Source organism: Rosa chinensis, chromosome 1, assembly GCF_002994745.2.
Source record: "Rosa chinensis cultivar Old Blush chromosome 1, RchiOBHm-V2, whole genome shotgun sequence".
Classification (NCBI taxonomy): Eukaryota; Viridiplantae; Streptophyta; class Magnoliopsida; order Rosales; family Rosaceae; genus Rosa; species Rosa chinensis.
In genome coordinates, this window is record NC_037088.1 from 30,806,885 (window position 1) to 30,878,973 (window position 72,089).

General features: G+C 40.0%; 5 protein-coding genes across 5 annotated transcripts; 1 reads left to right on the forward strand and 4 right to left on the reverse strand.

Moving 5' to 3' along the window:
• Nucleotides 1–37,798: 37,798 nt before the first annotated feature.
• On the reverse strand, nt 37,799–39,325 carry LOC112164937. The gene is made up of 3 exons (XM_024301303.1): nt 39,067–39,325; nt 38,723–38,970; nt 37,799–38,638 (listed from the first exon to the last, which is right to left on the reverse strand). Exons 1-3 carry the CDS (start codon nt 39,323–39,325, stop codon nt 37,799–37,801), a joined length of 1,347 nt encoding a protein of 448 aa, XP_024157071.1.
• A 1,440-nt stretch (nt 39,326–40,765) lies between these two features.
• Nucleotides 40,766–41,746, reverse strand: LOC121049263. Its single transcript, XM_040505953.1, has 2 exons — nt 41,572–41,746; nt 40,766–41,499 (listed from the first exon to the last, which is right to left on the reverse strand). Exons 1-2 carry the CDS (start codon nt 41,744–41,746, stop codon nt 40,766–40,768), a joined length of 909 nt encoding a protein of 302 aa, XP_040361887.1.
• Nucleotides 41,747–48,128: 6,382 nt separating this feature from the next.
• LOC112181781 (cytochrome P450 736A117) lies at nt 48,129–50,237 on the forward strand. The gene is made up of 2 exons (XM_024320185.2): nt 48,129–49,119; nt 49,420–50,237. The coding sequence occupies exons 1-2, from the start codon at nt 48,130–48,132 to the stop codon at nt 50,035–50,037; spliced, it is 1,608 nt and encodes a 535-aa protein (XP_024175953.2). The 5' UTR covers nt 48,129; the 3' UTR covers nt 50,038–50,237.
• A 7,758-nt stretch (nt 50,238–57,995) lies between these two features.
• Nucleotides 57,996–59,274, reverse strand: LOC112164944. The gene is made up of 3 exons (XM_024301313.2): nt 58,490–59,274; nt 58,329–58,406; nt 57,996–58,193 (listed from the first exon to the last, which is right to left on the reverse strand). Exons 1-3 carry the CDS (start codon nt 59,141–59,143, stop codon nt 57,996–57,998), a joined length of 930 nt encoding a protein of 309 aa, XP_024157081.2. The 5' UTR covers nt 59,144–59,274.
• LOC121051055 lies at nt 59,253–61,627 on the reverse strand. The gene is made up of 2 exons (XM_040512934.1): nt 60,193–61,627; nt 59,253–60,079 (listed from the first exon to the last, which is right to left on the reverse strand). The coding sequence occupies exons 1-2, from the start codon at nt 61,604–61,606 to the stop codon at nt 59,271–59,273; spliced, it is 2,223 nt and encodes a 740-aa protein (XP_040368868.1). The 5' UTR covers nt 61,607–61,627; the 3' UTR covers nt 59,253–59,270.
• Between the last annotated feature and the right edge of the window lie 10,462 nt (nt 61,628–72,089).

Sequence of the window (72,089 nt, forward strand, 5' to 3'; positions counted from 1 at the left end):
CGTGTGATAGCTAGTGGAGGCCATCAAATCCTCCGAGTAGCGGTCCGCCCACCGGATCCTCGTTAAACGAAAGATCGGCTACCGCCGGACTTTGAGCATTAACACACACACACACACACACACACATATATATATATATATATATATATATATGGTAGATTGCTTTGGAGTAATATTACTCTATAATTATTTGTTTTTGGGTTAGAAGTAGTCTAGTTTTGCTTGGTGTTCTCTTAAATTATGATATGATTTGGCATCAAGCCTTTTGACTTTGATGATATAACAAGCCTTTTGTATTGTTCCAAAATGAATGATGTCCATATGGTTAACAATCAACACAAGATTACAACATATGTTGTCTCAACATGAAAATGAACAACTAAATCGTACCAAAATCTGTTGTTTCTTGTTATATCAAACAACAGAAGTAATAACTTATTTATATTTCAAATGTGCTTCAACGACAAAAGAGTGAGTTTCTGACCTCAATCAAACTACACAACTACATGATTACATATAGTCATATTGTCTATCAGACAACATAAATACTTGAAACTGTGATTGGAATACAATACAAACGACATAAAAATAAAGTCTTAAAACTATTGAGACGACAGATGAGTTATAATTTACCCAATTTTAAGTGAATTTCAAACAACAATCAAATGTCTTTGAAAATGCATTCAGACAACAGATTGTTAAACAAGCCTTTATTATGGTAACTTCAGACAACATATAAATGTGTTCTTATTACATGTCAGACAACAGCAGTTTTATTAAAACTGTAGTTTGTAGTTCATTTGAACAACATTAATCTGTCGTTGTATGTGATTATTAATGACATAAAGTCCCAAATCCTTCAGTGTTGGGTTGTTCAGACGACAGAGCCTTGTGAAACTTCTGTTGTCTAAGTGAGAAGAGACGACAGAGGATATCTGTCGTCTGATGCCATAAGAGATGGTAGCTGGATAGACAACATATAATTTACATATCAGATGACAGATCTCATCTGTCGTCTGAAGGCTTTATTGGCATAGTGTAAATTTAATAGTTTGGTTTGGGTTCTAGCATCCTCCACATGGTAGCTTAATGGTTTGTTATCATGTTTCATGATAAATATATGAAACAAACTTAATATGACACAAACACAACACTGTGTTTTGCTAGGTCTAGATATGAGGTAGGTTGGTTTATGTTATGAGTTTTTTCCGATACATTGTCAAAAGGTATATAGTTTTAGATACCTCATTGCTATGTGATTTATGAGTTACCTATGGTATGTTATATAATGTCATGGCTATGAGGTAGTAGGTGTAATACCCCGGAAATTCTTTATTAATTTCTTGAAATTTCCTGAAATTAATAAAGTACTTGTTAGAATGATTTCGTGGTTCGAGGGTAGAGTGGAAGTGTTTTAGACGAATAAATGTTTTATTTTCAAGCAGTCAAAAAGTTGACTTTTTATTCGTTGGGTTTCTCAGAAAATTTCCTTTATGAAAGTCGTCGATACGAGTTCATGGACATGCAGAACGCCAAAATCGGAGTTCGTATGATGAAGTTATGGCCAACGGGAAAAGTTTCCTTTTTTGGATAAATAGAAAAATTTGGAAAAAATCAGAAAAATACCTAGTTTCCAAAAAAGGAAACTCGATCCGGATTTCTCTCTCCCGGCTGGAAATCACAGCGATTTTTCTTCCGGCCATATCTCTGCCATCCGGCCACTGTTGGCTGCGCCACAGGTCCCAATCTCATCGTCTCTCCTCTCTCTACAAGTGTATGGTAGCCTTGTTGCACGATTCGAGCTGTAGAAGGTGCAGCAAAGAGGAGAAACTCTGTGGCAGCTCTGCGTCGGGGCTTCGTCGGAACTTATGATTTCGGCCACCTCCGGTAACGATTCTTGAGGGCTTTTGAAGCCCAGAAGATGTAGATGCTTCCTTCCAAGAGGCTCGCAATGATTTGAAGTGTGGAGATCAAATTTTGGACTTGAAATCTAGGGTTTCAGTTGGCCCCTTTCCTTTCGAGGTAAATTTCGGCCAAATGGCTTATAATATGACTTTAGTGTAGTTGTGAAAGTTGTTGTACATGTTGTGGGGAAAATTTTTGCATAGGTATCATGACCCAATTTGGGAGTTGCCGGCAGCACGTGGCAGCACGTCCGATCGGGTTTTTGGGTTATGTTTTTATGGTTGTCACCTGCTTGTCGATACGAGCTTGTCGATATATCATAAGGTCATTCTGTGATAAATTGAAGCATTGTAGATTTACGTAATTTCAGTTTTTTTTGGTTTACGATCTGTGAGGCTCCGACCGTTTGATCATCTTATAATTTTGAGAAATTGTTCCTAGAATTTTGTCTCGATTGATGAAATCTTCGGTTTTAGGTTCAAATGCTCGGTTTGAATCATAACCACTTTCGTTTTTAAATCGTGTGCTAAGTTGAGACCTTATTTTACTTAGATATTTGACAAAGAGTGTTCTGTACTTTATCTCGGCTGTAAGAGAAGACGCAGCGGGATTTAGAGGTGAGTAAATGTCACGTCCCGAATTTTGAATAAATAAATTCAAATCCGAAACGCTATAACTTAACAAGCACAAGAAAAATACCTAGAAAATTTTTCATTTAAAATACGCAACTAAACAAACTGAGCTCACAATGTCAATACTGACTCGTTCTTTAGAGTCACATATTACATTACAAAGAGTTTACATATTAAATTGAATAACAATTCAATAAGTAAACACACCCACCACAACTCACTACACAGCGGAAGACTTAAAACTAAGAATACCCTTCGACGTCCACGCTACCGAACGTACACCTAAGCTTCGACGACGATTACTCAATATTCTAACCTGCACAATAACCCTACACAATGGAATAGTGCACTGGGTTGAAACAACAAACCTGGTAAGCTTTTGCAAGCTCGTGTGAGTAAACCCAATTAAAATGACTCACGTCACGCATGTTTATAATTTCTCAACTCGTGAGATAAATTAAAGCAACAACATTTAACTCCACAAAACACAACCTAACATATAATCACACAAGGTAAAAATTAGCAATCCCTGCATCGAGAATTAGTTCAGGAGATCACCTAAAAAGTACACAATTCAAAATAGAAATCATAGGATTCCCCGCATAAAGTTTAGTTCAAGAGACTACATTTACATCAATAATAGAAATCATAGTAATCCCTGCATAAAGTTTAGTTCAGGGAATTACATTAAAACCAATCAATTCAGAAAAGACAGTAATCCCTGCATATAATTTAGTTCAGGAGATTACAAAACAAAACAACAAATTCAATAATAGAAACAAACTAGAAACACTGCAAAATCATCCATTACTAACCCCAATCACCACAACAACAACCACTCACAACAACCCGCATCATTTACACAAAATCATCACACAGATCATCACGCAGATCATCACACAGATCACCACACAGGTCATCACACAGATATTGTTTCCTCATCTCCTTCAACCTCCAAAACAATAGCGAAACCAATTCCAAAACAATATGTTCTCATCTCAAAACCATCATCAAAATCGTACACATTTTAATCAACGCACAAACCGACAAAAACTTCTTTTCTTTCAAAACTCCATTTATTTTCCTCAACATCACATCACACAATAAAAGTGAACAACACGCCCAGTTCCACCAAGATATATATTTGTCACGTAAATACACACACACACACGTAGTCATCCACTTAGGGATTCCACTAATACCGACTATAGTTTTACAAATTATACTTCTCGAAAATCATTTTATAACAAAACATTGTTTTGTCGATCAAGTTCATATATTTTAAAATAAATAATTTATTTCGATAAATATGATTTTAGATGCTAGCAATTTAATTTACTAAATTAAAACATAACTAATTTATCAATCGAAACACCATGAGATTTACTCACCTCTAAATTCCCGCTGCGTCAGCTTAACAGCTCAAAATACGGTTCACAATTGTCTGCCAACTCAAACCGTCAATCACCTAACCAAATACGATATTTAACTTAGCGCACAATTCATAAAACACACTTATACAAAGATCCAGCGGTCGGATATTCACCCATAACCACACAAAGTCATCGGGACTGTCCTACGATCATTATATCAAAACTACAAGTCGATCGGACGACTAAATCCTCACGAATTGAACATCGATCAAACCGAAAACCCTAAACTTTGAAAATTCATAACTTGCTCATACGATTTTCAAAAATTACAAACTATAAATTGAAATGCTCGTATCGACGAGTAGATCAAAATCAGGAACAGAAACTATCACTGAGGTGGCCGGAACTTGCCGGAAAACACCACCACAGTGGCAGCGCCGCCGTAGGCTTAAAGTCAAAATTTGACAAAACTTCCAACACAAAAGTTCTTCATCTCAACTCCAATTATAACTTTCATAACTACACCAAAGTCAAATTATAAGCCAAATTGTCGATTTTTACCTTGATAGCTTTGAAATCCGAAGAACCCTAGTTTTCCAATCTTCAAAATTCAATCACCACGAGTTGAATCGTTGCAAGCCACCTTGGGAGAAAGCTTCTACATCCTCTGGGCTCCAAAAGCCCCCAAGAATCACCGGCTATGGTAGTCAGAAACGTGAACTCCGACGAAGGCGATTTACAGCCTCGCCACCAAGCTTCCCGAACTTGCTGAGTCGTGCACGGGCCGACCCACGTCGTGAAACTTCACAGGGTTGTAGATGGGAGTGAGGCGAAGAGATAGGGACAAGAATCTCAGCCTATGGTGGTCGGACGGCAGAGAACGAAGCTGGCGAAGTCGGCTGGGCGGAAACGGTGTCGGGCTGAAAAGAGAGAAAGTTTCCCGATTTGGAAACTTCTGATTTTTCTGATTTTTTTCCTATTTAACCAAAATGGAAACTTTTTCCAAAGGTTATAACTTCTTCATACGAACTCCGATTTTCGCGTTCTGCATGTCCACGAACTCGTATCAATGTACTCTACAATTTTCGTGAAGAAAGTTTTCACAGAATCTTAACGTATTAAAAGTCAACCTTCGCACCCCTCCTAAAACCATACTTTTTGAATAATTAATCATCTAAAACACTTCCGCTCCATTCACGATCCTCGAAATCATACCAATGAACACTTTAATAATTCTCGAAGCATTTAGGAATTAATAACAAATTTTTGGGGTATTACAGTAAATCTCATGAGGTTCATTTATGAACGGAATTACTTTATTATTTGGAATTATTTGTTTAATTGTTAAATCATTTTCAGAAATAAATATTTTTTTAAAATTATATGAACTTGATCATCTATGATTCATAGGTAAGTAAACTGAAGTTTTATTATAAAAATGATTTTTTCACGGGTTTTGTATTTGTGAACTATAGTTAGTATTAGTAGCATCCTTGAGTAGATGACTACGTGTACATATATATATATATATATATATATCATGGTGGAATTGTGTGTTCAGTTTACATTTGTTGTGCATTGTAATGTTGAGGAAAATAAATGAATTTAGAAAGAAAACACGGTTTTGTCGGCTTTGATTGTTGAAAGAAGTAGGCATGATTTTGGTGACTGTTTTGAGTTGAGAAAGCAATATTTGGAAAATATTTTCGTTATTGTTTTGAGGTTGTTGGAGATGAGAAAACAATATTATGTCATAACCAGTGTGGTGATATGTGAGATGATATGCGTGATGATTTTATGTAAATGACGTGGGTTGTGGTTGTTGATGATTGGTGTTATCAATGATTGGGTGTGTATTGTTTTCTAGTTTATTTCTATTATTGGCTGGATTGCATGTTTTCTTTCGTAATCTCCTGAACTAAATTATATGCAGGGATTACTGTTTTTCTGAATTGATTAGTTTTAATATAATCTCCTAAACTAAACTATATGCAGGGATTACAATGATTTCTATTGTTTGATTTTAATATAATCTCCTGAACTAAATCATATGCATGGATTACTATGATTTTGTTTTGTGTGCTTTTAGTGATCTCCTGAACTAATTTTCTATGCAGGGATTACTAGTTTTATTTAGTTTAATTTATGAGTGCAATTGTGGATGAGACTCATAGTGAGTTTAGAAATGTTTTATCACACCGTTGTGGTGATAAATGCTTCCTGTCGCGAGGAAAGAAGAGTGATTTCTTTGATTTGTTGTTGAGCTTTCAATTGATTTGGTTTGTCACGGTGGTGACATGTGTTTTCCTTAAAAAGAAAATGATTTTGCTTTTAGAGATAATCATTGTGTTGATTTGTTGTCCTTAAGTCGGAAATGTGTTGTTTTGTGGTTTTTGAGTCAAGTGGACTTTCAAATGTTCAGCCTAAGGACCTTTTATCACATTGGTGATCGAGGCAATTATATTGTATACTTGAACCTTGGTCGAGGTGACAGGTTATAATTCAGTTAAAGATCTAGTCTGTCTGCCAATGCACTGCTTGGAGGATAACTTTGCTTATCGTGCTCTTGAGTACATTGTACGGTTTGGGGGATAACTTTGTGTTATCGTGCTATTGAGTACATGTTTGTAAAAGAATGTTTCGTGTGATCCTTTCATTTATTGTCCATGAGGGACTTGAATCATTATTGATTGTGGTGTTGATTTGTATGACTTGATTGATTCATGATTTGGGAAAATTATTAAGCATGTGGGAATCGTGTCTTTTTATTTGAGTTTACTCATACGAGCTTAAAAAGTTTACTAGGTTTGTTGGTTGCAACCCGATGTATTATTCCATGGTGTAGCTGTTATCCCTGCAGGTCAGGACCACCAAGGCTGAGTTCGAGGCGTAGCTACAGCAGTTTAGGTTCTTAACCTATTTTGTTATTAACTGTTGTTTATATTATGCTCTTAGTGAGCGTTTACATTCATAATTCATTTCATTCGGATTTTGTAAACACGTGTTGATATAACGTTCGACTCGAGTTATTGAGTCCTTATTGAGTTTATGCTTTTGGGATTATTGTTATTGCTTAGTTTAAATTGAAAAGTTTCTATGCAATTTTGAGGATTTTGTTAAGTTATCACGTTTCTGATTCAAATTTCTTTATTCGAAATTCGGGGTGTGATACAAGTAAAAATTAATCCCTGCATATGAAATAGTTCAGGAGATCACATCAAAAGCACATCAAGCAAATCATAGTAATCCTTACATGTCATTTAGTTCAGGAGATTACATTAAAACAATCAATAGAAGTCATAGTAATCCCTGCATATCGTTTACTTCAGAAGATTACATTAAAACCAATCAATTCAGAAAATAGTAATCCTTGCATATAGTGTAGTTTAGGAGATTATGAAAGAAAAACAAACAAATCAATAATAAGAATAAACAAGAAAATCAATACACGTTCATCTCCTGATAACACCAAACACCACATCCACAATTTCAAACATCAACCACTCAACAATAATCCATATACTTTTCATAATAATTTTCACACTAGTTCCGCCACACAGGTCCTATTACACCACACTAAATATTAATTACACAGATCTCCACATTGGTTCTGCCATATAGGTCCTATTACACCACACTATATATTTAATCACACTCTCAAACACAACTTTCACCATCGCAAAACAATATCGAAAACCTTTTTCAAAATATTGTTTGCACACCACAACATTATCACTAATCATACATATTCCTTTCAAAACATAAATCTAACAATACTATCATTTCCCTTTTCAATTTCATTTATTTTCGTCAAAATTACATCTCAACAATGATAAAATCACCTCTCAACAGTGATAAAATCACGCAAAACAATGTTTTTTCACTTCTCTAAGCAATTCCAACTATAGTTCACAATCTACTCCAACCGAAAATCATTTGTAACAAATCCTTGTTTTTACTTACCCATGATCCGTTGACGATCAAGTTCATATATTTCAAAAAAAAAAAAAATTTATTTGCAAGAAAAATGATTTTACATCTAATGATTCATTCTACTAAAACTATCACATAACAAATTTAACACTCAAAACAATGTGAGATTCACTCACCTCCAAATCTTGCTGCGTCTTCACACAAATATCAAGACAAGTACAAAATTATCCAAACTCCGCTCACTTAATTTTATCAATCACCTAATCACATCAAGGTCACACTCAATACAACACAAAGCACACAATCATTTTAAAGTTCGAAACATGTGAACTAAAAACCAAAAGATATGTCAATTGAGACAAAAACCCATCTGAGACCACCTAAGGCCTCCAAAACACTTCTAGGATCAAACCGCCCGAACAAGAGGACGATCCATGGGTCGGATCCTTACGGATCAAAAACCGAACGAACCGAAACTGTAATTAACCCAACTTAACCAAAACTCAAGCAAAAACAAAAGTAAACATACCCACACGTTTGTATAGACAAAAAATGGCTAATGAAGCAAGGAACTGCCCCTAAAATGGCCGGACGCGCCGCCACAGGCGGCTGCACGTGAAGCCCACTTGTTGCCGGACCAACTTCAAAACAATGAAAATCAACTCCACCTAACATGAAGATTACAACATGAGGAACAACTTTCATAACAGGCGCGAAGGCTGATTCGGCCTAGATCGAGTTAGATCAAACCCGCAAAATACTAACAGTTGAGCTTCACACTGTGATTTCTTCCTCCTCACTTTGAATCGTGCTTTTAAGGCTGCCATGGTTGTGATCTAGAGGAGGAGAGCGTTACCAAAATGACCGGTTTCGAGCTCAGCTGCTACCAAAATTGAAAAATCCGACTAGGTTCGAAAACGCCACCGCCACCATCCTTTGATCTCCGTCCACAGTGCTCTCCGTCCATAGTGCTCTCAGGGGAAAGCCAATGTCAGGGGTCCGAAGATGAGAGCCGGGAGAGTTGTTCTAGGTCGGGTCCGCCGTCGTTGGTCCCCGGAAAGGCAAGATGGAACCACGTCAGGTCGGCGGTTCGACGTCGGGTCTGGGTTGGCTGAGAGAGAGAAAACCTTCTGGAAAAATCCGGAAAGTTTCCAAAATGGGAAACTGAATTTTTTTTCTTCTCATTTTTCCTATTTATACTAAAATTGAAACTCTTTTCGATGGCCACTCCAATTTACACGTGACACATATCCACAAACTCGTATTGACGTGCCCTACGACTTTTGTGAAGGAAGTTTTCGGAGAAACCCAACAAATAAAAAGTCAACCCTTTGATCCCACGAAATAAAACGTTTTGAGTAATTATTCGTCCGAAACACTTTCACTCCACCCCCGAACCACGTAACGTAATAACAACCTATTTAATAATTTCTGGAAAAATCATCATAATTTAATAATGAACTTTCGGGGTATCTACCTTCCTTCAAGAAATTTCGTCCCGAAATTTCAGCACATAAATCAACCAATACCCTACTCAACAATCGATGCAGATGCCACACCTAATATCCCAACAATAACAAATTCTACCACATAATAAAGCATGCATAACCACTCAACTTTCTACCATCTCATAACCAAAATCGAATTAAGGTTCAGCCTTAGCTGACCAATGCGTAAGTCATTACAAAGCATTTCACAAACAAAATCAAACCATAGAAATCCCTACCACAATGACAATTAGAGAAGCATCATACCATACCAAGAACTCAAGCTACACACAATGATCTACCTAGGAACACCAAAGCCATTCCAAACACAAAACAAATGTACAGAAATGAAATGCTCCACTAAATCACAACACTATAACCAAGGAACTAACAACTGCTAACTACATTCCAGCCTAAAACATTTACCGATCCAACTTGGAAAGGCACAACTTATTAGTCAAATATTTGTACCAACTTTAGATACAAGCATAGGTCAAACACCATGACCCCAACAACCAACAACTAGACCGCACAAAAGGATACAGTTTTCCATGAAAACCATCATCAACAACTCAACCAGGTTTCACTCCAGAGGTTCCCATTCCTCAAAAGATTGCAACCCAAGGAAGCTACAGAAAGCTCCACCACGTCTCCTATAGAGCAAACTCAAGTTCCTAAGACTTACGCCCTGACCAACCTAACACTACTACATACCCAATGATTATACCAGTACTGAAGAGCATCGGATGGGGATCCGTTGCAGACCGGCCATCACTCGTGTAGTATTGATTATCACCAATTATGTGACCTTATGCTCTGATACCAAACTTTCACCTACTCCAAAGGTATGACATTTAGTGATGTTCATGCTTGTGAGGTAGGTTGTAATATACTATGAATTTTTTCGCATAACTTGTCAAGAGGTATATAGTTTTAGATACCTTATTGCTATGTGATTTATTAGTTACCTATTATAGAGGTATGTTATTTAATCCACGCCTATAAGATGTTTTTAATGTTATTTAATGACATGGTTAAAGGTATGTTTAACATTATGACTATAACTCTATAATGTAGCAAGGAGTGACTTTCAAGTTCAAAAAATTTAATGCTTATCGGCTTTTTTTTTTTTTTTTTGGTGTTACAAGTTTCATTGGTTTTCTATTTCAACGGAATGATATATAGTGAAATTCAAGGATATGAAGTAGGTTGTTTTATGTTATCAATTTTTTTCGATACCTAGTCAAGAGGTGTAGAGTTTTAGATACCTCATTGTTATGTGATTTATTAGTTACCTTTTCTAGAGGTATGTTATATAATGTCTTGGCTGTAAGGTATGTTAAATTTTATTTAAGGACAAAATACTGTTTACTCCCTATACTTATAGGGTCTCGACGTTTCAGTCCCTGACGTTTCAATTTCACCTAAAAAGTCCTTGAACTTTCCAATTTCACCGAAAAAGTCCCTACCATCAATTTTCCGTTAAAAAGTCTGTTATCTTGCTGACGTGGCACTATTTCAACAGTAAAATGACTATTTTACCCTTACTGACCCCAAAAAAAAAATTACTCTCTTTTCTCTTTTCTCTTTTTTTCTTTTTTAACTCTTTTTTCTCTATTTTTTTAATTTGTTCTTTTTTATTTCTACTTTTTTTTTAACTCTTTTTTCTCTGTTTTTTTTCCTACTTTTTTTTAACTCTCTTTTCTTTCTTTCTTTTTTTTTTTTAAAAAAAACTCTCTTTTCTCTTTTTTTTTTTAAATTTGTTCTCTCTCTTTTTTTTTATATATATTTCTTTCTCTTTTCTGTTTACCTCTTCTTCCTCTTCCTCATCTCTGCTCTTCGGCCTTATTTTCCTCCTCCCTGATCGCAGCTCCAGTTTTCGGCCACTCCTGGAAGCCGGAATGGTCGGGTTCTCTTCCCTTCAGATTCCGGCCCCTTCGTGGTGTCGGAGCTATATCAGAAGCTTTCTCTCGATGTCAATAATGTTTCTTTGGTGTTGGTTTGCTGAGATGATGAGCCAATAGAGATTCGAAGAGGATAAGATATTTGAGTTTTCCTGCAAGTTTCCATGTTTTGGTCTATTTGGCTGTTTCTGATCGTAACTTTAGAGAAAAATGTTTGAACAGTTTTGGCACCGAAGAAAGGGAGGTGGAAGGTGAATTGATTTGATTTGGGTGTGCTCTGATTTGGTTTGGAACTGCTGTATGGAGAGGGGTGATTAGGAGAGGTGGTGATGCTTGCTGGCATGACGGGGATGATGGATGGATGGTGGAATGGCCAGCACTTGCTTAGAGCGGCGGGCACGCCAACGATGATTAGGAGAGGTGGTGATGCTCGCCGAAAACTGGAGCTGCGATCAGGGAGAAGGAAAAGAAGGCCGAAGGCAGAGAGGAGGAAGAGGAAGAAGAGGTAAACAGAAAAGAGAAAGAAATTATAAAAAAAACAAAAGAGAGAGAACAAATAAAAAAAGAGGAAAAAAGTTTTTTTTTAAAAAAGAGTTAAAGAAAAAAGAGTAGGAAAAAAAAAGAGAACAAATAAAAAAAAAAAAATGCGAACAAATAAAAATAAAAAGAGAGAGAGAGAAAACAGTAAAAAAAAAAAATTAGAAAAATAGAGAAAAAAGAGTTAAAAAAAAGTAGAAATAAAAAAGAACAAATTAAAAAAATAGAGAAAATAGAGTTAAAAAAAGAGTAAAATTTTTTTTTTGGTCAACAAGCGTAAAATAGTCATTTTACTGTTGAAATAGTGTCACGTCAGCAAGATAACAGATTTTTTAATGGAAAATTGACGGCACGGACTTTTTAGATGAAATTGGAAAGTTCAGGGACTTTTTAGGTGAAATTGAAACGTTAGGGACTGAAACGTCAAGACCCTATAAGTATAGGGAGTAAACAGTATTTTGTCCTTTATTTAATGTTATAGTTATAAGATATGTTTAACATCATGGCTATAATGTAGTAGGCATGGCTTCAAGTTCTAAAAACTAAATGTCTGCTGGCTTTATTTTAATTCGTATTTTTGGGCTATGAGTTTCATTGGTTACTGTCACACCCCTGATTTTTAACATAAATAAAAATCGATATATAATCCCATAATTATACATGCGTGATTATTCAGCCATCAATACAAAATACATGGAAACTTTTTCCCTTTTAAACCAAGTACATACTGATGCCTTGAACCCTCAAAGTTAATATACACTCACTCCACAGAGTTATATATTACACAAGCTTACGAATTAAATTGTCAACAACAAAATAAAACGTAAATGCTCCTCAGAGCTTACTACAACGGAAGTCTTTGTAACGGTAAAGTCACAAAATTGATTTCCTACCGTAATGCTACCAGCACGCCACCTCAGGTTCAGCCACCCTGACCAGCAGGATTAACCCCAACACCGTTTGAATGATGTACCGGGTTGCCACACAACAAACCCGGTAAGCTTTTGCAAGCCCGTATGAGTAACTCAAAATCACACATGCACAACTCGCCCAACGAGGAAACCCATCAACTCGTAAAAAGGGACACAAACCCTGTTTTCCCAAAACAGCACATTCTTTTCCCAGAAGAAACAAATACAAGTCACCCCGTGACAAAATCATATTAATTGAAATTCTGACAATTCAATATGCATTTCCCAAGAATCACAATAAAGGTCACACGTGACCAAATCATATAAATTGAAACTCTGACAATTAAATAGATATACAAGTCCTCCCCGGACATTTAAAAGAAAAAATCCCCGAAACTTCCTTTTAAAACACATACTCATGAGCATTAGATAGCTCCCCGCTACCCCCCTATGATGTACAATGGCAACAGACTAGAGCTGTAACTGATCGTATCCACTCACCCCGCCAATAGTGTGGAGTCCCGATATATATGCCTGAGGTCACTCCCAGCAACCCCGAATCCTCGGACCTCCCCGCTCGTCAGATCAAAACCTTTCAAAACTGTGACTCAAGACCAAAAGTTACTCAACTCACAAAAGGAGATGTCACCCCGTGACCTCCAATCATCATACCTCCCCGGTTGTCAAATCAAAACATTAAGCAAGTCGCTCTGGACCCAAAATGTTAAATCAAATCAAAAGAAGAAATCACCACTTGTGACTCTCAGATCTTCTGACCCCCGGCGATTAGATCAAAACATTAAGCAACTCACACCAAATCTTGACACTTTTCAACAATAGAAATTCCCAATTCCTAAAACCATGTTTCCGGAAAGTCAAGCCCCAAAACAATAGAATGAAACCCATCAATACCTATTGCTTCAATTCGCTCAGGAATGCCACTAATACCAACTATAGTTGCAGTTAACTAAATAACTCTCAAACAATAATGGTAACTCCGTTCATAAACGAACGTTGTGAGATTACTCACCTCGAAATTCTCGCTGCATCTTCAATATAGAACAAAGTAGTCAATCCTCAAAACAACCATTCAAGAATACTTCGTCAAGTACCTAATCACGATCGGTTTCCACTTAGTAACAATTCACAAACGATTTAAGTCCGATACCCCTGTTTTGAACTAAAATCCCCAAAGTGATGCCAATCGAGGTAAAACCACATCCGAGACCACTCAATGTCACCGGAATACTTCTATGATCGATATGTCAAAATCGCAAGTTGATCGGGCGCTCAAATCCTCACGGATCGAAGCATCAAACGGTCTGAAACCGACAAAAATCACAATATCTTTATACAATCTCCAAAAATTGCGTATTATATATCAAAACACTCGAATCGACGAGTAGATGATGTATAATACCAGAAACTAACCATTCCATGGCCAGAAGGCCACCAAAACGCCACCATAGTCAGCGGTGCAACCACCACAACCACGACCGATGAAAACTCAAAACCATAACAATCAAGCCATCCAGAAATATTCATCACGAAGAGTAAAGTAACTTTCATACCTGGAGCTAAGTCTGGTTCGGCCCAGATCGTCCTAGATCTAGCTTGCAAGATTGGCCAATCGCTGCCATCTGATCAAGCTCCATATTCACTGAGCACCGCTGATCTTCAACCCTTGATTTCCACTCCACACACAAAATCGTCCCTCAAGGTGGGTATGAGGATGATCAAGAGGAGGAGGAGATTCCAAAACCTCGAAGGATCGGCCAAGACGTCGCCGGAAAAGTGAACTTCTGACCGGGTCCTGATCGCGTCGACTATAGCTGCTCCGATCTCCACTTTCCAGTCGTTTTCATCACCGTCGAGCACCAGAGGGAGGACGGCGAGACTTCGGCGACCACGTCTGGGTTGGTCTCGTCGCCGGTGGACATCGGAAAAAGCAGGAAAACTAGGGTCGGATCACCCGGGTCTGGGTCGGGTCGCCCTCGGTGAGGAGAGAGAACGGAGAGAATCCAGGGGAGAAAAGAGAAAAAAAGGAAATTTTGGGATTTTTATGAAAAATCCCAAATTTTCTCCTATTTATGGAAATTTCCCCAAATTTCAATCACTCATAACTTTTTCATACGAACTCCGATTCTCACGTTCCACATATCCAAACTCGTATCGATGAGCTCTACAACTTTTGTGAAGGAAGTTTTTAGAGATACCCAACTTATCAAAAGTCAACCTTAAACCCCCCCCCCCCCCAATCCACACTTTACGAATGCAAATTCATCCGAAACACTTCCGCTCCGTCCACCAGCCACGAAACCGTCCAATAACCATAAAATTAATTGCAGAAAATAATTACTAATTTCCGGGGTATCGCAGTTACTTAATCAAAATATATGATATTTAGTAATGTTCTTGGATATGAGGTAAGTTGTTTTATTTTATGAGTTTTTTCTGATATATTGTCAAGAGGTATGTAGTTTTAGATACGTCATTACTATGTAATTTATGTTTCTTGTGCAATGGATTTCATTGGGTGCATATTCCAAAGGTATCATATTTAGTTATGTTCATGGACATGAATAGAACTGGTAAAGTTTCACACGACATTAACACAAATGAAACTATAAGTATTTGGTTTAAGGTTTATAGGTTTGATTCCATATAGAGTCGTCACGATGAGAACACGATTACAACCAATTGTACAATATGGTATTCTTGTAAGTTTGAGTTTCCCTGTCTGATATATATTAGAAATCCTAATGCATCTCTCTAATTCATCGTAATCTCTTTGCAAATTCTCACGAAAATAGCCTCAACTTTCAACTTTCAAAAAGAAAAAGGTAATCCAACTATATAAGATTTACATGTGATTCTTACGTTACACTAAATTTATAAGATTTTGTAAGTTACTATTTAGTTATTTTCTTTAAGGGTATTAACGGTTTTTAACAGTTAACACAAACACGATAAATATATGAAACGTGGTAGCTTAATGGTTTGTTATCGTGTTTCATGATAAATATATGAAACAAACTTAATATGACACAAACACGACACGGTGTTTTGCTAGGTCTAGATATGAGGTAGGTTGGTTTATGTTATGAGTTTTTTCCGATTCATTGTCAAAAGGTATATTTTTAGATACCTCATTGCTATGTGATTTATGAGTTACCTATTCTAGAGGTATGTTATATAATGCCATGGCTATAAGGTATTTTAACATCATGGCTATAAGGTAGTAGGCGTGACTTTCAAGTTCTAGAAATATAATGCCTAACAACTTTTTTATTCTATTTGATTTTATGTTCTAAGTTTCATAGTCACCAATTCCACAGGTATGGTATTTAGTGATGTTCATGGTTATGAGATTGGTTGTATTATGCTATGAGTTTTTTCTCATAACTTGTCAAGAGGTATATAATTTTAAATACTTTATTGCTATGTGATTTATTAGTTACCTATTTTAGAGGTATGTTATATAATGTCATGGCTATAAGTTATTTTGACATCATGGCTATAAGGTAGTAGGCGTGACTTTCAAGTTCTCAAAATTTCATGGCTAACAGCTTTTTTATTTTATTTTATTTTATGTTATGAGTTTCATGGTCACCTACTCTAAAGGTATGATATTTATTGATGTTTTTGGTTATGAGGTAGGTTGCATTAGCCGGCTTTTTTACTTGATTTGATTTTACATCATGCTTTTCATGATCACCTATTCAAAAGGTATGATATTTAGTAATGTTCATGGTTATGAGGTAGGTTGGATTATACTATGAGTTTTTTCTCATAACTTGTCAAGAGGTATATTGTTTTAAATACCTTATTGCTATGTGATTTATTAGTTACCTAATCTAGAGGTATGTTATTTATTCTATGGCTATAAGATATTTTAAATGTTATTTAATGTCATGGTTATAAGGTATGTTTAACATTATGACTATACTGTAATAAGGAGTGATTTTCAAGTTCAAAAACTTTAATGCTTGCCGACCTTTTTTATTTTATTTTTTTGTTTATGTTACAAGGTTCATTGGTTTCCTATTTCAACGGAATGATATATAGTGAAATTCAAGGATATGAAGTAGGTTGTTTATGTTATGAGTTTTTTCAATACCTAGTCAAGAGGTGTATAGTTTTAGATACATAATTGCTATGTGATTTATTAGTTACATATTTTAGAGGTATGTATATAATGTCCTGGTTATAAGGTATGTTCAATGTTATTTAATGCCATGACTATAAGGTATGTTTAGCGTCATGGGTATAAGGTAGCAAGGTTCTAAAAATCGCCCTAAGCAGTCGCCTAGGCGCTAGGCACCGGCGTACTGTTCCGATTTTGGCCTGGGTTAAGGTAGTAGGTGCTGGCCTCTTTGGCACCTTCCTAGGCTAGTTATGCGGAGGTTAGTCGGCTTGGGTGGAGCCGGCTTGGAGCTGGGAGCTTGAATTTATTTTTTATTTTTAAACGTCATTCGTCAAATCAACAATTCTCTTCTCTCATTCTCTTAGTTCCCGACAACCCAGAACTGAAAAATCCATATTCTAAGCACATAAATCACAATTCAAAATCAAAATCATCTATTTGGGTGTAGAGAAAACTTGGGATTTTGCACTTTGGTTCAAGAAAAGCTAAAGCTTCTACCTTTATTATAATCCCCAATTTTCTTGACCATATTTTCTGGGCAACGAAACAGAGAAAGAGAGTAGTAGCTTACATGTTAAAGATTGGAAATTAGGTTGAGGTAGGTGGATCTTGGAGGTCGCAAATCTATGGTGGCCTTGCCCTAGGTTTTTAAGTAGAAAACGGAAGAGAGAGAGAATGAAGTAGTTGGTTTGGTTTAGTACTTTAGTGAGAGAGGTTGGAATTAAGCCAAAGGTTCAAGTTGGGGCAATTTTTTTTTTTTTTTTTTTTTGAGAAAATTCTCAACAAACAAACTAGGCGGAGGCCCAACCCGAACTTGTCAATTGAGCAATGTCTTTGTTCATGCCATTCTTTTTATTTTCAAACATTATCCATATTTTATATTTTTATTTATATAATTATATGTTATAAAAATAAGAATAAAATATAAAAATAAAAACCACCTAGTCCCCGCCTAGGCCACCGGGCGCTAGGGCCTCGGGTCACCACCTGACTTGCGCTTAGCGTTTTTGTCACGCCCCGATTTTTAAACACACTTAAAAATCAATATATATATATATATATATATATATATAATCTCATAATTATACATGCGTGATGATTCAACCATCAATACAAAATACCTGAAAAACTTTTCCTTTTAAACCAAATACATACTTATGCCCTGAACCCACAAAGCAAATATATACCCGCTCCGCAGATTTATATATTACACTAGTTACAAATTAAATTGCCACAACAAAATAATAAGTAAATGCTCCTCAGAGCCTACGACAAGCGGAAGTCTTAATAACGGCAAAGTCACAAAATTGGCTTTCTACCGTAAAGCTCCTACCTCAGTTTCAGCTACGATTACCCTGACCTGCAGGATTAACCCCTACACCATTGAATAGTGCACCGGGTTACCACACACAACAAACCCGGTAAGTTTATGAAAGCTCGTATGAGTAACTCAGAACAAAACTCCAAACAACTCACACAAATCACGGGAAAAACCCGCATGTTCCAATTAAGGAAAAAACTCACACAAAATCACGGGATCAACCCACACGAAATCACGGGATAAACCCACAAGTTCCAATTAAGGAAATAAAGAAAGAATATACCCAAGACTCTCTTTTAAAAACTCGTTCTCATGAGTCACAAGTAACCTCGCTGTTACCCCCATGAGATACCACGATAGACAGACTATAGCTCTAACTGATCGTATCCACTCACCCGGCCAAGGCGTGAAGTCTCAATTTCCCACCCTCGATCACATTTCGTGATCCACGGTATAAATACCAAAATATTTAAAGGAGTCGCACTGGACCTAAAATGTTACACAATCCCGATCACACTTTGTGACCTCTCGGTACAAAGACCAAAACATTAAGAAAGTCACAATGGACCCAAAATGTTACAAGAATCTAAAATAAAAGATTCCCCGTAATTGATCCCTATCAATTAATCCCGGTACAAGACCCACATTTAAATATGCCACCCGCAAACTAAAAATGTTCCACATTTCACAACAGTTTTCAAAACAATGGAAAACAACCCTTTCACAAAATATTGTTTCACGAAAAGCCACAACACAAATAATAAAATGAACGCACCCACAATTATTGTTTTATCATAACAAATCCACCAACCCATATATATTCCACGTAAATATATATTTATACGTAGACATTTGCTCAGGAATGCTACTAATACCAACTATAGTTTGCAGTTAACTAAATGACTCTCAACATGATAAGGTAAACTGTTCGTAAATGAATATTGTGAGATTACTCACATCAGAATCCTGCTATGTCTTCTATACAGAACCGAACTAACACTCACACCAACAACTCGTCCAAATCACCTTGAGAAGCACCTAATCACCAATGGTCTCAAATCAGTACACATATCACAAGCGGTTAAAGTCCGAAAACCCCGTTTTGAACTAAAATCCCAATAAGTAACTCACATTCGAGACCTCCCTAAGTCTTCGGAATACTTCTACGATTGATATGACAAAACCACAAGTTAATCGGATAGTCGGATCCACACGGATCGAAACCTGAACGGTTCGAAATCACAAAAACAATAACATGCTCATACGATCTCCAAAAATTAAGTGTTGTATTTCAAAATGCTCGTATCGACAAGTAGATCAAAATCAGGAATAGAAACTATCCCTGAGGTGGCGGGAAACAGCCAGAAAACACCACCACAGTAGCAGCGCCGCCGCCGGTCCAAAGTCGGTATTTGGCCAAACTTCCTAAACAAAATATCTTCATCTCAACTCGAATTACAACTTTCTCAACTACATCAAAGTCCAATTATAACCCAATTGATCAAATTTTACCTTAGAACAACTCGGGCCTGATTGAAACCCTAGATCTTCAAAGCTTCAATTCATCCTCCACAAGTGAAATCGCTGCAAGATACCTTGGGAGAATCCTTCCCCAGCCTCTAGGCAACAAAACTCCTCAAGAAACACCGGCTATGGTGGCCAGAGGAGGGAGAACAAAACATGGCGATTTCGTCCCCGTCGCGGTGGTTTCCCGGCCTTGCTGCTCCTCCTACGGCTCGAATTGTGAAGAACTACTTCCACAGACTTGTAGAGGAGGTTGAGGCGGAGAAAACTCATTTTATTTGGTGTCCTACAGTGACCGGACGACAAAGAAATCGGCCTGCGAAGGTGGCGTGGTGACTCGAGCTCGGGGAGAGAGAAAGAGAGCTGGGTTTCCCAAAATGGAAATCTAGCCTTTTTTTGCAAATTTCAGAAATTTTCGTCCTTTATACAAAAATGGAAACTTTTTTCCGAATGTGATAACTTCTTCATAAGAACTCTGATTTTCGTGTTCCGCATGTCCAGAAACTCGTATCGACGCGCTCTACGACGTTTGTGAAGGAAACCCAACGTATAAAAAGTCAACATTTCCGCCCCCCCTAAAACCATACTTTTTGAATAAAAATTCGTTCGAACACTTCCGCTCCATCCACGAACCACATAATCATACCAACAACCACTAAATTGAATTCCGAAAATCATCGAAAAATAATAACAAATTTCTGGGGTACTACAGGTTTTTTGAACCTTGTAAGGTAGTAGGCAATGGGATCGATCAGTGCATTTGCTTCGACCCTGATCTTTGAGGGTGGCAATTCGGGATTTTCAACCCAGATTTGGTATGGTAATTTGGTGTTAAGGTGGTGTGATGGCCATCGCAGCCTTTGTCACACCCTGATTTTTAAACACAAATAAAAAGGGTTAATTCTCGTTTACCCAGAAATCACTAGTATTTTGCCCACTTGCACCAACAAGTTTGTATTGTGCCCATTTACACAAATCTTAAGGAAAAAAACTCTTAAGGGTAGTCTTTTCTAAAGTATGCCTAATGTATCTTATGCTGACTTTTGGGTCTAAAATCTACTTTTTCTTAGAAAAACCTGTTCAAATCCCTTTAAAAACAAATCTAGCCTTCAGCATGCCCAAGTTTTTCACCTAACGGCTCATTGCCTAACGGTTACTTTAACAGGCGAAATTTTTAACAAAAGCTTATGCAAATTTTTCTTAGAAACATAATATCTAGACATTTAGAGATAGTATAGGAATTAGGCTAAAACCAGAATATCATAAAACTAAAATATAAAACTCAAATATTGCAGTATTGAAATATTGACGAAGTGGATGAGCATTGTTAAATTATTTATGCGAACATAAGTACAAACTAAAACTTAGAGCCTCATTCTCAGATAAACAACTAAAAAGCTGTTTAGCTATCCATAAGAATGATTACAGATACTTGCTTGAAGGAAAGCACACTACTTCACACTAGACAGGAAGGGAAGAGCACACTGCTACCATGGCTTTCTTACTTCTTGAGAAAAGACTCTTCTGCTCAATTTTCTGATGCCTTACAACTGAAACTAAAGCTCCTTATATAGGTGTGATGCCCCGGAAATTCGTATTTATTTTATGAGGATTTTTCGAAATCTAAATTGTGATTATTGGATGGTTTCCTGGCTCGTGGATGGAGCGCAAGTGTTTCGGGGGAGTAATTATTCGAAGAATAGCAAGGTTGACTTTTTATTCGTTGGGATTCTTTGAAAACTTCCTTCACGAAAGTTGTAGAGCGCGTTGAGGCGAGTTCGTGAATATGTGGAACGCAGAAATCGAAGTTCATATGAAGAAGTTATGGGCTTCGGAAAAACTTTCCATTTTGGTATAAAAGGACGATAATTCCGGAAATTGCAAATAAGGCCAGATTTCCAAAAACGGAAACCCAGCTCTGTTTTCTCTCTCCCCTTCGCCGGCTTCGTTCTCCCTCCGTCGACCACCATATGATGCCATTCAAAGTGGGTTCTCTTCGTCTCAATCCCCTTTTGAGGTCTGTGGAAGAATTGGAGCATGAAACGAGCTGTGGAGGGTGATGCAAGGCTGAGAAGTTTGGAGGTGGAGCTGCTTCGGACCCAGATGTGAACTTCCGATTCCGGCCACTATCGCCGGTGTTTCTTGAGGGCTTTTGGAGCTCGGAGGACGTAGATGGCTCCCACAAGGTGGCTTGCATCGATTCAACTCGTGGAGGTCGAATTTTGGAATTGAAATTCTAGGGTTTCAATCGAGCTGTTTTGTTCTAAGGTAAAATTCAATCGATTGGTTCATATTTGGACTTTGGTGTAGTTATGAAAGTTTAAATTGGAGTTGAGATGAAGAACTTTGGTGTTGGGAGTTTTGTCAAATTCTGACTTTGGGCTGGCGGCGGAGCCGCCACTGTGGTGGTGTTTTCCGGTGGTTTCTGGCCACCTCAGGGATAGTTCCTATTCCTGAGTTCTATCTACTCGTCGATACGAGCATTTCGATATATTGTTTGTAATTTTTGGAGATCGTATGAGCATGTTAGGGTTTTTACGGTTTCGGACCGTTTGATGTTTCGATCCGTGAGGATCCAACTATCCGATCGACTTGTGGTTTTGGCATATCGATCGTAGAAGTATTCCGGAGACATTGGGTGGTCTCGGATGTGGTTTCGCCTTGATTGACATCACTTTGGGGATTTCAGTTCAAAACAGGGGTTTCGAACTTAAATCAAATGTGAATCGTTACTAAGTTGGAACTGTATGTGATTAGGTACTCGACAAAGTACTTTGGACGGTTATTTTGCGGATTGGCGGCTTTGTGCTTTATTGAAGACGCAGCGGGAGTTCGAGGTGAGCAATCTCACAAGGTTCATTAATGAACGGATTACCTTTATCATTTGGTGAGTAAATCTCACGATATTTGTTATGAGCAGGATCGATATTTGTTATGAGTATGATTGATATTTGTTATGAGCGAGATTTCCCTATTGTCTTGCAGTTATTAGGTTAACTATGACTATAGTTGGTATTAGTAGTATTCCTGAGTGAATGACTACGTATATATATATATATATATATTTACGTGAAATATATATATGTATTGATGAATCTTTGTGATGATTGCTATCTGTGTGATAACCGGTGAAATATGTGTGATGATTCACTAGATCATGGCTATCTGCGTGATGACCGGCAAAATCTATGTGATGATCAGCTGGACAATTGCTATCTATGTGATGATCCTTGAAATCTATGTGATGATCAGTAGGATGATTGCTATCTGCGTGATAACCGGTAAAATCTTTGTGATGATCAGCTGGACAATTGCTATCTATGTGATGATCAGTAGGATAATTGCTATCTGCGTGATGACCGGCAAAATCTATGTGATGATCAGCTGGACAATTGCAATCTATGTAATGATCCTTGAAATCTATGTGATGATCATTAGGATGATGAATATTTGAGTGATGACCGGTGGAATCTGTGCGATGATCAATGTGATGATTGCTCGGTAGCGGAGCTGAATTGTTATTAAGTTAACAATAATCAAGGAGACTGCTATGATGGCCGGGGCTACCTATAGATGTCAGAGTGTGGGATTACGATGACTACTTTGACTTGAATTGCTTGACTTAATGTGACCTCCTGAACTAAATTATATGCAGGGGTTACTATGAATTCTTTTGCTTGTTTTGATATGTGATTGCTTTGTTTCTTCTTGATTGTATTGATTGATGGTTTGATTTATCTTAAGAGCCATAGTGGTGACGAATTGTACTCTGTGGTGAGGATAGGAAGGTGATTCATTGATTTTCACCTTCGATGTCATATTGATGACAAAAGCTCCTAGGGGGGAAAGGGGAATGAGTGTGATTTGGAATTTGCCGTAGTGCGTTACAATGACGTCAAATATTGCTTGAGAAAGTCTTGTTTGATTAAATTTATGTAATGGGACGCTAGTTGAGAATCTGAGCATGAGGCTTTAGTCACCAGTTGACTTATGTAGGCACGATATGAAAGGTTATGGAATTGTTGGCCGTAGGTGTGAGATATGTGCATATCGTGTTTAGGTTAAGGTGACTTAAAAATGTGTTTTGCTTTGTGGTTTTGAGTTTACTCATACGGGCTTGCAAAAGCTTACCCGAGTTTGTTGTGTGGCAACCAAGTACACTATTCAAACGGTGTAGGGGTTAATCTTGCAGGTCAGGATAATCGGGGCTGAAGCTGAGGTAGCGCCTTTGCAGCTTTAGGAAGCCATCCTTGTGACTTTACCGTTGATAAGGACTTCTGCTTGTGGTGAACTCTGAGGAGCATTTACGTTTTATTTTGTTGTTGACAATTTAATTCGCAAGCATTGTAATAAATGACTCTATGGAGCGGGTCAATATTGACATAGTGGGTTCAGGGCATCAACATGTACTTGGGTTAAAAGGGAAAAAGTTTCTAGGTATTTTGTATTGATGGCTGAATGTTCACGCATATATAATTATGGGATTGTATATCAATTTTTATTTGTGTTAAAAATCAAGGGAGTGACAATAGGGAGCAGAACTCAAACCAGAATTCAAAACATAAAAATGTACAACACAACTCTATTATTGTCTGCTTTCGTGAGTGCTCCTGATAATGGAGGTCGGTTGGCGAAAAGCAGATTCCTTTAGGTGAAATGTTTTTCACCTTGTTCTTTTCTGAAAAGCAAAAGCATCTTTAGGAAAAACCAAAGTTGCTTTCAGTGCTTTCTACACCTGCTGCTTCATATGTTTTCATCTGTTTTGGAATTATGGCCTAGGACAAAAGAGTTGTTATCCATCCTAACTTTAATTTCATTATCTTCTATGTCTGTATCTGCATACATCTTGTAGTGGTTGTCATTTTCAAGTTTCTGGATCCACTGCAAGCATGCTAACGTAGAATCGATTTCCTTTCTCTTGAGAGACAGAAAAAGTTCACTGCTCATAACTTCAGGATGATCATAGGCATCGATTAAGATTTTCTCTCCTACTGCTAGGAATGTATTTTCTTTATCTTCTTCGATGATCTTTTGGATATAGTCTAGGGACATGGCCTTCATCCAAGGAATGCTAGAGTTTGGTTGACCATTATATCCCACACTTGCAGGCTGACGATATCTTCCTTGGATAATCCTCACATAATGATATGGAGAAATATATTCAACTTCACCATTTCTGTTTTGGATCCATTCTGGAGGAGTTGATATGAATTTCAAACTGAGGATACAGTAATTTTTTCTGACATGTTTAACTGTATTGACTATGATGGATGGTAAACCCTTGAGATCATCATTGGTTTTAGTCCAAAGATTATGAACAAAACCGTTTTCAACAAGCCACAGCTTGTGCTCTTGAGGATGTTCACTCTGAACATTGACTACATACCTTCCAACATAAGGTCCAGGGACTAGAAAGAGAGTTGGAGGGAACGAGTCAGAATTCTAACTTCCAATGAGATTATGAAAGTCATACCAGTCTAGTTCTGTTAGTGCTAAAACAAGAACTCTAGCACTTTCAGGATCTTCAAGATACTGAATTTTCTCATTCTAGATAACACTCTGCTGTGTATTTTCATTAACTTCTTCAAACTATGGTCTAGCATTTTCATGAAGGTCTTCAGCTAATGCAAAAAGAGCTGGGAACATGATTCCACTACTTCTTTCCTGAAAAGCAAATAAATGGTTATCTAAAATTGCTTTCTGGTGGTATGCTAGCCTCCTACCAGTTCTGAACACAAGATCAGCAAAGGTTTTTAGTTCATAATTAAAAACGTTTATAACTCCAGTTGGAGTTAATTGGCTTTTTGGCAAAGCAACAGCCTGCAACGGTCTTGATGAGCCTTTACCGTCTGCTGTTTGAGATGGGCTAGCCAATCCTTTACCCTAGGTTTGATTAGTTGTGGCGAGTCCTTTTGGACTTAGCAAAAATCTTTTGAGTATTTTCTCTTTTGACTCCTCTACCTTTTTAGGTTCTTTCCCAGTTCTTCTATTTCTGGGATTGCGACCTTCGTCGTCATCTCTTCGGCTAAACATTGCCATTTCTCTGGTTAATGCGTCTGGAAGATAGTTCTTGTTTCCTGCAAGTAATTTTGGATATTGCGGCCTTAACCGGCGTAATGCCCAAGTTAGAGAGTTCATTGTGGCCTTAACCAGCATAGTCAATACACGAAAGGATAATTGGTTTAGTAGCCTTAACCGGTACTAGATAAGGGACTCGACACATGTAGGAAATGCATCCATTTCTAAAATTGCACTACTAGAATAATGCTAATAGACATCACTTCATTTAAATCAGTTAAGATTTCACGTGATGTAAAAAGTTTTTCTAACATCGGTTTCTGAAAAACCGATTTCTATTTATATATTTAACATCAGTTATTACTGTTGACTGATGTCTATACTTTGATTCAAAAAAAATTTAAATGGCAGAGAGACTAAGCTAAAAAATTTTGTATAGGCAGGGAACAAAATTGAACTTAGTCAACTTCCCGCTTTACCTCACCCACTGACCCATTTTCTTTGCTTTTCCCCGAAACCCTCTCTCTCTCTCTCTCTCCCACTACGCCCATCCCCCCGTCCTCTCTCTTTCCCGAAACCCTCTCTCTCTCTCAACCTCACCCACTGTCCATTGACCCATTTTCTTTGTGGCACATCTCGAAGGTGGACTGAACGAAATTATGTGACCTTGCTTCTAGTCATGGCCGACGCACGTGCATTGTGCCATTGACTCGTCGGAGGAAGGCAAAGAAGATGGTGGCTGAGGTGAGTCCACCTTGGTGGTTGGAGATCGATGACGGAGGAAAGAGTCTTCCAGATCCACTTTCTCTTTCTCTCCTTCGTCTCTCTCTCTCTCTGCAAAGGAGGTTGATTTTGTTTAATTTTGATTCTATGTAGTTGTAATACCTTGAAAAATTCGGTATTAATTTCTTGGAATTTCTAGGATTTAATAAAGCCTTCGTTAGTATGATTTCGTGGTTCGTGGATGGAGTGGAATTATTTTTAGATGAATATGTATTCGAAATGCAAGTTTTAGGGGGGTTATGAAGTTGACCTTTTTATACGTTAGGATTATGTGAAAACTTCATTCACGAAAGTTGTAGAGCGCGTCGATATGAGTTTATGGACATGCGGAACGTAAAAATCGGTGTTCGTATGATGAAGTTATGGCATTCGGAAAAAGTTTCCATTTTGGGATATATAGGAAAAATCCGAAAATAATTTCAGAAATTCCGAATTTCTGAAAATAGAAAGCTGAACTCTCTTCTCTATCCTCCCATCGGAAATCACCGATTTCCTTCCACCGGCCATATCTCCCTCCACAGACCACCAATCCATGCCAGACTACATCCAACGTGCTCGCCTCGACCTTACACAGCTGCCAGTGGCAGCCTTGCACAGCGGTGCGGCCTGTAGCGGCGGCGGGAAGTAAAACCCGATCTAAGTACGATTTGAGTTCAACACCGATATCTCAAGTTACCGGCCACCAAAACTTGATATTCTTGGCTCTCTTAACTCGCCTCAACCTCATGAGCATGCTCCAGGAAGGATTGCATCTGGAGTGATCGGTTTCATGCTCGTCGGAGCTTCGCCGGTTTCTGGAAATTTTCCGACCACCTCGACTGGTTCTAGGTAATTTGGATCCCTTCCCGTCATTTCCAGCTTACATGCTAGTTAGGAAAGTTGTTCAACTCGATGAAACGAAGAGGAGCAGCTTGGCCCCGACGCCATTGGTGGTGGTCGGTGGCGGCTCTGCCTCTAACTCCGGCGGCCTTTTCTGGCCACCTTTGGGGACCTCAAGGGTAGTTTCTGCCCATTTTTATGTTCTACATGTTGATACGATCATGTCAATGTACAATGCATAATTTTTGGAGATCGTTTGATTTAGTTATGAATTTTACGATTTCAATTGTTTAGTTTATGATCCGTGAGGATCGGGTCATTCAATCGACTTGTAGTTTTGATATAATGATCGTGGGACTGTCCCAATGACTTTGTGTGGTCATGGGTGAAGATCCGACCACAGGATCTTTGTATAAGTGTGTTTTATGAATTGTACGCTAAGTTAAATATCGTATTTGGTTAGGTGATTGATGATTTGAGTTGGCAGACGATTCTGAATCGTATTTTGAGCTGTTAAGAAGACACAGCGGGAATTTGGAGGTGAGTAAATCTCAGATGTTTCATTTACGAACCGAGTTGTTTAGTAGTCAGAATTAATTGATAATTGTAAATCGTTTTTGAAAATAAAGATTTGTTTGAAATAATATGAACTTGATTGACTACGGTTCATAGGGCTAAGACTCACAGGTAAAAAAATGAATTTAAGTATAAAATGAATTTCTTGGTTTTAATACGTGTGAACTATAGTTGGTATTAGTGGTCATTCCTGCGTGAATGACTACGTATATATATTTACGTGGAATATATATATTGGATGGTGTGACATTGGTGAAGTAATGATTGAGAGTTGAATGAATTGTTATTTCGAGCATTTCTCTTACGAGCATACAAGTATCTTGATGTGTTGATTATTGTGTAAAAGTGTGTTTTGCCCGAGGAAAGTATTTAAGTCAAGTGGACTTTCAAATGTTCAGTTGAGTATCGTTTATCACATTGGTGATCAAGGCAATTATTATCGTAGGTTTGAACCTCAGCCGAGGTGACAGGCTACGATTCAGTTAGAGCTCTAGTCTGTCTGCCAATGTACTACTTAGGGAATAACTTTGAGTTATTGTATGCCTTTGAGTACAATATACTGCTTAGGGAATAACTTTGAGTTATTGTATGCCTTTGAGTATATTTGTTTTAAAAGAGAGTGTCGGTGTCCTTTCTTTTGTCATTCAAGTGGGACTTGACTTCAAGCATAAGGGGTTTAATCACCACTTGGGTAAAAGGGAGAAATTATAAGTTCAAGGCTTGTTATGTTTGCTTTTTAGCATTTGTAACTTGTCTTGGTTGTTCTCCCTCTTCTATACCTTTTCCTCTTTTGTTTGTATGAAATTAATAGAATTGATGATGTATATATTTATGGGTAGTGAGTAGAAATTTTGTTGGGGGTTAGGGTTGTGTGCCCTAGCCCAAATTTTATGTAAAGGATGCCTATTTTAATGTCATGATGCAATTTAATTTGTTGGATGCTTATATCAATTTTTGTTGGGTTGAAATGCATGTCTAGGAGCCTAGTTAACTCTAGGGAATGCATTTTGAGCATGTCTAGGATGGAGTTAGAGGCTTGACCCCCCCTAATTCCTAAGATAGAACCCTCAATTTGGTATTGTAGGGGTTATAAACATGGTGATTTACACCCGCCGCATGATTGCGAGGGTGAATCACTTAGTGGTCTAATTCTTGAGCTTTATGCCAATTAGAGCGACTTAGAGACCCTTGAACCGGCTCTAGCTCTCTCTAATTGAGTTTGTGTGACCCTTGAAACGACACATTAATATCGTAATTGAGAATATATGGTCCTTGAGCCTTGAACCACCTTGGATACGACTACCACCTAATCAAGACTTTTGCATCTACATTAGATAGCTTCCGACACATAGGATGTGGGTGAAGGAACCTCCCTAGCACCCAACACTCTCTTGTCTTGAATTTTTCGCAAATTACTTTAGCATTGTATTTTTATTTTTAGCAATTTTCTATTTTCGGATCTCATATGTAGTTTAAGTCTTCACAATCAAAAATTACAATTTCGGATACTTGTTGCTAGGATAATTTGTATTTGTGCTTAGTTGTTTGTAACCAAGTGGGGTTCCCAATTCCCTTGGGTACGATACTTGGAGCTTAATTTATTTGCCCTAAACTTGATGACCGTGTTGTATTACGCGTGAGGCGCTAGTATAGGCACAGAATCAAGTGTGCCGTTGCCAGGGATTAGGGTGTAAAAACCTTATTCCCTTGGTGTTCGGATTCTTAGGCACTTTGCATATTTTTTTCTAGCTTTTTCTTTATTTTGATTTGTGTGTGTTAAATATTGAAAATATATTTTTGTAATTTTTATTGCCATAAAAAAAATTCCAGATTTTTATTTTGTTATTGGTTACTTGTTGAGTTTTTATTATTGTAGTAGAAAAGAAAAGAAAAAATTAATTATTTGTTTGAATTACTTGTGTTTTTTTTTTCCTTGTATTCTAGTTTCTAATCATTTTCATAATTTTCTTTTGAAGGTGCATGAGTGAACTTCCTAATAAGAGAGGAAGAGGTAGACCAAGAAAAAGAGTGAGAAATCCGAGGACAAAATTTTTTCCACCATCGAGGACTACTTCACCTATTTTAGAAGATAGATCACCAAGTCCAAGATTTGAAGAGGTAGCAATGGGTGACGTGGAGAATAATGAGAGACCAATTAGAGCCTATAGTTGTCCTACCGTTGTCAACCAACCATCTTGTGTAGTCTTGCCACCTTGTGGAGTCAATTTCCAAAAATAGAAAGTTTTTCCCGCTAACCATAACTTTTCAATACAAATTCCGATTTTCGCTAGCCACATGTCTACGAACTCTTATCGATGCACTCTACAACTTTCGTGAAGAAAATTTTCAGAGAAACTTATGAGTAAAAGTCAACCCTTTGACCTTTCAAAAATAAAATGTTTCGAGTAATAATTCGTCTGAAACACTTTCGCTCCACCGTTGAACCAAGAAATTGTACAATTGACCAACTCAATAATATCTGAAAAAAGACATTAATAACGAATTTTTGGGGTATTACATAGTCCCCCGCTTCCCAAGTTTATTATGTACTCCCAATTCCTTGGGAAGTATAGCATCTATTCTTTATACTTTTGTATGTTTTCTTGGCTAGATTTTGGTCTAGCCCCCTATGTATCTTTTTATTTATTTATGGACAAAATACTGTTTACTCCCTGTACTTATAGGGGTTCGACGTTTCAGTCCCTCACTTTTCAATTTCACCTGAAAGCTCCTTAAACTCTCCAATTTCACCCGATTAGTCCTTGCCGTTAATTCTTTGTTAAATTCTCCGTCAAATTGCTGACGTGGCACCATTTTCTCACCGAAATGTCTATTTTACCCTTTTTATTTATTTTTTATTTTTTTCCTCTCTTTTCTTTTCTTTTTCTTTTTCTTTTTCTTCTTCCAGCTCTCTCTCCTCCTCTCCTCTGTTCTCCTTCTTCTTCTTCCTCGACAGTCTCTAGAAGAAGTGAAGAACACAAAATTCTCATCTTCATCGCACAATTCATCAAAATTGGCCTTCATTATTAATCAAACTGAGATTTATCATCTCTCCCACATCTCCCTCTCAGCTCAACATCAAAACCAAGCTTCTGGGTTTCAATTACAGAGAGTTTGAGGCGAGAGAAAGTCGATCTGAGTTTCTCTCTCTCCTCCACCACTTACTTCCAGTAACCACCGCAGCTCACCTCCACCACCACCACACTCACAGGTCTCCGGCAAGTAGAAACCAGCTTTCACGTCGACCGGCGACTTCTGCAAGTGACCCACGCGCCGACGCCGGCGGTACCAAGATCTGATTTGGACACCCCATTCTTCACTCCAGCTTCGAACCCATGTCGGAGCTCACTCCAAATTCCTCTTCCGATTGAGACGATTTGGACTTGAACCGGTTCTTCTCCATCTACCTTTTTTGGGGGGTTTTTACTCAGATTCACTCCATCTCCAAAACCCAGAAATTCAATTTCCCCTAATTTCACAATAATCAGCCATGATTTTCTGGAAATTTCTCCTTCTATTTCCGCTACTAGCCCTAGCTTTCTTCCCCGTCTTCTTCCATTCCCACCTCCTACTGCGGCCGTTGATCATAAGCACGCCGAGCCCCATTTCAAGGAGCTTGAGGAAGAGCTTAGGCTACAGTGTACCACCATGGAAGACAATCCCCGAGGAATGTGTAGAGTATGTGAAGGACTACTTCACCGGCTGGGATTATGGTATTGATTTGGTTCTCCGGTTAGTTTCTTGAATCTAAATTCGTTAAAGCTTTGTTCTTTATAGTGTCGGATTGGTTTTGTTTTGGCAATTTGTGATCTGAGGCATCTGGTATACTCATTAGAATTGCTAAACCGAGTTTAAAATGTGATTCATCCTTACAACTTCAATCTTCGATTTACTTATTAGAAAATCTGGTTGGGCCGTATGATTTGTTGAGTTTGGCTTTGTTGTTCTTGTGTGGTATTGGATTTTCGATTGCAGATTTGAGATGATTGTTAGTTCACTTACTGGGTTTGTTTCTGGAGAGAAAGAAGGGGCATGGTGGAAGAAGAAGACGGAGAACAGAGGAGAGGAGGAGAGAGAGCTGGAAGAAGAAAAAGAAAAAGAAAAAGAAAAGAAAAGAGAGGAAAAAAATAAAAAAAAAAATAAAAAAGAGTTAGTGAGGGTAAAATAGACATTTCGGTGAGAAAATGGTGCCACGTCAGCAATTTGACGGAGAATTTAACAGAGAATTGACGGCAAGGACTAATCGGGTGAAATTGGAGAGTTTAAGGAGCTTTCAGGTGAAATTGAAACGAGAAGGACTGAAACGTCGAACCCCTATAAGTACAGGGAGTAAACAGCATTTTGTCCTTTATTTATTAACAAACCAGAGTAAGGGCGTTGAGTTATCTCATACTGTTTCTAGTGGCTTTCTCCGGGTATCTCACACAGAATGCTATACCGTCTGGGGTACCGTTCCAACTCCTAAATCATGTATCAAGAACACAACGTTAGAGGGGTAAACCGTACCGGACGGTTTACACCTCTCCGATGCCTGAGTGAGAAACTAATAGATGTGTATCAAGTAAATAGTGGACAAAGGAGTTATTACCCGTAAAAGGTGGTTGTGCTAATGTCTTTATACTCGAGCATGGGAAAGGAGTCTCCCCTATCTTTGATGTGGGACACAGGTTGTTCTTCTGATGCCATATCAGCCCTCTTGTTGTGTAAATAGATGGGCTGTGCTGGCCTTGCCCCGGGCCCTGGGTGCCCGGGGTGGCATCCCATATGAGCCCCGCCATGGTGGGTCGTGAACCCGGCCCATGGCATAGTACCTGGGAGTACCGATGGGACTCAGCCGATAATGCCAAACTTAGTTGAGACTTCCCCAGTATGTACAAGTCCCCCAAGTTCCCGTTCAAGATGTTTCTTGGGTGGGGACATTATTATTTTGTCTCAAGGTTTGGCACTAGTGTGCCTATAGGGAGTCCCCCAAGTTCCCGTATAAGAGAAATCTTGAGCGGGTTACGCTGTAGGTAGGTAATCTACGCGCTGGGATAGGATGAGGGTTGAGTCTCCGGTACCAGATGGGGTGGAGAGAGGACTTGGCTCTGATACCCGATGGGGTAGAGAATCTGAGCCTCCGGTACCCAATGGGGTAAAGAGAGAACTTGGCTCTGATACCTAATGGGGTAGAGAATTTTGAGCCTCCGCTATGGGGTAGAGAGAGGACTTGGCTCTGATACCTGATGGGGTAGAGAATTTGAGCCTCCGGTACCCAATGGGGTAAAGAGAGGACTTGGCTCTGATACCTGATGGGGTAGAGAATTTGAGCCTCCGGTACCCAATGGGGTAAAGAGAGAATAGGATGAGGGTTGAGTCTCCGGTACCAGATGGGGTGGAGAGAGGACTTGGCTCTGATACCAGATGGGGTAGAGAATTTGAGCCTCCGGTACCCAATGGGGTAAAGAGAGAACTTGGCTCTGATACCCGATGGGGTAGAGAATTTTGAGCCTCCGGTACCCAATGGGGTAAAGAGAGGACTTGGCTCTGGTACCCGATGGGGTAGAGAATTTGAGCCTCCGGTACCCAATGGGGTAAAGAGAGGACTTGGCTCTGATACCCGATGGGGTAGAGAATTTGAGCCTCCGGTACCTAATGGGGTAAAGAGAGGACTTGGCTCTGATACCCGATGGGGTAAGCGGTGCATGTCAGCCACGTGGGGCAGACTGGGTTGTGCAATAAATGGCCGTCCTCTCATCTGCCAATCTCGAGAAATGGGGAGAGGCGTGGGACACGTGTAGCGATCCTTTGGTTGAGGGCTTTTCGGTTTCAACCGCCCTGATGCTTTGGAGGGTGAATTTAAGAGGGAAACTGATTGTTTCCCTTCACTTTCGCGAAAAAGCTCAGAAAAACCTTGAAGATTTGCAGCGGGGAAAAGGGAGAGCCAAGGGAGAAGTGTGCATGCTTGCGGAGTGATAATCGATCGCCTGTTGAAGAAGAGGTTAGATCTCTCGCCTTGTTTGTATGATTTTGTCTGGTCTCTTGTTTCTGCTTCTGCCCTGGATGTTTTCTGTTGTGGGTTTGCCTTTCTGTGTTGTTTGCGTAAAGAAAGAACGCGAACAATACTAGTGTGGGTTTTGCTTCTTGTTTTAGACTTTTGGGTTTGTTCCATTCTCTGGGTTTTGTTTTGAATTTCTGGGAATTTCTAGGTTTTGCTTGAAGTGGGGAGTAATCCGCGCTTCAAAATGGTATTAGATCTGGTTAGGCTAACCCTTGTGCTTCTGATTCCAGATATAGCGAGTTTTGAGGTCCCCGATATCGTAGTTAGGATGGAATCAGAAACCAGGGGTGGGGATACGGGATCGTCGTACCAGTCCTCTGCCCGGCAAGCTGAAGTGGGTATCGATCGGTACTTAGCCCAAGTAGATCAATTAGCAGAGAATACCGGATCCTTGACTGGGGTGTTCTCGGAGAGCAGTGAGGAGTCCGACGAGGGTGAGAGCGAGGGTGGATCTGCGGAGGCCCCATTAGTCACGGTGGCAATTCCTGAGGGCATACCGAAGCCTAGGTATACAGTTGCGGACGGGACCGTATGCGACGAACCCGGGAGAAGTATGACGATGAAGGAGATCATCGCCATGCGACTGAAGTGGGGAATACCGGACGCGGTGGAGCTTAGGCCTCTCAAGGATAGAGAGATGACCGCGAATCCTGCCCAGGGGTGGGTGGCGCTGCACGAGAACCAGTTCCAGCAAGGGTTATAGCTATCGCTGCCCCGGTGCCTACAGTATCTATTGCGGATGCTGAACCTGTCTATTCTACAAATATACAGTATGATGGCCATGTGGGACTTGTGCCAACAAGGGTGGCCTTCCGTAAATGAATTCCGCGCGGTACACAGGGTCCTGTACTCAAGGAAGCTGTCTTGTACGGGTACGGTAACATTTGCCGCTAGGGATTACGAACCACTAGTTACCAACATGCCTTCCTCGATGAGCAAAAGGTGGAGGAATAAAGTATTTCTAGCTGGGGGGCGGTGGCAAATTAAAAATAAGAAGTGGTAGCTGACCGGTACCTTCCAAGCTATCGGGGACCAGGCCTATACTTTATCCGAGGTAGAAAGGAAGAGGATAGCCCGGGTATATGCTGTTTGTACAGAGAAAGAGAGGAGCTCTTATAGATTCATCCGGCATTCTATACTTTATAGGCTAGGGCTAGGATGGTTCCCCGGTAAGGCTTACAAAATTTTTATTTTTGCACGTCACTCGTCCTTTTTACCTTTGACTAACCTTGGAACTGATTGCAGTGAAAGCGCCGAAGAGGAAACCCCGGAAAGGCAAAGAGGAGGACAGAATGGATGATGATCAGTTGATGGATATGCTGATGGGCCAGGGAGAAGACGCCCTTCACATTGATGTCGACCTAGGGTCGAAGGGTATGGGTCGGTCCATTGAAGAGACCCTACTGGAGATCACTGATGTGGGATATGGGGAACCTGATCCTGACGCTCCCGTGACCCAAGTCGTGCAGCCTTCTGCTGCTGACGTCATCACGATAGCTGATACCGGGATGGGAAAGGTACCGGTCCCCGTGTCTATTTCTTCTCGCTCCACTGGGAGCGATGAGGCATTGCTTCCAGGTGAGAAGAAAAGATCACATAGGCACCGGCACCGAAGTGATAAGCAGGAGGTGACGTATACCGGCCGGGATGTTAAGGGATCCGGTGCGAAGAGGCAGAAGAAAGATCACCCGGGACCAGAGTCGTCGCCTTCGCTTGGCTTGTTGTCTCCTGCCATTCCAGTAATCCCCAAGAAGCCTATTAAGCAGCTGTTGAGTGAGTACGGGGTTGCTGATGAAAAGTTCGTGCGGTCCATGCTTAGTGACCTGAAGGACATTGACCTCGACCAGGTGCGGGCCAAGGACAATACACCCAAAGAGAATCGCCGCCTCGCCCGGGAATCCATGATGCGGGTATGGTTTTGCTTTACCCTTGCAACCGATTATTATTGTATATATATTTTAATCAGTGTGTTTGCAGGCACTCTTCAATGTGTACGAATTTGATGCCAGCGAGGAAGATACTCATCTGAAGGAGGAGGTTAGCAATCTCTCCGGGCAGGTGAAGTATCTGCATGGCGAGAAGGCCAAGCTAGAGAAGGAGCGGGACTCAATGATTGCCGAGATGGACGCGGCTAAGCAGCGAATCGTGGAGCTTGAGGGTGAAATCTCTAAGGCGCGGGAAGAGGTGAAAAGTGCTCGGGACTCTGAAAAAAAAGCTGCGGAGTCTGCCATGTCATGGAAGGAGAAGGCAGACTACCTGGAGGATCGCCTTCCCGTGGAGAAGCACGAGGCCGTGGAGGAGTACAAGTCCTCCCAAGAGCTCATTGCTATGCTAATTGCTGCTCAAGATAAGGCTGTCATCATGAAGTTCAAGGAGTGGGTGGCGGCCAGGTACTTGGATGAAGCCAAATTCAGGCAGGGTCTTCTTGAGAAAAAGAAGAAAGATCAGGAGGCGGCGGTCAAGTCTGGTGCCGGTGGATCCCAGAGTACCGGTGGCGAGCAGTAGTAAATTTTTTTTTTTTTTGTGTAGAAATTATCCGTTTTGAACAATTGTCTAATTCTTGTGCCTGGTAGTCCAGGCTTTTTGTGAATGGAAATTTTTTGAATTTGAATGGGAATTGGAAAGGAATTAAAATTTCTAGGATTTCGTACCTTAAGCATTTGCTTGCATCACTTATTACCGGAATAGAGTAACTGACAATAGCTATGTCCGGGAATGTCCGGGGTAGGTAAAAAAAAAATGCTAGAAATGGTCTGAATAATTCATTTTTCCATTCAAACACCACATGCTGGTTAAATACAGAATGAGTACCCGATGGGTAGCTTGCCATAACTGTATGGTCAAAAAGCAAAAGCTAGGACAAGATGCTCCCGGAGCTACTTGTAATAGTACCGCAGGCGCTGGGTATTCCATGGATGCCTGGAAACGACCCCGTTCATGTCCCGGATGAAAAAGGTTGCGGGGCCTACCTCTTCAATGATCTCGTAAGGGCCTATCCAGGATGGATCCAGTCCTCGGGGCTCTGGGTAGACTTTCTTCATGACCCAGTCCCCCAACTTCAGTGTTCGGGATTATACCTTGGCATTGTAATAACGAGCTATCCTCCGCTTGTTTGCCAAGTTATGCATGTGTGCCACATCCCTTCGTTCCTCGAGTAAATCAGCATCGAGGTGTAGGCCTTCTGAGTTGGTGCCCGCATCGAAGTATTCGATCTGGGGACTCTGGATTTGTGTTTCAATAGGGAGTACCGCTTCTGATCCGAAAGCCATGCAGAAAGGGGTCTCTCCGGTGGCCTCCATTGCCGTGGTCCTGATAGCCCACAACACCTCCGGGAGTTTAGCAGCCGAAAGACCCTTGGCTTCGTCAAGCTTCTTTTTCAGTATTTTCTTGATTATCTTGTTGACAGCCTCGACCTGACCGTTGGTCTGGGGGTGAGCCGGGGAAGCATAGAGGATCTTGGTGCCCAGGTTCTTTGTGTAAGCCCTCAACTCATCATTGTCAAACTGGGTACCATTGTCCGTGACTATGGTGTCCGGGACTCCAAACCTGCAGTAGATGTTCTTCCATAGGAAGTTTTTGACCTTTTCCATGGTGATGGCGACGAGAGGTTCTGCCTCCACCCACTTTGTTTGGTAGTCCACAGCGACAATGGCGTATTTGAACTGTCCCACTGCTGTGGGAAGTTTACCAATCAAGTCCAAACCCCACTGACAGAACGGCCATGGTGCAAGGAGGATGGAAAGGGCAATGGGCGGTGCCCTTGGGATATTTGCATACATTTGGCACTTGTGGTAAGAACTGGATATTGTTTGGGCTAGGGCCGACATGGTTGGCCAGAAATATCTTGCCCTTAGGGTCTTATGTGCAAGAGATCGGGCTCCGGCATGGTTACCGCATACACCAGCGTGTATGTCCTTCATTATTTTGTGACCTTCCTCTTCTGTACAATTTGCCATTCATGATCGTGTATCGAGCTGACCTTAACTGTAGTCTTCTGGCCTCGACCTTATCGTCCGGTGCTAGGCCGTCGACCATGTATTTCAAAATTGGGTCCATCCATGAAGCAGTGTGATCCACCGTAAATATTTCTGACACCGTTTTAGAAGTGCTAGGTTTTTCGAGTATTTCGACCTTAGTGGCCCCATAGGTAGGACTTGGAGAAGTTGATGCAAGCTTAGCAAGGGCGTCTGCCTTGTCGTTTTCTGCCCTCGGTATTTGGGTAAAAATGTAGGAGGTAAATCTCTGAACTAATACCCGGGCTAAGGCCTGGTAAGAGGACATGTGGGGCTCCTTTGCCTCGAAGTTACCGCTGACCTGGTTTACGACTAACTGAGAATCACTGAAGATACTAAGGTGCTGCACGCCTAGTTCCCGGGCGATCTGCAAACCTGCTGTGAGTGCCTCGTACTCTGCGGCATTGTTGGATGCCTTGAAGGCAAAATTGAGGGCGTACTTGTAGACTTGATCGTCCGGGCTAATTAGCAGGATACCAGCTCCACTGGTTTTCTTGTTGGACGCGCCATCAACGTATAATCGCCAAGTGCTTGGCGGAGGTGGATCTGGGGCTAGTGGTTCAGGTGATTCCAGGGGTGGGTTATGGGAAGGAATTGACTCGGAAATAAAATCTGCCGCTGCCTGGCCCTTAATAGCTGTCCGGGGCTGGTACTTGATATCGAACTCCCCCAGCTTGATGGCCCATTTAATTAACCTGCCCGATGTCTCTAGTTTCTACAAAACCTGCCTCAATGGGTGATTAGTGAAAACGGTGATTAAGTGTGCTTGGAAGTAATGTCTAAGCTTCCAGGCTGATACCAGGAGGGCCAGTGCCATTTTTTCAATGTCCAGGTACCTGGATTCTGCACCAGTGTAACCTTTTCCAGCATAGTACACTGGGTACTCGCAATCGGAGTCCTTCCTAATCAGAACTGAGCTCACAGCTGTTGAAGATGCCGCCAGATATATGTAGAGCATTTCTCCTGGAACAGGTTTGTAGAGTAGAGGTACCTCTGACAAGTATGCCTTCAAGCCAAGAAAAGCAGCCTCGTGCTCAGCTGTCCAGGCTATTACCTCGACGTGTTGGGTTTTTAGCAATTTGAAGAAAGGAGTACACTTGTCCGTCAGCCTGGAGATGAATCTTGACAGGGCGGCCACCTTGCCTGTAAGAGATTGGACCTCGTTCCGGTAGGTTGGGGATACCATGTCTAATATAGCCTGCACCTTCTCCGGATTGGCCTCAATTCCCCTGTGGCTAATGATGTACCGGAGAAACTTTCCTACCTCGACCCCGAAGATGCACTTCTGTGGGTTAAGCCGCATACCATTGCGCAATATGATGGTGAAGACGATTGATAAGTTGGTTACGTGATCCTCCGGAGTTAAACTTTTTACCAGCATATCGTCCACGTATACCTCCATGATAGTACCGATAACTTCCTCAAACATGGAGTTGACAAGTCGCTGATAAGTGGCACCTGCATTCTTTAACCTAAAAGGCATGACCTGGTAGCAATAGAGACCTTTGTCTGTGGTAAAGGCAGTGTGCTCCTCGTCTGCCGGGTTCATTCGAATTTGGTTGTACCCACTGAACTCATCCATGAAACTGAGTAACCGGTACCCAGCAGTGGAGTCGATTAATTGGTCAATTCACGGGAGCGGGAAGCTATCCTTAGGGCACGCTCGGTTGAGGTTTGTGTAGTCCACACACATGTGCCATGATCCCGGAGATTTCTTTGGTACCATGACCACGTTGGCTAACCACCGGGGGTATATTACTTCCCTGACAAAGTTGATGGTCATCAACTTCTTTACTTCAACCTGGATAGCCCGGTACTTATAGTGTGTGAAGGCCCTTCGTTTTTGTCTTACCAGTGTCGAGTAAGGAACAATACTAAGATTGTGCGTGGCTATCTCCGTTGGTTTACCGGCCATGTCCTCATATGACCAGGCGAATGCAGATGTGTTAGAGCAGAGAAACGAGATCAACCCTTCCCTGACAACTGGAGACAGCCTAGTACCAATCTTAACAGTCCTGTCCGGGAACTGCTCTGATAGCACCACCTCTTCAATGTCTTTTACGGCACCGGGCCGTTCTTCGTCAGAATCGGTATCATCTCTGGGATCCTCGTACCTGTCCGTCAGAGGGTTAGTAGCTACATGCAACATCTCAGACTTTCCTCTACCGCGAGATACAGTCAAAGAATAGCATTTCCTCGCAGCGGCCTGATCACCCCGGATCGTAGCAGTGCCGGCCGGGGTTGGCACTTTCATCATCAGCATGTGACCTGCAATGAAGGTTTTCAGACGCCAGAGTGCCGGACGACCCAGGATAGCATTATAGGATGAGAGGCAGTCCACTATGATGAACTCTGTTTTGATGGTTGAACAGTTCGGACTTTCGCCTACCGTGATCGATAGGTAATCTGATCTGAGTGGTTGGACGATATCTCCTAAAAAACTAATGAGGGGCTCATTATCTTGTGACAGCTTGGCTCTTCCTCTATTCAAAACTTTGTATGCATCGCGAAATAATACGCTAACGGAGGCCCCGGTGTCCACGAGCACCCGGGACATTATATAATGGTCCATTTGGAGCGTGATTAGGAAGGGATCATCATGGGGCATCTTTAGATCGGCTTCCTCCTCCTGTAGGAATGTCACCGATGTCCATCAAGTGCCACCGTCTTGCTGCGGGGCCTTGTGGAAGTTGAAAACTTCCGGACGGCTGAAACTAGAATTTCGTTTCTTCCTCTGGGGAGGCAACTCTTTCGGGCCCCCACCGTGGATCGTGAAGATCTGGCCGTACACGTCTACAGCTCCTATCTCCTTAGCAGGTAGGTATCGTTGAAGCTTGCCCCTCTAGATGAGGGACTCGATTGTATTTTTTAAAGCAACGCAGAGATTGGTATTGTGTCCGGCACCCTCATGATAAGTGCAGAATTTTCCGGTATCCTGCTGGGTAAGTTTACTCTTCGGGAACTTCCTTGGGGGTGGTCCCGGTATCTCATCCTTGTTTTCGTTCCAAATAGTCTCGTATGTAGCGTTGAGGATTGTGAACACCTCATACCGGGGTGGTGGTGGTGTCCGCGGGGCCTGCTGTACCCTCAGCTCCCTGTGAGGGTGAGTGGTCCCGTAACTGTTAGACCTGGACGAGGACTCTTTGCTTCTTTTGTTCGAGGTATGGGGTGACCTGTCATGACTATGGACCCACTCCCTCTTTCGTGGCTCATCCCTGACCGTCGAGGCCGGTGTGGAAAATCTTAGCTCTGGTCTGGGGGTGTCCCCGTACGTTTCGAATTCAGCCTGGGCTTGTCTAATGGCAGTGGCCATCAGCTCGTCGTAGTTAGCTGGAGGATTATGGTTGATCCCGTAGAGAAATTCTCTGCGTCTTAAGCCCCTCCTGAAAGCCAGCTCAGCCAGTTCCTTATTAAGGTCCCGGCATTTAGCGGTAGCCGCCTGCCATCGATTTACAAAAGACTTCAAAGTTTCATCTTCTCCCTGTTGGACCTTTAACAGGCCCTTTGGTGTGTGTATCCCATCAGTGCGTAAGATGAATCGAGCTACAAACTTGTCAGCTAACTCCTTAAAATTCCCTACAGAACCGACCGGCAGTTCGTAGAACCAACTCAAAGCCTCCCCTGACAAGGTCTCCTGGAACATATTACAACACACTTCATCCGTATATCCCTTGGCGCTTGTTTGCGATCGGAAAGCCTGTAGATGCTGGTAGGGGTCTCCAACTCCCGTATAGTCAATCTTCAGTGGTTTCGATGTATTCGCTCGAATGGCTCCTCTAACCTGTTGGGTGAAGGGGCCCGGGCGGTCCTCGTAAGTAGTCATAGCTCTCCAGGTGTCTCTATTTTCTGTGGCCTGTACCCTTGCCTGCAGGGCATGCAAAGAGTTGCTCATTTGCACAAGTAATGTCGTGTTTGCATCGGTTACCGGTGGGATATTGTGAACTGGCTATGGTAACGGTGGTGGTGGCAGATGCCTCAAGTTTTCCGGGAATAAGTCTACTGGTATCTGGATTATCCGTTGACCGCCCTCCGTAGAAGGTGCTGGGGCGGTGCTGTGGTCTCCTGTTATCGGAGCAGCGTTCATGCCTGTTGCTAGCTGGGATGCTCTAGCCAGGGCCTGGGTGAGTGCCTCGTTGTGCTAGTGCCTCCTGTCCAGTGCTCGGGCCAGCGCTGTATTTTCATCTTCCAAATCCTGCATTCTCTGTTGCGCAAGGCGGTTTGTTTCCCTATCGGTACTCTGTTGTTCCCGATCGATCCTGGTTTGTTCCCTGAAGGCTGCGATCTCAGCTCGCATAGACTCCAGCTCCGATACCGTAGTCACTTGATCCGGTACTATCGGGTCCAAGGATCCGAGACCATGCATTTCTCCTTGAACACTTGGCGCTTCTGCTGACGAAGTTCCCGGAGAGAATATCAGTGCCCGGGCGACACTTCTACCCTTTCCTGCCACTTCTGGCTCATTCATGATTCACCCCTATCTGGAGCGCCAATGTTTCTGGTGGCTTTCTTCGGGTACCTCACACAGAATGCTATACCGTCTGGGGTACCGATCCAACTCCTAAATCCTGTATCAAGAACATAACGTTAGAGGGGTAAACCGTACCGGACAGTTTACACCTCTCCGATGCCTGAGTGAGAAACTAATAGATGTGTATCAAGTAAATAGTGGACAAAAGAGTTATTACTCGTAAAAGGTGGTTGTGCTAATGTCTTTATACTCGAGCATGGGAAAGGAGTCTCCCCTATCTTCGATGTGGGACACAGGTTGTTCTTCTGATGCCATATCAGCCCTCTTGTTGTGTAAATAGATGGGCTGTGCTGGCCTTGCCCCGGGCCCTGGGTGCCTGGGGTGGCATCCCATATGAGCCCCGCCATGGTGGGTCGTGAACCCGGCCCATGGCATAGTACTTGGGAGTACCAATGGGGCCCAGCCGATAGTGCCAAACTTAGTTGAGACTTCCCCAGTATGTACACTTACACCGCTTCTAAAAAAAATTAAAAAAAAAAAGCTTACAGCAAAATCTCAGTAGTGATCGACTTTGAAGACCTATATATAGTTATCTTCTCATAATTAATTGGCATGTGAAGTTTTAGAGTAATGTTAGGTGAACCACATTTTTGCGTACCACTTGCATCCCACATTATGTGACAGTTGATGTAGCAGAAAGTACAACCCATCACAGAGTTTTCATTAAATGACGTGACAATGTCACATCAGCTGCAACATAAGGTGAGATGCAGGTGGTACCTAAAAAGGTAGTTCACCTAGCATTATTCGAATTCTTATAAAAGGAAAAAATATGTCTAGTTTCTGTTCCAGGTAGTTTGACACTTTTTTTCACTTTTGGATTTAGAGAAATTTTAGTTTGAGTGACTAACGGACTGTATATCAGCTTCAACCACGATTACCTTGCCCTGCAGGTTAACTCCTATAACAATGAATAGTGCATCGAGTTGTAACAACATACCTAGTAAGCTTTTTAAGCTTGTATGAGCAAACTCAATTATAAGAATCAACAACTCACGCTAATAATGAGAAAACTCTTTCAACTCAAGGAAAAGCAACTCACACCTTGATTCCTTTTAAAACTCAACATCTTTTTTTCAAAAAAAAAAAACACAAGTCACAACATGACAAAATCATATACATTGTTAACCTAACAATTAAATATGACAAACTGGTCCAACCTGGAAAATAAAAGTCAACATAGTGACAAAATCATAAATATTGTTAACATAACAATTCAAATGTGACAAACCGGTCCAACATGGACAATAAAAAACCGGTCCAGCCAGGACAATAAAAGTCAACACAGAGACAGATTATGAATATTGTTAACCTAGCAATTCAAATATGACAAACCGGTCTAACCTGGACAATAAAAGTCAACACAGTGACAGATTATAAATATTCTTAACCTAAGAATTAAAATATGACAAACCGGTCCAACCAACCTGGACAACAAAAAGTCAACACAGTGACAAAATTATAAATATTGTTAACCTAACAATTTCGAGTGGCATAATTTTTTCATTTAACTCAAACCTAACAATGACAAACCAGTCCAACCTAGACAATAAAAGTAAAAAAAAACTTAAAAAAAAACAGTTATAGGGTGGGCTGCAGTACAAGCTAGCCCATTGTACAATGACAAACTAGTCCAACCTGTCATTTTGTCACTAAACTCCTATTGTATTCCACAATTTTAACCATAACCATTAATCAATACATCAGCGCATAGTAGAAAAGAATACTTCAATTTTAAGCTTGTATGAGCAAACTCAATTATAAGAATCAACAACTCACGCTAATAACGAGAAAACTCTTTCAACTCAAGAAAAAGCAACTCACACTTTGATTCCTTTTAAAACTCAACATCTTTTTCTCAAAAGAAACAACACAAGTCACACCATGACAAAATCATATACATTGTTAACCTAACAATTAAAATATGACAATTAAACTGGTCCAACCTAGAAAATAAAAGTCAACATAGTGACAAAATCATAAATATTGTTAACATAACAATTCAAATGTGACAAACCGGTCCAACATGGACAATAAAAAACCGGTCCAGCCAGGACAATAAAAGTCAACACAGAGACAGATTATGAATATTGTTAACCTAGCAATTCAAATATGACAAACCGGTCTAACCTGGACAATAAAAGTCAACACAGTGACAGATTATAAATATTGTTAACCTAAGAATTAAAATATGACAAACCGGTTCAAGCAACCTGGACAACAAAAAGTCAACACAGTGACAAAATTATAAATATTGTTAACCTAACAATTTCAAGTGGCATAATTTTTTCATTTAACTCAAACCTAACAATGACAAACCAGTCCAACCTAGACAATAAAAGTCAAAAAAGCTTTTTAAAAAAAACAGTTATAGGGTGGGCTGCAGTACAAGCTAGCCCATTGTACATTGACAAACTAGTCCAACCTATCATTTTGTCACTAAACTCCTATTGCATTCCTCAATTTTAACCAAAACCATTAATCAATACATCAGCGCATAGTAGAAAAGAATACTTCAATTTAGGGTTTTTAATTTTATAATTCTATTCATCCCAAAATGGAGGTATATATACAAATACAAAGGAGTAGTCTATAATTACAGGATATCCTAAATAAATAAGAATCCTAATTACATACGGATTTACAGCAATTCTACACTCCCCCTCAAGTTGGTGCATAGATATCTATCATGCCCAACTTGTCAACCGAGCAGTCGAATATCTTCCTGGACACTCCTTGAGTAAGAACATCAGCTAATTGGACCTCTTAATTTACAAATGGAAGGCAAATAACCTTTTTGTCAAGATTTTAATTAATAAAATGTTGGTCAACCTCCACATGCTTTGGTTATCATGCTGAACTGGATTATGTGCAATCTCAATGGCAGTTTTATTATCACAATGCAAATCCATCGGCCATTTAAGCTTGTAATCTAGGTCTTTCAGGACATTACGAATCTATAACATTACGAATCTCTATGTGTCATACCTCGAAATTCAGCTTCTGCACTTGATCTAGCAATGACTTTGTGCTTTTTGCCACGCCAAGTGACAAGGTTGCCTCATACAGAAGTGCAATACCCAGATGTAGAACGCCTGTCAGTTTTATCACCAGCCCAATCTGCATCTGTGTATCCAACAACTTCCAATGCTCAGGACTTGACTGTTCGCCTTCAATTACAGGTCCGACCATTGAGGAATTTGGGATTTTTTTTTTTAGGATTCGTTTTTCTAGGTTTCAAATATGGTGGTTTGAAATTCATAGATGGTTTGATTTTAATGGTGGTGGTACGCAGCGGTTTGTGGTGTTCTTGAGGATTTAGGATTCAAAGGATGCAGAGCAAGTTCAAAGGATTGAACCTGCTCTGATACCAAGTAGAAAAGAATACTTCAATTTAGGGTTTTTAATTTGATAATTCTATTCATCCCACAATGGAGGTATATATACAAGCAGTACTAGCAAAAAGGGCAACTCACACAAATTTATTTCACACAGATTTTCAACACCCATGGATATCCGTGTAAACTAAGTAGAATTGGGCCCACATGAGTTTGTGTAGTACCAATAACAACAAAAATCCGTGTGAAACAGCAATGCACACAGATATCAGTGTGCAACCTAAAATACTTTCCCATTTATTCTCATGGTTGTCCATGTGTAAATAAGTTCACATAGACTTCAGTGTGAACAAAATATTTCATTATTCATAAATCTTTTTTTTTTTGTTATACGTATTATATAACGACGATCTTCTGTAACTAATACATTTTGATACAGATATCCGTGTGAAATGAGCATCACACATATATGGGTGTACAATGGAACATACAGACATCCGTGTGAGAAGATAATTCCATACAGAAATCCGTATATAAAAGTTCCACTGACAATTGACATGACAGTATTAGTTTACCAAGGTAAATACACACGGACATCAATAAGAGTTGTAAATGCATTTTACAAGGATTTCAATAGCTATATTGCTTAAAACCAGAAGATTGATCAAAAGTGTGCCATTCTTCTTCTCTCTCTTAGTTTTCATAGAAGAGCTGTGTAGATGATGGAGGAGATGGCTGTGAAGATTTGAGTTTATTCATAGAATTCAGGTATTATTTTCCATTTCCCTTAACCGTTTTGATCCTCTGTCACTCTCATTCTCACTCACTCTCTCTCTCTCTCTCTCTCTCTCTCTCTCTCTCTCTCTCTCTCTCTCTCTCTCTCTCTCTCTCACTCTCTTTCAATTTCCAACTAGTCCTCTCAAAATGGATTAATGGGTACTGTAAACTTTGTGATATTGAAGAGGCTTGGTTAGTGATGAACGTGATTAAATGTTAAATGTTTCCCTTCAATCTCTCCTTGATGGTTAAATGTTAATGATTCTTTGAATTTCATCTCTTATGGGGTTGACCACAGTTTCTCTGGGTTTCTATTTCTGGATGTTTATTTGAATCAACTAAGGAATCCAAAGCTTTGAGCTTTTTTCTTCACAGCTAGACTAATCTCATCTCTTGAAAACGGTGAAATCTGAATGGTTCAGCTTAGAAAGAGGTACAGTTTTCTATTTCATAAATTTTCATTTTCTTTATGCATATTTCAGCGGCAAGGCTTCATAAACTGTTATCTTGTATGTATGTGCTTGACTTAAAACATATGCTTCATTGAAAGGTGTAAGGCTGGTAATTTGGAGGTTAAGCAGGTTTCAGAGACACAGTTGCCGGTCGAGACGGTTTAGTGGGTCTACTGGGTTTGAAGAGAAAAGGGAATCTGCTTTTGACAAATTGGAGAGTGGGATCAAGAATGGTAGTGTTTTGTTCTATACTGGGAGCTATTAGTCGGTTTATGTTTTGGGCCAGTGTGAGGGTGATTTGAGCAACAATGATTTTGGGGATTTTGCTTCTCAAAAATCTAATTCCGAGTGTGGTGATTCAGTTTCTGGGCAGATTTTGCTAATATTTTTTTTTTTGAATACCATCACTCTTCCACATTGAAATCTGTGTGAGTTAGGAAGATATTTCATACTGATTAGGATATTAATATATCATTTTCGACTCACATAGATTGATTTAAATTTAATTATGCATGTTGATAGATGGTGAGGTCCATGATAAATATTCACATGGACTCTAAAAACCATGTGAATAGAGAATTAGTGTCCCCTCCGAAGGCGCGCAACTGAAAAACATTCCATGCTTGCACTGTAGGTACAGCCTTTTACATACTGACATCTATGTGAAATAGTAGTATTGCACACAGATTTAAATCTTTGTGAGTTGCCCGTTTTGCTTATAGTGAAGTATAAAGGAGTAGTATAACTCTAATGGGAAACAATCCTGCCTATAATTACATGATATCCTAAATAAATAAGAATCCTAATTACATACATATTTACAACGATTATACGCATGGCTTCACGGTAAATGAGTTTCAATGCCACCGATTGGCCAATAAAGCGTAGTTATGTTGCAAATAATATTAAATTAAAATATACTCACAAAGCTTGATTAAACATTTGGTCAACGGTAATATTATTTGAACATGAGATCACTCCTGATCTTTTAATATAGCTATGCTCAGACCAAAAAAAATATCTTGTAGATGAACCACTTTACACTGCATAGTGCAGACACTATAAATAAACACAAACCAAATATGACACTCATTGAATTATTGAAGAGATGATGATGCCAAAAGTTCAGCAAATGCTAGAACTGAAACTTAATGAAACCTTTTCAATCCCTTTGCAACCTTTTCCTTTCCAATATATATTCCTTGCGGCCATTTTCTTCATTCTCTTACACAGATGGTCCTCTTATAGAAACTCATCTGTACCACCTTCTCCACCAAAGCTACCCATCATTGGAAACCTTCACCAAGTAGGCTCACTCCCTCATCGCTCACTTCAAACCTTATCTCAACGCCATGGGCCTGTCATGCTGCTCCATTTCGGAAGCAAGCCAGTCCTTGTCATCTCGTCGGCTGAGGCTGCGTCCCAGATCTTCAAAACCCATGACCTAATATTCTCCGACAGACCTAAGTTCATCTTCTTTGAAAAGATTGTCTACAACTCCAAGGACATTTTATCGGCCCCTTATGGTGATTACTGGAGGCAGCTCAGGAGTATATGTGTCTTGAATCTTTTGAGCAACAAAAGGGTTCATTCTTTTCATGCTGTAAGACAAGAGGAAACAAGATTGATGATAAGTAACATACTACAGTCCTGTAGTGTTCTATCATCCTCCTCCTCCTCATCCTCACCGGTTTTAAATCTGAGCAACATCTTTATGAAGCTTAGTAATGATGTCATAAGCAGAACTGCTCTGGGGAGGAAGTACAGCGATCTTAGGGAAGACAGAGGGAAGATGTTCATGAAGATTGTTAAAGATATGTCAGAGTTCTTCACACGTGTTAACATTGGTGACTATATTCCATGGCTTGCTTGGTTCACTCGCCTCAGTGGGTTTGACGCTGAATTAGATGACCTGGCTAAACGAGCAGATGCGTTTTTAAATATGGTTATTCAAGAGCATATTGATAAATCAAATAGTGGAATTGATGGTATGAACGACAATGAAGAACAGAAGGATTTTGTGGACGTTTTACTTGCGGTTCAGAAAGAAAATGCAGCTCGTGTCCTTGTTGATCGAGTTGGCATAAAGGCAATCATCCTGGTACGTTAATTAATATTTTCTTGAATCTTGATTAATTACTCTGTGTGAGGAATACATATATACTTCAGTTCAATTAATTAGTACTTACATTGTGACATCTAAAATTTATTCCGCATATTAAATGAAGCTTAATTTAGTACAATAGAGTAGTTTTTAGAACAAAATAAGTTCACAAAAGACCCTCACTGAATTAAGTAAAGAATACAGTACTGGATTCAAATTCCAGAGTTTAGTTTTGCTTCTTACATTAGCTGGCTTTATTTGGAGGAAGTTAATTTATGTAATTGAATGCACTTGCAGGATATTTTTGCTGCTGGCAGTGAGACTTCATTTACAACCTTAGAGTGGGTTATGTCTGAGCTTATGAGGAATCCAAGGGTGATGACAAAATTGCAGAATGAGGTCAGGGAAGTAGTTGGAAAAAAAGAAGATATAACAGAGGATGATTTGGTGGAAATGAACTACTTGAAGGCAGTGATCAAAGAAACTTTTCGCTTGCATCCTCCACTTCCATTACTTGTTCCCAGGATGTCCAACAAAAATGTGAAAATAAACGGTTACAACATTACAGCTAAAACGCAAGTTATGGTGAATGCATGGGCAATTGGAAGAGATCCTAAGTCATACACAAATGCCGAGCAGTATGAGCCAGAAAGATTCTTAAACAGTGCTATAGATTATAAAGGGAATGACTTCGAATTAATTCCATTTGGTTCTGGTAGACGAGGATGCCCAGGAATCCAATTTACCATTGCTCTGATAGAGATTGTTTTGGCAAATATTGTTCACAAGTTTAACTGGAAATTGCCTGATGGTGCAACAGCAGAGGATTTAGACATGAGTGAATCCACTGGCATAACCGCATCTAGAAAATATCCTCTCGAAGTGGTTGCCAGACCATATTCTTCCTGCTTCTAAGAAGCTTCACTATCCTCTCTTGAACTTCGATTTCCTTGTACTAATTAAAACTTTTTTATTGCCTTCTATTAAAAGAAAAATATCATAAAAATTCACATCGTCTGATGTTTGTAGTTTATGAGCAAACTCCCTGTTGAAGTGTACCTTTATATGTATGTTAATAAGGAAATTTATGATTTCTTAATGGGTGATATTATTGACACACCCTTTTTTATATTCACATACCCTCTATATTTTCCTATTACTTTAATTTGATTTTTTTACAAATTATCCAAACTACCCGCCTTTGCAATTAATTTTTTTCTTTATTTTTTTTGTATTTTCTATTTGGCAAGTCAATCATCCCTAGCCTTATTTGCTCACCTCCTTCTCTGAGCTCTATCTTCAAAACTCTTTTTCAGTCTTTCTTTTCCTTAAAAAGTTAGTGAAAAAAAAATCACCATCCAACCAAAAGGCAATTCTTCAAAATACAATGACCCATTTGGAAGCAAAAAAAATACCCAAATTCTTACTATGAGACACATATAGAAATAAATATGATTAAATTATTCAAGTAGTGATATCAATTCTAAGAGCAACTCCAACAAATTCCCTATATTTTGATTTTTCTCTACTTTAGGGAAAAATGAGCCTCTTTTGCTCCAACAGATTCCCTATAACTATCTCTATTTTAGGGAAAGTGAGGAGAAAGAAAACCAAATTCCCTATATTTACAGCAAACTCCAAAATTTTAAAGAAGAATATGGAGATTTTATAGATTATTGTAAACTGGGAAATCTGTTGAAGTTGGAAAAGAAAAATAGGCTGGTTTGACTTTTGCTTCTCTATAATACAAAAATTATAGGGAAGCTGTTGGAGTTGCTCTAAGTTAAAACCCAAAACTAATAGACTCATAAAACTATCAAGCCAAAAGAAATCAAAACCTTAATGTTAAAATTGTATTTAACAAATACACCAAATAATTTCAGTTAGAATCTTACAAGGAATAACATATTGAAAGGGACTAGAATGATCGCTGAACTTATATTGTTCTTCTATGTCTCCAACTCTCTATTGCAAAGCAGATGTAAAATTTTCTCCAAAAATGGGTCTAAAGCTGCTTGTTCGGCCATAATTGAACTTCAAAGCATCACAAAAGAGATAGAATGACTGTACTAGAGAAGTTATTGATGAAAAAGAAAAGAGGGAAAAAGAGTTTTGAAGACATAGCTCACAGAAGGAGGCAGATAAATAAGACTACGGATGATTGACATGCCAAATAGGAAAAAGGAAAAAAAAATTGCAAGGGAGGGTAATAAGGGTATTTTGTAAAAAAAAAATTAATTAAAATAAAAAAAAATAGAGGGGGATGATTGCCTTGTCAAATAGACAAAAGAAAAAAGAAAAAAATTTCAAGGGAGGGTAATTTGTAAAAAAAAAAATTTGAATTAAAATAATAAAAAAAATTGAGGTTGTATGAATAGAGAAAATGGGTGTGTCAATAACACCACCCTGAAGGATGTGTAGCACTACTGTCACCTATTTTGCTCATTTCCACTACTCGAGATCACCCTTTGGACTCTTGTTGGAATCCAATGCTTCAATCACACTTGATTTTGTTCATATTGATGATGATAAATGTGTTGCTGGTTCTGATTGCTAATGTTTAAGATCTAGCGGTAGCTAAATCCCGTTAACGTTGATTCGGTTTGGATCGCTATTGAGGGGTGTGTAGTGCTAGAGTCCCTTGTCAAGTAAATTACAAAGGACGTCAAAGGGGAGACCGCGGTTAGCGGTCTTCTCTACTCCGATGCCTAAGTCAGTCAATGTATTTATGTTGACAGAGTAACGTTAGACAAATATTTAATGTGTAATCAATGAAGGGAGAGGAATGAACTATTTATAGTTGAGGAGGAGATTGATCTCTTCCTGATTTCTGATGTGGGACTGATGGGCATCAGTTAGCAGCTTCTGATGTCTCAGCGAGGTTATCTTGACTGGGCGTGTCAGAGGTGATCTCAGCTTGATCCTGAGTTCAGGTGATAATACATGTAACGGTGTTTCCAGAGGTTACATCCTTGACGGCGCTACTACCTCTGGCTGCACAATATGGAACCGACCCAATATAGCTAATTATGCTTAGACAAGTGCTCATGTAAGTACAACTCTCCTAGGTCCCCAGTCAAGGAAGGTTGTCTTGGTTGGGGAGTTGCCAAGCGGTGTTACTTTGGCCAATTTGTCAAGCATATATAATTAGCATCAGTGTGTTGTCAACCGTAGATTTGTTCTGAGCAAACCGAATCTCTAGATCTACACAGATCTCAAATTGCACAAAACTGAAAAATTGATTTGATTTGAAATTTTGTTTAGAACGCAGATTTCAGAGAACAATTAATGAGGAAATAGATAGGGGAGAGAGAAATCAAATGGGTGTTAAGGATTTCATACCTCGGCTCTGAAATCAAATGGGAAGAGCGAGCTATCACCGTCCACAGTGTAAGAAAGAGAGAGAGAGAGAGAGAGAGAGAGAGAGACAGAGACAGAGAGAGACAGAGTTTGCTTTCTCAAAATTTCTATGGTTTTACTAGACTTGAGGGATTTTGAATCAGCTCTGAGTTCTGAGTCTTCACTCCAATAAGCTCACTTGTTTGCCAACAGTGCTTCAGAACTCTACCTCTAAGGGAATGAGTTGTCTGGCGAGTTTTTGCCTGGGTTGACTAGGTTGGAGAGGCTGAATCGACTAAATTAGGTTTCCAGTTAAGAGATGAGATTTTGGTTAGAGAGCAGAATGAGTGTTTGAGAGAGTGAGGTTTTGTCGAGAGAGTGAGAAGCTGTCGAGAGTGAGAGTTTTGGATTTGGTTTTGGGTCTATCAAGTGTGAGGTGAGTCGAGAGAAAAGGTCAGGGGGTGTCGAGAGTGAGGTGTTGTCAAGAGAGTTTTGGATTTGGATATGTTTTGTTATTCTTGTTATATTTTTGCTTAAGTGTCAGGGTTTCAGGCCCGACCTGGAAAATAAAAGTTAACATAATGACAAAATCATAAATATTGTTAACCTAACAATTCAAATATGACAAACTATTCCAACCTGCATAATAAAAGTCAACACAGTGACAAAATTATAAATATTGTTCACCTAACAATTCAAATATGACAAACCGGTCCAACCTAGACAATAAAAGTCAACACAACGATAAAATCATAAATATTAATAACCTAATAGTTCAAATATGATAAACCGTTAACCTGGACAATAAAAGTCAAAACAGTGACAAAATCATAAATATTGTTAACTGAACACTTCAAATATGACAAACCATTCCAACCATTAAGAGTCAACATAGTGACAAAATCATAAATATTGTTAACCTAACAGTTCAAATATGACAAACCAGTCCAACCTGGACAATAAAAGTCAACACAGTGACAAATTTTGAATATTGCTAATCTAACAATTCAAATATGACAAACCGGTCAAACCTAGACAATAAAAGTTAACACAGTAACAGATTATGAATATTGTTAACCTAACAATTCAAATATGATAAACCGGTCCAAGCTGGACAAAAAAAGGCTACACAGTGACAGATTATAAATATTGTTAACCTAAGAATTAAAATATGACAAACCGGTCTAACCAACCTGGACAACAAAAGTCAACACAGTGACAAAATTATAAATATTGTTAACCTAACAATTTCAAGTGGCATAATTTTTTCATTTAACTCAAACCTAACAATGACAAACCAGTCCAACCTAGACAATAAAAGTCAAAAAAGCTTTTTACAAAAAAGTTATAGGGTGGCCAGCAATACAAGCTAGCCCATTGTACAATGACAAACTAGTCCAACCTGTCATTTTGTTATGACTAAACTCCTATTGTATTCCTCAATTTTAACCATAACCATTAATCAATACATCAGCGGATAGTAGAAAAGAATACTTCAATTTAGGGTTTTTAATTTGATAATTCTATTCATCCCACAATGGAGGTATATGTACACGTACAAAGGAGTAGTCCAACTCCAATAGGAAACACTCCTTCCCATAATTACAAGACATCCTAAATAAATAAGAATCCTAATTACATACGGATTTACAGCGATTCTACACTCCCCCTCAAGTTGGTGCATTGATATCTATCATGCCTAACTTATCAACTGAGCTGTCAAATATCTTCCTAGACACTCCTTAAGTAAGAACATCAGCTAATTGCTCCTCTGAGTTTACAAATGGAAAGCGAATAACCTTTCTATCAAGATTTTATTGAATAAAATGTCGGTCAACCTCCATACGCTTTGATTATCATGCTGAACTGGATTATGTGCAATCTCAATGACTGCTTTATTATCACAATACAAATCCATCGGCCGTTTAAACTTGTAACCTAGGTCTTTCAGGACATTACAAATCTATAACATTTCACAGTTTCTATGTGCTATACCTCGAAATTCAACTTTTGCACTTGATCTAGCAATGACTTTCTGCTTTTTGCTATGCCAAGTGACAAGGTTCCCTGCTACAGAAGTGAAGTACCCAGATGTAGAACGCCAGTCAGTTTTATCACCAGCCTAATCTGCATCTGTGTATCCAACAACTTCCAATTCTCAGGACTTGACTGTTCGCCTTCAATTACCGGTCCGGCCATTGAGGAATTCGGGATTTTTTTTCAGGATTGGTTTTTCTAGGGTTTCAAAAATGGTGGTTTGAAATTCAAGGATGGTTTGATTTTAATAGTGGTGGTACGCAGCGGTTTGTGGTGTTCTTGGGGATTTAGGATTCAAATGATGCAGAGCAAGTTCAAAGGATTGAACCTACTATGATACCAAGTAGAAAAAGATACTTCAATTTAGGGTTTTTAATTTGATAATTCTATTCATCCCACAATGGAGGTATATATACAAGCACTACTAGCAAAAAGGGCAACTCACATAGGTTTATTTCTCGCAAATTTTCAACACCCTTGGATATCTGTGTTAAAGACAATTTCATACTCATATCCGTGTAAACTAAGTAGAATTGGGCCCACATGAGTTTGTGCAGTACCAATAACAACAAAAATCAATGTGAAACAGCAATACACACAGATATCAGTGTGCAACCTCTCTCTCTCTCTCTCTCTCTCTTTCAATTTCCAATTAGTCCTCTCAAAATGGAATGGGTACTGTAAACTTTGTGATATTGATGAGGCTGGGTTTGTGATGAACGTGATTAAATGTTAATGATTCTTTGTATTTCATCTCTTCTAAGTTTTCTCAATTGACCACAGTATCCCTGGGTTTTGATTTCTTAATGTTTATTTGAATCAACTAAGGAACCCAAATCTTTGAGCTTTGTTCTTCACGGTTGGACTAATCTCATCTCTTGAAAACAGTGAAATCTGAATCTTTCAGCTTAGAAAGAGGTAGAGTTTTCTATTTAATAAATTTTCATTTTCTTTATGCATATTTCAGTGGCAAGGCTTCATAAACTGTTATCTTGTATGTATGTGCTTGACTTAAAACATATGCTTCATTGAAAGGTGTAAGGCTGGTAATTTGGAGGTTAAGCAGGTTTCAGGGACACAGCTGATGTACAAGATTTGCCGGTCAAGACGGTTTAGTGGGTCTGCTGGGTTTGAAGAGAAAAGGGACTCTGCTTTTGACAAATTGGAGAGTGGGATCAAGAATGGTAGTGTTTTGTTCTATACTGGGAGCTATTAGTCAGTTTATGTTTTGGGCCAATGTGAGGGTGATTTGAGCAACAATGATTCTGGGGATTATGCTTATGAAAAAGCCGATTCTGAGTGTGATGATTCAGTTTCTGGGCAGATTTTGCAAATATTTTTTTTTTATTTTTGAATGCCATCACTCTTCCACACTGAAATATGTGTGAGTTAGGAAGATATTTCATACTAATTAAGATATTAAAATATCATTTTTGAATCACAAGGACAGATTTAAATTTAATTATGCATGGTTATAGATGGGGGGTCCATGATAAATATTCACATGGACTCTAAAAACCGTGTGAATAAAGAATTAGTGTCCCCTCCGAAGGCAACTTAAAAACATTCCATGCTTGCACTGTAGGTACAGCCTTTTAAATACTGACATCCGTGTGAAATAGTTGTATTTCACACAGATTTAAATTTGTGTGAGTTGCCCGTTTTGCTAGTAGTAAAGTATAAGGGAGTATTCTAACTCTAATAGAAAACAATCTTGCCTTTAATTACATGATATCCTAAATAAATACGAATCCTAATTACATACAGATTTACATCGATTATACGCATGGCTTCACCGGTAAATGAGTTTCAATGCCACCGATTGGCCAATAAAGCGTAGTTATGTTGCAAATAATATTAAATTAAAATATACTCGCAAAGTTTGATTAAAATTTGTTGAATGGTAATATTAATTGATCACGAGATCGCTCCTGATCTTTTAATATAGCTGTGCTCAGACCAAAAAAAATATCTTGTAGATGAACCACTTTACACTGCATAGTGCAAACACTTAACGAAAGCTTTTCAATCCCTTTGCAACCTTTTCCTTTCCAATATATATTCCTTGCGGCCATTTTCTTCATTCTCTTACACAGATAGTCCTCTTAGAGAAACTCATCTGTACCACCTTCTCTACTAAAGCTACCCATCATTGGAAACCTTCACCAAGTAGGCTTGCTCCCTCATCGCTCACTTCAAACCTTATCTCAACGCCATGGGCCTGTCATGCCTGCTCCATTTCGGAAGCAGGCCAGTCCTTGTCATCTCGTCGGCTGAGGCTGGCTCCCAGATCTTCAAAACCCATGACCTAATATTCTCCGACAGACCTAAGTTCATCTTCTTTGAAAAGATTGCCTACAACTCCAAGGACATTGCATCGGCCCTTTATGGTGATTACTGGAGGCAGCTCAGAAGTATATGTGTCTTGAATCTTTTGAGCAACAAAATGGTTCGTTCTTGTCATGCTGTAAGACAAGAGGAAACAAGATTGATGATAAGTAACATACTACAGTCCTGTAGTAGTCTATCATCCTCCTCCTCCTCCTCCTCATCCTCACCTGTTTTAAATCTGAGCAACATCTTTATGAAGCTTAGTAATGATGTCATATGCAGAGCTTCTCTGGGGAGGAAGTACAGCGATGCTAGGGAAGATGTTCATGAAGATTGTTAAAGATTTGTCAAAGTTCTTCAAATGTGTTAACATTGGTGACTATATTTCATGGCTTGCTTGGTTTACTCGCCTCAGTGGGTTTGACGCTGAATTAGATGACCTGGCTAAACGAGCGGATGTGTTTTTAAATATGGTTATTCAAGAGCATATTGATAAATCAAAGGATTAATTCCAATTTACCCACTTCAACTTTGGGGCAATCTTCATTTTAGTCCCTGTTCTTTTAATTTCATCAGATACACCCCTGATCTTCCAAAATTAATCAACCGTGTCCGAGTTCCGTAAATTCCGTCCAACTGTTCCGTCAACTGCTGACGTGGCAGGAAATGGGTGGGAGAAACGGGCCCACAAGAAGGGCAAAATGGACATTTTGTATCTTTTACCAACAAAAGCAAAAAACATCCTAATAATCAAATACAACCATACTTTTTTTCCCTCCAAAGAGCATCTTTTATTACATATTCAGATAGGAGGAAGAAAAGTTCACTTTTTTGGGTTAAGCTGGGCATATGAACACTGATATTGTAATAACCAAACATAGAGTTTAAAAAGCTGTAAAATAAAACAACCTACTCTTCATTAATAATAGGAATAATACTGACATAGTATGGGGAATTAGCAGCCAATAAAGATGCATTTCACTGTTTTACATCCAAACAACAAAAAAGAAGTTGGAAATAGTTGCTTTGTCCAGATTAGCTCTAATCATCATAACAAAAGATTAGAGCCAGCAACCTTGTGACACAGCACAAGGTTGCACAAAATAATGCAACACTTCATCAATTGATATAAAATAACCTGGCGTGCTAATCCCAGCCTTCTAGATCTATTTTCCAGCCTCCTTTCCAGCTCTAATTCTCTGTGATGATCTTGTTGGTGTTGAAGACTTTGCAGAGGCAGAAGCTTTACTGATTGCTGTAGCAGCACGGGTAGTGGTTGAAGCTGTGCTCGATTTTGTTGCTGCTTTAGCAGTGGTTGATTTTGCAGCAGCAAAAGCTGCTGCCTTCTGTGCATCCCTCTTTTTCTACAGTAAGACATTAAACCACATTAAACCACAAATTAGAAACCTTGGTTTTTCAGCTCAGCAGCCACTACAATTTACAAAAACCACAATAACCAAAACATAGAATAATTCCAACACACAGCCCCAACAAATTACCTTCATCTTGTCTGCTTTCTGTATAACTTTGGCCCTAAGCTCGTTCTTTGTCAGAGGAGGATTTTTGGTTCCCTTAGCCTACATTCAAATGTACAGTTGTCATATTACAGATATAAAAAAGTTGAACAATAGAAAGCAAAAATATCCTAAACTTGAAATACCTTGGATTTAGATGAGGTGTCCTCTCTAGTGTCTAGCTTCCTCTTTTTGCTCATCTTCTCCTTAGGTGGCAAGTGCCTATGGCAGGTCTTCACATTGTGCCCCAAAACCCCACAGCTGCTGCACTTCAATGATTTCTGCACTCTTCCCAACTTGGTTCCCTCAGTAGCTTTCTCTTGTGAATCCTTAATTCTCTTGGTTTTTGGCCTACCAGGCTGTCTGTTGTACTGAGGAGGAAGAATTGCAGCATCATCAGTCCTTTCCCAAAGATCCATTCCATTTACAGGGCTGATGGTGTTTGAGTAGATGGCCAAGTATGTCTTTGTCCAGTAGGCTGTATCAACATAATCCTCAGGTTTTTCCCTCATGTAGTGGATGGCAGATACAGCATGTTTGCAAGGGATCCCACTCAAATCCCATCTCCTACAAGCACAACTCCTTCTCTCAATATCAACTATATATCTTGCTCCTCCAATGCTTTCCACTTCGATTTTTGAGCTTCCTGAACCAAATGGGATGCAGTCTGTGGCAGCTTTCACTTTGTTCTTCTCCAGTATTTCTCTTGGTTTGGGGCAGATGGTATCCTGAACCTTCATCATCTTGTCCCTCCTAATGTGAATCCTCTTCATCAACTTGATCCTCATTTCCTCAAACATGCTGATTACAGGTTTGACTCTTGCGGGCAGTATGAAGGCATTGAAGCTTTCACTGAGATTGTTGAGTAGAATGTCACATTTAAGCACTGTGTTGAAATGTGACCTAGACCAGTGCTTTGCAGGTCTTTCAGGCTCTACAAAACGCACAACATTGGCAGTTAATGTATTGAAAATTCAATGTCAAGAATATAAAGAACATGAAGCGATAATAATGGTAGCATTGCAAACCTGTGAGATAGTTATAAGCCCCTGGCTCCATTTGGTTCATTAGGACCATCTCCTTAGTAAAGTAAGCCATTGTGGTTGACTTTGCGATGGCCCATAATTGGTCCTTCAAAGCTTTCCCTGGAAACTTCTTGTTGAAATTCGTCCATAAATGTCTTACACAGAACCTGTGCTCCGCACTTGGCAAAACCACCTCAAATGCTGGTAAAAGGCCCTTTTGTTTATCAGATATAAACGTCCACCCAGCTCCATCACTCCTAATGTCCAAGTCATTAGCCAACAACTCCAGAAACCATATCCAACTATCCTTACACTCCTGCTCCACCATTGCATAACCAACTACCCAAGTACTGTTGTTAGCATCCACTCCAACCGCTGACAAAAGTTGACCTCCATAAGGACTCTTCAGATGACAACCATCTAGTCCTATCAATGACCTACAGCCTGCTTTAAATCCCTTCTTCAGTGCACCCAGACAAACATACATCCGCTTGAAAATAGGTTTCTGGCCAGGGTTATTGTAGTCGCATTGGATGTCGACTGTTGTGCTTGGATCAACCCTCTTCAACTCTGCTGCATAGTCCTTCACCCTTGAATACTGCTCTGCATGTGATCGCTCAAGTATACTCAATGCAGCCTTCTTGGTTCTATATGCTTGCTGAACTGAGACTCTTGCTTGCACTTTTGCTGACATAGTTTGGGCTAGAGATTCTGTGTCACAAAAGGGTTAAAGGCATTAGTGTGCTATTGTAAAAAAAAAAAAAAAAAAAAAAAAAAGTAAGTAAAGGCATTGAATTAAATTGATAAAGTCTTGGGGAAACTACCTGTGGACCAATCAGGGTTAAGCTTTATCTGATCAATAAACTTTTCAGTCAGGTAAGGGGTCCTAACCATGCTATTATCTAGCACCCTTGCACAGTTGTGTTGACCATTGTATGTCTTGATCATTAGAGTGTCTTCATGCTGCATCTTAGAGGCATACAGCTCGAAGGGGCAGTTTTCTGCTTTGCAAATCACCCTCACCCTCACTCTATCACTCTTCACAAACAAGGCCTCCCAACCCTTTTGTATTGCCTTCTCCCTTACAGCAGCTCTCAATATCTTAGCAGATGCAAACCTCATACCCTTACAAAACTGAGGGTTCCCCATGTCTGTCTTGGGGTTGAACTCTGGAAACCTTTGCATATCATCTCCCTCATCATCTGAGTTTGCTTCATGACCAATCCCCTCTTCATCAGAGTCTAGAGCCCCATACATTGGCTCATTATCTTCAACCTCCATGTTCTCATCCACATCAACACTTGTTCCAACACTAGCTTGCTCATATGACTTTGCCTCTTTCTTCTTTCCCTTCCTATCTCCAGCACTTGTTCCTACATCCTCAGTAGCTTGCTCATGCTTGTCCACACTCTCTTCACATTCCACATAATCTAACCAGTCATCATCAACACCATAATTAGCATAGTCTTCATCATCCCTACATGGATCATAGTCTGCATCCTCACTAGCATCATCTTCACTGCTCATAGGGTCCATGTAACACCTTGCATCATTGACATCTATGTCTACCAAGTCCTCAAACATCTCAGCTTCATAATCTTCTCTTTCTTGCTGTTCTACAACTTTTTGTTTCCCTTTGTCTTTGCTGTCACATACTGCAGCCTTGCTTGCTTGAGTTGGAACCTCTTCTTCGACCTCTCTAATCACAATTCCCACAGCCTTTTTTCTGTTTGCACATACTTTAACCCGACGTCCTAACTTTGGATCTCCTTTCATAACGTCAGGCTTCTTTTTAGGTGAATCTGGCAACTCTTCGATCTTTACACAGCACTTCCTCTTTGGTGAATCAGGAAGTTCTTCAATCACCACCCCTGTTGAACCGGCTTGACTATACCCCCATGCAGTTGGGTCATCATCAAACATCTCGACATCATCCCCATCAGATTGGTAGTCGTCATGCAGATCTAAATGATCTAAGTAGATGATTACCAACCTGATCTGAGGTACACAACAACACATTTGTATGGCATCAAAGTCTGTGGAAAGCTTGGTCAGAGCATCATCTTCACTCCCAATTGAATACCAGTAGTCCATCCTCCTTCCAACATATGTAGGGTCTATCCCTCTCACCATAGAATCCACCTCAATTAGGGACATCTTGTCCTTGTCCACATTGTCATAGTAGCTAATTTTTCCCCCTACATATTTGTTCTCCCTTATGATTCCACCATGGTACATTTTGACTGTGAATAAATCACAATTTACTGCATGACAAACATAACCAACAGTTAGCATCCTTAAGGAAACATTAACCAGCAGCATAGACAGCCATTTATTCCATAAACAATAATTCAAAAACAGGTTGATACAGTATTAAACACAACAGCACTAACACCCTTTTGGACCACAACAGCACTAACACTCTTTTGGACTGCAACACCACTTTTTGAAAGATAGAGTATTAAACACAACAAGACACAAACTGTAGTATTTCAGCTACCCAACAAGGTCCACATGCATATCACTCTTACTTTAATCACAATTTCTGTAAGTAATAAACACAAGAAGACAAAAATTCGAGAAAGAAACCCTAAATCCCACCAACCCAGATTCAATACATGCATATATAAACCAAAGTGCAGTGCAGTGGCTCTAACATAAACATCACCCCAAACCATAACTCGAAACCACCAAAATAAGAAGCTTCTAAATCCTAAATCTCATAGATCATCGAAACCCCAAAATGAAAATTTTCGAAATTCTTAAAAATTTTCGAAATTTTCGAAACCAGTAAATTAGAGGATTCAAAACCCCCGAATCAGAGGCTTCGAAGCCCCCGAATCAGAAGCTTCGAAACCCCCAAATCAGAAGCTTCGAAACACCCAAATCAAAAGCTTCGAATCTCAACCCAACAGGTCCACATAGCCCTTAAATCAACCAACCTAAATCCCTAAACCATTAATCACGATTTCTAACACACAATTTGTTGTTCGAAACTCACCGTAATGGGGGATTTCATCGCCTCCTTCTTCCGTTCTGGGTACCCACTCTTCAATCTCATTACCAGCCATGTGCCTTCAACCTTGAACTAGAGATTGGGGTGGGTATTTTGAAAACGAAGTTATAATCGAAACCGTAATCTGGGTTCAGTTAGGGTTTTCAATTTTCGGGACTGTCATGGGGCGTAATGGAAGAGATGGTTTTGACTGAATTAGTGTAATGGGAGCGTAATGGATACAATTTTAGGGTTTTTCGGGATGAAAACATTTTTGGGGATGAAAAGTTTTCTGGGGATGCACGCCGAGAGGAGGGAAAACGGTCACCAGGGGTATTATCGACTTTCTCCCACCCATTTCCTGCCACGTCAGCAGTTGACGGAATAGTTGGACGGAATTTACGAACTCGGACACGGTTGATTAATTTTGGAAGATCAGGGGTGTATCTGATGAAATTAAAAGAACAGGGACTAAAATGAAGATTGCCCAAAAGTTGAAGTGGGTAAACTGGAATTAATCCTAAATCAAATAGTGGAATTGATGGTATGAACGACAATGAAGACCAGAAGGATTTTTTGGACGTTTTACTTGCGGTTCAGAAAGAAAATGCAGCTCGTGTCCTTATTGATCGAGTTGGCATAAAGGCAATCATCCTGGTACGTTAATTAATATTTTCTTGTTGTGTGAGGAATACATATATACTTCAATTCAATTAATTAGTACTTACATTGTGACATCTTAAAATCTATTCCGCATATTAAATGAAGCTCAATTTAGTACAATAGAATATTTTTACCGCTGGCAGTGAGACTACATTTACAACCTTGGAGTGGGTTATGTCTGAGCTTACACTGTGCCAATAAGTCAACCATACAACAAACATCAGACGGCAGAAAGCTAATTTTCTGTTGTCCCAATTTTTTAGACAACGGACAAATCTTACTCTGTTGTTTGAATACTCACAGAAACACACTTTTTTCATTTAGAATGAATGGGTGACATTCAGACAACATTTTTTTGTTGTTAACTCAAGATATAATTTCATTCCTCTGAAGCCTCTTATTCACACAACATTTATATGTTGTTACCTCAAGATAGAGATATACCTATAATTTCAATCCTTTGAAGCCTTTTATTCACACAACACTTTTATGTTGTTAGCTCAAGATAGAGATATACCCTATAATTTCATTCCTCTGAAGCCTAAAACCTTGTCTTATTCAAACAACAGTGATAAGAAAATTTTGTTGTTTGATCATAGATGACTGAAATTTTGAAATTCTCCCTCCCACTCGGTAAAGGCATTTCCCTCTCAAAATGGTCAAACCCTAATTGAGTCAAAAAAGTGGTAACCATCAGACAACTAATTTAACGAAGTTGTGTTGTCTGATTATATGGGGAGTCAATTTTTTAATTTTTGTTTTTTCTTTTCCCTTTCAGATCTCTCTCTCTCTCTCTCTCTCTCTCTCTCTCTCATCTCTTGATTTTGTGTCTCAGCCTTAGCCTTGCCCCAAGCTCATATCTCCTCTCTCAATAGATATGATTATAATTGAAAAGACCGATCGAGGATGCAGAAATGGGATCTTAGTAGTGAAAGGGATATCACTTCGTCCCTAGCATCTATCAATCTCGATGGCCAGTTCACTCTCTCCAACTCCAAGGATGGTGAGCTTCGTCTCAGTCAGAAGATGGAAGCCTTCACCTTCTTCCTCTTTCCGCTCAACCCTTCATTCAGATCCAGTCCCCAGAAGAATTGTCTCCCTCCACTCTAGCCTCTAGTTTTGGGGTTAAGGTTTTGCTGGTTTTGGGGTTTTTCTGGTTTGGACGACTTGGATTTTTTCATAGTCAGATAAATCTTCATACTAGCTCTTTCTGTTTACAAAGCCTCTTTTATGAATTTTTTTTTTTTCTGATTTTCAATTCAATTACTAGGTATTGCATTGGAGGAGGCATAAGGTGTAAAATGGCCCATAGTCTTCATTTTACTGAGGAGGGGAAATTTGACGTTTGTTTTAGTGCAAAGCGTTTTAGAGGTGAGTTAAATCCCCAAATTTCACAGTTCAACAACTAAGACTTATGGTTTACCTTCCTTATCTCGATTGGTCTTATTCGTTTTTTGGTTTTTCCTTGAGTTGTCTATTTCAAGTATCTGCTATAATTTGTTATTATGAACTTCATTCACATGAAATCATGCTTAAGAAGCTTGAAATTAGTTGTATAGTCCTCCCTTACTGGTTGAAAATATAGTTGTCGGTGCAATTATTGTTTTTCTTGTTAGTTCTCAAATCCTTGAATTGATTACACAAACTTGTTGGGTACTCTGAGTAGCATAAAATTGATATATTGTTTGCCTAATTTGATTGAGAAATGATTGAGGAAGTCATCATAGAGAGAAGTTTTTTTTTTTTTTTTCCTAATTCTCTACAATGACAACCCAGTTGGTTTTTAGGGCTTACCTGATTTATTGAGCTGCTCAATTGGGTATAAATTTATACAGCATTATATGGGGTTTCATCCTCTTTCCGTAGAATCAAGAATCACCTAAAACGGCTAAGAATTGAGTCTTGTAATGGACTTTGAAGTGGGAGAACTGTATCATATTTTCTGGTGCGAAATTATGAATGTAAGACTCCGCAAATTCGTTATTAATTTCTAATGATTTTCAGGAATTAATAAAGTGTTCGTTTGAGCTATTTCGTGGTTCGAGGGTGGAGCGGAAAGTATTTCAAGCAATTATTTGTTGGAATACTTCCATTCAAGGGTTGACTTTTTATACGTTTAGATTCTGTAAAAACTTCCTTCACGAAAGTCTTAGAGCGCGTCGAGACGAGTTCGTCCATAGGTGGAACACAAAAATCGGAGTTTATATAAAGAAGTTATCGCATTCAGAAAAAGTTTCCATTTTTGATAAAAGGACAAAATTTTCAGAAATTGCAGAAAAGCCCAGGTTTCCATTTTGGGAAACCCGAGCTTCTCTCCCTCGTTCTCGATCGGAAATCGCCCTCTCTCTTCTTCCGCCCATTTCTTCCTGCTCCAGCCACCAATCGACGAATTGTTTCTTCCGTTCTCTTCGCCTCAGTCCCATCTCCAAGTTTGGAAAGTTTCACTGCATGGGTTGGCCCGTGCACGGTGCTACAAGGCTGGAAAGATAGGCGGTGGTGCTGCAAATTGCCCAGATCGGAGCTCACGATTCCGGCCACCTCATGTGGTGATTCTTGGGGGCTTTTGAAGCCCAGAGGATATAGAAGCTTTCTCCCAAGGTGGCTTGCAACAATTCAACTAGTGGTGATCGAATTTTGAAGATTGGGAATCTAGTGTTCGTCGGGTTTCAAACCATGCGAGGTAAATTCCGGCCAAATGGCTTTGATTATGACTTTATGCTAGTTATGAAAGTTGTAATTGGAGTTGAGATAGAGATCTTTTGTGTTGGAAGTTTTGTCAAATTTTGACTTTGGATGGGCGGCAGCACTGCCACTATGGTGGTGTTTTCCGGCGGCTTCCGGCCACCTCAGGGAAAAATCCTTCTCCTCATTATGATTTACTCGTCGATACGAGCATTTTGATATATAGTTTGTAATTTTTGGAAATCGTATGAGCAAGTTATGAATTTTCAAAGTTTTAGGGTTTTCAGTTCGATCGGTTTTCGATCCGTGTGGATTCAGCTGTCCGATCGACTTATAATTTTGATATATTGATCGTATAAGTATTCCAGAGACCTCGAGTAGTCTTGGATGAAGTTTCGCCTCGATTGGCGTCACTTTCAGATTTTTAGTGTGTTTCGGGAGTTTCCAAATTAAATGGTTTTTGTTAATTCATGTGCTAAATCAAGGTTGTACTTGCTTTAGGTGATTGAAAGTACGTCCGGTAATTTATCTTGGCTGTTAGAGAAGACACAGTAGGATTTAGAGGTAAGTAAATATCACGTGGTTCATTTACGAACCGAGTTATTTAATAGTCGGAATTGATTGATAATTGTAAATCGTTTTCAAAAATAAAGATTTGTTTGAAATAATATGAACTCGATTGACTACGGTTCATAGGGCTATGGCTTACAGGTAAAAAAATGAATTTAAGTATAAAATGAATTTCTTGGTTTTAATATGTATGAACTATAGTTGGTATTAGTGGTCACTCCTGCGTGAATGACTGCGTGTATATATATTTATATATATATATATATATATTTACATGGAATATATATATTGAATGGCATGGCATTGGTGAAGTAATGAGTGAGAGTTGATTGGATTCTTATTTCGAGCATTTCTCTTACGAGCATACAATTATCATGATGTGTTGATTATTGTGTAAAAGTGTGTTTTGCTTGAGGAAAGTATTTGAGTCAAGTGGACTTTCAAATGTTTGGTTGAGTATTGTTTATCACATTCGTGATCGGGGCAAGTATTATCGTAAGGTTGAACCTTGACCAAGGTGACAGGTTACGATTCAGTTATAGCTCTAGTCTGTCTGCCAGTATACTTCTTGGGGAATAACTTTGAGTTATTGTGTGCCTTTGAGTATAGTGTACTTCTTGGGGAATAACTTTGGGTTATTGTGTGCCCTTGAGTACAATATACTTCTTGGGGGATAACTGTGAGTTATTGTGTGCCCATGGGTATATTTTGTTTTAAAAGAGTGTCGTTGTCCTTTCTTTTGTCATTCATGTGGGACTTGATTTCGAATGAATTGTGGAGGTGATTTTAAATGTAATCTCCTTAACTAAGTTATATGCAGGGATTACTGCCTTTCGAATTTTTTGTTTTAATGTAATTTCCTGAACTAAACTATATGCACGAGTTGCTATGATTTGAATTGTGTGATTTTAATTCGGTGATCTCCTGAACTAATTCTCTATGCAGGGATTACTAATTTTTACCGAGTGTGATTGTATGTTTGGTTGTCTTTTGTGGAGTTAAATGTTGTTGCATTAATTTATCTCACGAGTTGAGAAATTATAAATGTGTGACGTGAGTCATTTTAATTGAGTTTACTCACACGAGCTTGAAAAAGCTTACCGGGTTTGTTGTTTCAACCAGGTGCTTGTACTATTAAATGGTGTAGGGTTTATTGTGCAAGTTAGAATATCGATTAATTGTCGTCCTATTTCAAGAGCGAGCTGCTCTAGGGGGGTGTATCTTGTCTCCGCCCAATTCATGTCTCTGCCGGCATAGAATACCGGGAGCTCGTCCTGTCATTCCCGCTATACAATAGCGCAACTTACCGCTGATGAGGATACCGCCAAGTATATTTAGAGTACCTCACCCTGTATTGGAATGGAGAGGAGTGGGACTACTGCTAAGTATTCTTTCAAGCTCTGGAACGCCGCCTCACAATCTGGGGTCCAGTCGATTACTTTCTTGTGGGTCCTCTTCAGAACCTTGAAAAATGGGAGGCATTTATCGGTGAGTCTGGAGATGAACTGAGAAAGGGCTGTCAGTTTTCCTTGTAGGCTCTGAACGTGCACCTTCCACTCTGGGGACTTCCTGTTGAGGATGGCTTGCACCTTGTTAGGGTTAGCCTCTATGCCTCATTCACTGACGATGTATCCTAAGCACTTGCTGGCAGTGACACCAAAGAAACATTTCTTGGGGTTGAGGCGCAAACCATAGACCAAGAGAATGGTGAATATGATGCGGAGGTTAGCCACGTGTCCGCTGGCTTTGATGCTTTTGACCAACATGTCATCCACGTAAACCTCTATTATTTTGCCAAGGTGTTCTGCGAACATGGTGTTCATTAACAGCTGGTATCTTGCCCTAGCGTTCTTCAAACCGAAAGGCCTGACATTGTAACAGTATAGGCCCTTGTCGGTTGTGAAGGTGGTGCACTCTTATTCGCCGGGGTACATCTTGATTTGATTGTATCCTGAGAAGGCGTCCATCATGCTGAGCAACTCATGTCCCACTATAGCGTCAACTAGTTGGTCAATGGGGGGTAGCGAGAAACTATCCTTAGGGCATGCCTTGTTAAGACTCTTGAAGTCGACACGCATCTGCCACTTTCCACTAGGTTTCTTGACCATGACCAAGTTGGAAATCCACTTAGGGTAATTGACTTGGCGGATGAACCCAATGCCCTGAAGCTTGGCGACCTCTTCCCCTATTGCACTGTATCTCTCCTCATCGAAGGCCCTTCGCTGCTGCTTGAGCGAATAGAAGGATGGTTTGATGCTTAACTTGTGCGTGATGATCTCAGGGGAGATGCCCGGCATATCAGCGTAGGACCATGCAAAGACGGCGGCGTTGTCACGTAGAAATTGAGTGAATTCTGCAGCTATCTTTGGGGCTAGTTGAGCGCCTATGCGGACTTTTCGCTTAGGGTGCTCGTCGGAAATGCTGATAACCTTCAAGGATGTTTCTGGGTTGATAGGCTCCTTTTTTACATATTTCTCCTCGTCATCCTTAGGGTCCTCAAAAATATTTGTCACCGTGCCATAGTTGTTGAATAACATTCTTGTGCCAGTTGTTGACTTCCTCTCACACAGCCTGTCCCATTGGGTGTAGGGAACTTCATGAGAATCATGTATCCTGCTATAATGCACTTTAGCTTGTTGAGCGCCGGTCGACCGAGGATGGCATTGTATGAACTGAAGCCATCGACGACAATGAACTCCGTATGTATCTCCGCTGTGCATGGACTAGCGCCGATAACTAGTCACATGCAAGGTTCTAAAAATGTTAGGCGCTAGTCGGGTGGTGGCTTAGGGCTTAGCGCCCAGAGGCCTAGGCGGGGACAAGGCGTTTTTTTTTCTTCTAATTTTATTTATATAAATAAAATATCATTATTTATATTATAGAGCATAGTTTATTAATCATTGATTAACAATCAATTTGATTTCATGGATTAATATAAAGCAAAGAAAAAAGAAATATAGAGCACAGTACTATATGGGCCTCGTTTCTGGAATCATCGTTATCAAAACTTGGCATTCATTGATTATTGATTATTATTTATTAAGAATCAATTCACTGCTCTTCTTCGTTTTTACACGCGTTTCTCTCTCTCTAGCTTTACAAGAGTTCAAAATCTCACTGTACGATTTCAACTCAACCCCAGCGGATTTCAATTCTTACTTGATTCCTCTAATTTAACTTCACCAAATTCAATTCCTCCATAAAGCAAGAGTCCTCGACTCTTTTGCATCTTCGCCCAATTGAATTCCCTTTGTGAATTAGGTATTTGTTTATCTCATATAGCTTCCATGGGCGCCTCTTACTGGTGCTACACATGCAGCAGCATGATCCGGGTCTAGTTCCATGGCCAAGACTCAATCTTTTGCCTTCATTGCAGTGCCAGATTCATCAAGGATATTTAGACCCTGAACTGATCTCCTTCAACCATTCTTTTATGGCCGCCAGTAGGATGTTCCTCGACACCACGCCGTTATTGCAGCGGCCAACACCCTTGATAACACGGCGATGTCGCAGAACAAAGTCTAGTCTACGGAGAAGCTAAAGGAGCAGCGCCCAGCGCCTAGCTCCCAGACAGCCTCCTCTTAGACTGTGTAGCCTCCGCCTAGCCTGCAGCAGAAGAGCCCCTCGCCTAAAGCAATCGACTAAGCTGAAATCGGAATGGTGATACAGCCCTAGCGCCCAGGTGGTTGATGACGTCACCAGAGAAGCTGAGCAGTGGCTTATGATCTTGGAGTAATTTTGTATTCCGCTGGAGTCGGTTGTAGCAGCCATTGAAGATGACATTGATAGCAGATCCGTTGTCAACAAGGACCCTTCCCATGGACCATTTATTGAGTATGGTATCAATCAAGAATGGATCGTCATGGGGTAGATGCACTCCGCGCTCCTCTTTCTCTGAGAAGGTGATGGGTTCCCAACCAGACTTTGGGAGTTTAGAGGATTTCTCATAGCGGATGTTGCAAATTTCTTTGGGGTGGTTAGCGAGCGCATAGCGCTTTCTTGCTCTATAAGACATGTTGGTGATTGGAGCACCGCCGTCGATGGTGTTGATGCAGCGCATGGGCTCAATGTTGGCGACTACAGGTGGCGGCTGATGTACCTTGAACTGTTCCAAGTTACCATCATGATACAAAGTCTCAATTGCCGTTTTGAAAGCATTGCAGTCGTTGGTGTTGTGACCATTGTCCTCGTGGTATTTGCACCACTTGACAGTGTTTCTTGGTTTTCCCACTCTTGGGTACTTTCTTGAGGGTGGTGGTGGGATCTAGTCTTTGCACTGGTCGTATATCTCTTCATACGAGGCTGTGATGACTATAAACACTACGTACCGCTGGGAGGACTCCGTCTGTTTGTTACGGTTATCCCCATGGGATGAGCGGTTACCCTTATAGTAATGCTGGTCCTTTTACCGCTTGCTCTGGTAGTTGCCCTGTTGCCACTCTCTCTTGTTATCAGTTGGAGGCGTAGCAGAGCTTTTGTTAGTGTTCTCCTAATGGCTGGAGGAGGGCTGAGTGGACTTTGCCGGTGTTGGCGGTGATGGTAGGGTTTCTCCATATGTGATGAATTCTACCTGTGCATGGATGATGGCTTTGCTCATGACATGGTCATATGCAGCATTTGGATGATTGTAATTGAGATGACAGAGAAATGGTCCCTTTAGGATTCCTTGCTTGAAGGCTGCCGGTGCCATTGTTTTATCCAGATCACAGCATTGAGATGCTGCCGCTCGCCACCTAGTGACAAATGCCTTCAATGTTTCCTTTGCGCCCTACTTAACGTTGAATAGCTGAGTTGTGTTGTGATGTCCGGCAGCCAACAGGATGAACCGAGAAAGGAAAGCGTTTGATAGTGCATAGAATTAGTCAATGGATTCTGGTGGGCATTCAAAGAACCAACTCATTGCCTCACTATCCAACATTTTGTCGAACAAGTGGCAGAGGGTGGCGTCATCAAATCCCTTATTGTTGGTGACTTTTTGAAGGTGTGCACATGGACGAAAGGGTTAGTCATGCCACTGTAATGCGACATCTTTGGTGTCTTTGCATGTGCTGGTCTGACGGCTTGCAGGATCCTGGCGGTCAATGGCCCTGGCCTGGATGTAAAGAGCGGATTTAGAGTTGGTGCTCGGGCGCCTGCCTCCGCCCGAATTAGCCTTTGCTCTAATTGTTGCATCCTTTCCAGGATTAAGGCTGTTGTGTTGCCAGCTGGCCCCGCCTGGAGGTCCCGCTGCGCCAGCTCTCGCCTAGGGGCAGGTGGACTACCTTCAGTTCTAGCCCTAGTTGTAGAGCGGTTGGTGTGCAATTGTGACTTCGCTTCTTGCTCCAACATCAGTCGGGGCAGGGGAGGTGGGCCCATTCCCAATATATCTTATGGGTTCAACGGTATCTGCATCTGTATGATTGACGTGGGTACGAATCCGCCTGAATTGGGTCAACTGTGTCTGGTGCTTTGCGATTGCTCGCTCTACGCTGGGTTAGTGTTTGCCTCCAGCGCCTTCTTCAGTTTGTCGAATCTTGACATCAGCGTGGCCACCTGCTTTTGGGCCTCGGCCTTTTCTCTGCACTCCCTGTTTGCCTTGTGGAGGTTCGCCAATGCCAGCTCATACAGAGCGGCGAGGTCCCGGACCAGTGGGTGACTGCTGCCCGGTAGGATCTCCGCTGTAGTTTGAGTCAGCAGGACCTGCGGAGTAACTTGAGGTTCCACACTAGGGTTGACTGGTGTGTTGAATAGTGCACGGTTAACGTTAGCCGCGGGGTTGGTAGGATGGGGGTTGGCGGATTGATCCGCTTGCTCTTCAACGTTTCCCCCGCT

Excerpts from the sequence above, each read along its gene's own strand:
- LOC121049263 (XM_040505953.1), bottom strand. The coding sequence starts at position 41,746 with ATGACTACTTACGAGGACCGCCCGGGCCCCTTCACCCAACAGGTTAGA. Across the intron at positions 41,500-41,571 it reads ATATACGGATGAAGTGTGTT|GGAATTTTAAGGAGTTAGCT; the intron begins GTAATATGTTCC and ends TCGGTTCTGTAG.
- LOC112164937 (XM_024301303.1), bottom strand. The coding sequence starts at position 39,325 with ATGGAGGTATACGTGGACGATATGCTGGTAAAAAGTTTAACTCCGGAG. Across the intron at positions 38,971-39,066 it reads CGAGGTCCAATCTCTTACAG|CCTGGACAGCTGAGCACGAG; the intron begins GCAAGGTGGCCG and ends TCGAGGTAATAG. Across the intron at positions 38,639-38,722 it reads AAATGGCACTGGCCCTCCTG|AAACTAGAGACATCGGGCAG; the intron begins GTATCAGCCTGG and ends CAGGTTTTGTAG.
- LOC112181781 (XM_024320185.2), top strand. The coding sequence starts at position 48,130 with ATGATGCCAAAAGTTCAGCAAATGCTAGAACTGAAACTTAATGAAACC. Across the intron at positions 49,120-49,419 it reads GCATAAAGGCAATCATCCTG|GATATTTTTGCTGCTGGCAG; the intron begins GTACGTTAATTA and ends ATGCACTTGCAG.
- LOC112164944 (XM_024301313.2), bottom strand. The coding sequence starts at position 59,143 with ATGTTTGAGGAAATGAGGATCAAGTTGATGAAGAGGATTCACATTAGG. Across the intron at positions 58,407-58,489 it reads ACACCTCATCTAAATCCAAG|GCTAAGGGAACCAAAAATCC; the intron begins GTATTTCAAGTT and ends ATTTGAATGTAG. Across the intron at positions 58,194-58,328 it reads AGAAAGCAGACAAGATGAAG|AAAAAGAGGGATGCACAGAA; the intron begins GTAATTTGTTGG and ends GTCTTACTGTAG.
- LOC121051055 (XM_040512934.1), bottom strand. The coding sequence starts at position 61,606 with ATGTACCATGGTGGAATCATAAGGGAGAACAAATATGTAGGGGGAAAA. Across the intron at positions 60,080-60,192 it reads TAACCCTGATTGGTCCACAG|AATCTCTAGCCCAAACTATG; the intron begins GTAGTTTCCCCA and ends TTTGTGACACAG.